Source organism: Chenopodium quinoa, unplaced genomic scaffold (assembly GCF_001683475.1).
Source record: "Chenopodium quinoa cultivar QQ74 unplaced genomic scaffold, ASM168347v1, whole genome shotgun sequence".
NCBI lineage: Eukaryota > Viridiplantae > Streptophyta > Magnoliopsida > Caryophyllales > Amaranthaceae > Chenopodium > Chenopodium quinoa.
The window spans coordinates 5957290-6029378 of record NW_018743955.1 but is presented as its reverse complement, the minus strand read 5'-3'; the positions used below and the strand labels follow the sequence as shown (position 1 = coordinate 6029378).

General features: G+C 35.2%; 4 protein-coding genes, 1 non-coding gene and 1 pseudogene across 9 annotated transcripts; 5 read left to right on the top strand and 1 right to left on the bottom strand.

The window, feature by feature from the left end:
* Positions 1-27927: 27927 nt before the first annotated feature.
* On the top strand, positions 27928-48690 carry LOC110689253 (eIF-2-alpha kinase GCN2-like). Of its 5 annotated transcripts, none has more exons than XM_021865991.1 (31): positions 27944-28459; positions 28693-28825; positions 30440-30508; positions 30607-30666; positions 30799-30904; positions 31564-31668; positions 31785-32192; positions 34327-34464; positions 34558-34644; positions 34742-34828; positions 34924-35035; positions 35636-35753; positions 36439-36493; positions 37825-37994; positions 38484-38668; positions 39236-39393; positions 39508-39757; positions 41076-41346; positions 41432-41525; positions 41859-41939; positions 42055-42111; positions 43214-43345; positions 43435-43518; positions 44570-44678; positions 44757-44893; positions 45090-45194; positions 47059-47144; positions 47264-47366; positions 47450-47572; positions 47801-47984; positions 48254-48690. In XM_021865991.1, exons 2-30 carry the CDS (start codon positions 28710-28712, stop codon positions 47909-47911), a joined length of 3717 nt encoding a protein of 1238 aa, XP_021721683.1. In that variant the 5' UTR covers positions 27944-28459; positions 28693-28709; the 3' UTR covers positions 47912-47984; positions 48254-48690. The 5 variants fall into 5 exon arrangements, with proteins under 5 accessions (XP_021721686.1, XP_021721683.1, XP_021721682.1 ...); XM_021865990.1 differs by having other exon boundaries at positions 28620-28825; XM_021865992.1 differs by lacking the exons at positions 27944-28459; positions 28693-28825 and adding an exon at positions 29417-29724.
* A 1850-nt stretch (positions 48691-50540) lies between these two features.
* On the top strand, positions 50541-55099 carry LOC110689252 (FRIGIDA-like protein 5). The gene is made up of 4 exons (XM_021865989.1): positions 50541-51530; positions 52109-52696; positions 53252-53833; positions 54095-55099. The coding sequence occupies exons 1-4, from the start codon at positions 50654-50656 to the stop codon at positions 54766-54768; spliced, it is 2721 nt and encodes a 906-aa protein (XP_021721681.1). The 5' UTR covers positions 50541-50653; the 3' UTR covers positions 54769-55099.
* A 509-nt stretch (positions 55100-55608) lies between these two features.
* On the top strand, positions 55609-55680 carry TRNAT-UGU. The gene has a single exon. It is a non-coding gene; the product is annotated as a tRNA-Thr (tRNA).
* Positions 55681-56145: 465 nt separating this feature from the next.
* On the top strand, positions 56146-57819 carry LOC110689251 (annotated as a pseudogene).
* Positions 57820-58013: 194 nt separating this feature from the next.
* On the bottom strand, positions 58014-61855 carry LOC110689250 (serine/threonine-protein kinase-like protein ACR4). Its single transcript, XM_021865987.1, has one exon. It carries the CDS (start codon positions 61254-61256, stop codon positions 58494-58496), a length of 2763 nt encoding a protein of 920 aa, XP_021721679.1. The 5' UTR covers positions 61257-61855; the 3' UTR covers positions 58014-58493.
* Positions 61856-66259: 4404 nt separating this feature from the next.
* On the top strand, positions 66260-67342 carry LOC110689487. Its single transcript, XM_021866273.1, has one exon. It carries the CDS (start codon positions 66260-66262, stop codon positions 67340-67342), a length of 1083 nt encoding a protein of 360 aa, XP_021721965.1.
* Positions 67343-72089: the final 4747 nt, after the last annotated feature.

The following is a 72089-nucleotide window of genomic DNA, read 5'->3' as shown; positions in this document are numbered from 1 at the left end:
GTTCTCCATTTTTCAACTCGAAGCTTGCAGCTCGCTTTTTCAGGACGACTACTTCCTGTGGCGAATCAGGAAGTGTACCGTCTGAAAGGTAGGCTCGGATGCCATCCATCCAGGTAGAGCTTCATTCCAGAATTCCAATGGGATCCTCATAGATGCTTCTCTTTTCAAGAACTTCCCAAAAGACTGACCGAGGCGTATCATGGCAGGCGGAAGACGTCAGCTTTGACAATGCATCCGCCTGGTTGTTTTCCGACCTAGGCACTTGACTCAGACGGAATTCCTCAAGTGCCTTGGTCTCTTATTTGACTGCCTAAAGATATTTAATCATAGCCGGATGAGTAGCCTCGTAGCTTCCCTCATACTGGCTAACGACCAATTGAGAATCAGAGTAGGCGTCAATTTTCATGGCCCCTGCTGCCCTACACATGCGAATGCCGGCTACCAGGGATTCATATTCCGCCTCATTGTTAGAGGCTTGAAATTTGAAGCGTAGTGCATACTCAAATCTGTCCCCTTCAGGAGACTCGTAAATTACGCCTGCACCACAGCCGTTCTTAGTACAGCTCCCGTCTACATACACTTCCCAAACCCGATCAAGATTATCCGGAGCTACCGGACGGGTCATTTCAACAATGAAGTCGGCAAATGCCTGACCTTTCACTGCCTTTCTTGGTTCGTAAATGATTTCAAGACTTTGCATTTCAATAGCCCATTTCAACCTTCTCCCGGATGAGTCCAAGGTAGACATTGGGCACTTGAGTGGATGGTCGGTGTAAATCACCACCGGGTGTGCCAGAAAGTAGGGCTTCAATTTTTTGAAAGCCATATACAGAGCAAGGCCAAATAATTCAACCATGGGATACCGGAGTTCAGTATTTTTAAGAACATGGCTAATGAAGTAAACCGGGAGCTGCACGCCGTCTCGCTCAGCAAGGAGAACGGCACTGAGGGCGTGATCTGAGACGGCTAAGTACATGTACAACGTCTCCCTAGGTAAAGGACTGACCAACCTAGGTAGAGAATGTAAATGCTCTTTCAACCTCTGGAATGCCGCCTCAGCATCCTCCCCCCATTCAAATCTGGTTTTCTTCCTAATTGCTTGGAAGAAGTAGAGGCACTTGTCGCCTGACCGGCTGAGGAACCTCCCCAGGGCTGCCAGACAGCCGGTGAGTCTCTGCACTTCCTTGACAGAACGGGGTGACTTCATGTCTATCACCGCTTGTATCTTTTCAGGTTAGCCTCTATCCCCCTTTGATCAATCAGGAATCCGAGAAACTTCCCAGACTCAACACCAAAGACGCATTTCTTAGGATTTAACATAACCCTATGCCGCCTGAGGGTGGTGAATGTTTCTCGGAGATCAGCAAGGTGATCCGTTTGTAGCTTGGATTTGACTATCATGTCATTAATGTACGCCTCCACATTCCTCCCAATCTGATTAATGAAGACCGTATTAATCATCCGTTGGAAAGTGGCAGGCGCATTTTTCAAGCCAAACGGCATCACAGTATAACAAAATAACCCCTGATCAATGACGAAGGTCGTCTTCTCTTGATCTTTCTTCCACAGGGGTATCTGATGGAAGCCGGAGTAGGCATCCATAAAGCTCATCAAGGCGTGACCGGCTATAGAGTCGACCAGATTGTCGATCTTTGGAAGCGGGTAACTGTCCTTTGGACACGCCTTGTTGAGGTCTGTGTAATCAACACACATGCGCCAGGTCCCATTCGGTTTCTTAACAAGGACCACATTGGCCACCCAGTCGGGAAAATTACAGGGCCGGATGAACCTGGCGTCTAGCAGCTTTTTGACTTCGGCAGCTGCCACCTGACTTCTTTCCTCGCCGTGGTTTCTTTTCTTTTGCCGGATGGGCTTCTTTTTGGGGTCCACGGCGAGTTTGTGGACAGCGAGATCCGGGCTTACGCCTGGCATTTCTTCCACTTAAAAGGCAAAAATGTCTTTGAATTCCTTCAGAAGAAGGTGCAAGCTTGCACCCAAAGTAGCATGAGCAACCGTCCCAACCTTCACAGTACGTTCTGGACGGCTTTCATCCAGAACGAGATCAATACTTTCACCAGCCGGTTGAGGGCGGAGCTCATCTGACCGTTCACCGGTCAGTGATTGCTATTTTTTCTCTTTCTTCACCTCCACCAGCAGAGGTGCTTTTCTTTTCTTCCCGGCTGCTGGTGGGACAGGCGCAGGGTTGGCATCCTTGACATTGTCAAGGTCTATTGGTTCCTGGCCGTCTGGGGCCACAGTGTCTCTGACGGCTGAGAGATAACACTCTCGGGCCGTCTTCTGATCCCCATTCAGGGAACCCACAGTGCCGTCATCCCTCTCATACTTGATGAGCATGAGAGATGGGATGATTACTGCCTTGGCTACGTTGAGGGTCGGACGACCAAGGATAATGTTGTAGGCGGTCAACTCTTCAACGACCAAGAATCTGACGACAATATGTCGTCCTTGGCCCTTCTCTCCCAGCCGGATGGGTAAGTCAATTCTTCCAGCTAGGTAGACCATCCCACCCCCGAAACCAACCAAGGGGTGGGTGACCGGATGCATGCTGCTGACGTTATATTTCAACTTTTGCAAGCACCGGAGGCTGATGATGTCTGATGAGCTGCCGGTGTCAATAAGGATTCTTCCAACCAGTTGGTTGGCAAACTTACATTCAATGACAACCGGGTCATCATGCGGACGGCGGACGCTGCCCCTATCCTTCTCAGTAATCAAGACGTCTGGGAAAGAGGTGCTTGCAGACGCCTGCTCGTCATCATCCTTGTCCATCTTTCGAAGATGGCTCTTGGTGCCCCGGATGGTAGGGCCACCACAGGAGAACCCGCCTGCTATTGTGTAGACCGGATCCTTATCGGTATCCGAGCTACTAGCAGGCTGGGGGGTAGTCTTGGAGGACTGACCCTTGTTTTTCTTTTTTACCCCGGCTGGGGACTTAGAAATGTAGGACTTCAACAACCCTTTGTCAGCCAGATGGTCCAACGCCCGCTGAAGACTGAAGCAGTCGTTGGTGTCATGGCCGACCTCCTCATGTAACTGACAGAATTTATTTTTGTTCCGTGACTGGACAGAACTCTTCATAGGGTTCGGCTTCTCAATGGACAGCCGGTCCTTTACCTCCATGAGGATGGAGTTGCAGTCTTTGTTAAACTCGTACTTGGGGACGTACGGTTTAAACTCTTTCTTTTTCTTCTGGGACGGCTGGTCAGAGTCAGTAACCGCCCTGACTTCTTTTCTTTTCTTGCTCTCTTCTTTGTTTTTGGCCGGCTGAGCAGACCGGTTTTCTTTCTGTTTGTCGGACTTCTTGGAGTCCGACTGGTTACCAGGCGAGCAGAGGTTGGTAGCTTGGATGTAGCTTTCCGCCTCCCTCAGGGCCGCCTGTAAGGTGAAAGCCCCTTTTCTGATTAGGTCGAACTTAAAGGTCGACCCGTCTCTCAGACCTTTGAAAAAGTCTGTAAAAGCTACCTCGTCAGACAGTCCTTGAATCTGAATTCTTATCAGATTGAACCGCCTGACATATGAGCGCAGCCCTTCTCTCTCTCCCTGCTTAACAGTGCTCAAATTGAGGCTTGTTTTCTTAGCAGGGATGTTCATTGAGAAGTTGGAAGCAAACAGGAAGGCGAGCTTCCTGAAGCTATCGATGGACCCGGCTGGCAAATTGCCAAACCATTGTTGGGCAATGCCCTTCAATGTAGCCGGGAAGCACCGACACCAAGTGGCATCATCCAACCCCTGCAGATACATGAGGTTGGTGTATGCCATGAGGTGGTCTTCCGAATTGGTGGCACCATCATAGGTACCAACCAATACATTCTTAACTTTGGCCGGCTGGGCTGCCTCGGTTATCTCCCGGGTGAACGCAGAAGGCTGTTCACCCAGGCGCAGCAGACGAAGTTGCCAGTCCAATGGCTGGACATTTGGATATGCCGCCTGACCTCCAAAGAAGGTCGGCTGCATGAAGTGAGGGGGATACTGTCCGTAAGCCTGAGTAGGCACATACGGTACAGCTCTAATCATGTGAGGGCCAGAATGGACGGTATTACCGCTTGTCTGGCTCTCATGCAAGGAGGATGCACTCCCTGCAGAAATGTTGTTGAAGCAGTCTGGAAAGTTCGACGTTGAAGCCGACTCAGACAACGACTGGTTTCTCTTCCGGTTTATGATCTCCCGGGCATCAAGAGTTGATTTTTTACTTCTCACCGGCTGCTGAGTCCGGCGAGTGTTATTGGTGTTCTTCCTAGGAAGGAGAATTTTTGACCAATCAATGGTCCCGGCTGCCTTCTCCTTTGGATGAGGAGTGGGCTGCCGGTTTCTGACTGACTTCCCCTTCTCTGGAGGAGTCTTCTTCGCTGACTGACCTTTACTTGGGCCAGCCCGGCTTTTAGTGATCAGCTCTTTGATTTCACCCTTGAAACTTGTCATGAATCTCATGAGTTCGTCTCGGGTGACAGGGGCTGATTCAGCGGCCGTTTGGGTTTCCCCTTCCGGCTGCCCAGTGGGTCGGCTTGGACCCGCCTGGGTGGCACCCCGCTCCAGAATATCTCTGGGCCGGATGCTCTTGATTCTGACGAGCCATCCTCGGCTGTAAAGGTTTCGAGCTGAGGATCCTCATCCTCCTGGTCTGTAAAAACTTCTGGGTCATCCCCCAAACGGTTAGGGGGTGGTACAGACTCTTGAACCATCTTCGAGGTACTCTCCCCACAGACGGCGCTAAATGTTTTGGGTGTTTTTGTCCCTCGGGAGAGTTACAACACGAAGACTGATCCGGGGTGAGCTGTACCTGCAAAATAAACGGAGACACTAGTTGGGTGGTGCTCCGCCTCCGACACACAAGTTAGAAACTTGAAGGGAGAAAAAGGTGCGAAAATTTAGGTAGGGATCTGCTCGGATTCCAAGCTCAGGATGTCTCTATCAAAGGACAAATGTGTAATAAATGATTAAACGTGCCCTCAAAATGAGGGACATCTCCCTATTTATAGGGTCTTTGGAAATTGTGCCCCTGATTAGGTCACTGAACCCTAATCATTGGTGGGCTGAGCGTTTTGCAGCGTTCTCGGGATTTGGGCCTGAAGGCCGCCATTTTTCCCTTTATTTCTGGAGTGACACGTGTCAAGCAGGGATTGGTCCACTCTGGACCATTATGAGGCTAACACGTGTCATCCTCTGATTGGGCCACGTGGCAGGGTAAAATTACCCTAAACAAAGCCTACCATTTATTAAGTCTTATTTGCTCACTAAGTTGACTTCAAGTCTTTTTTTTAACAAATTTTTTTTTATAAAAAAATGTAAACGTTCTCTCGTTTCATATTCGGAGAACCCCTAGCGTTAAGATAAATATAACCACTCTCCAATTACGCTCTAGTGGTTGGCGTAGTTGAAAAATGGTTATAAGAGGTCACGTGCCTCACACATGGTCAGGTTAACCCTGGAAAACAGGGTCAAATCCTCTTTTTTTGACCAAAGGTGTGTCATTGCAAAAAAATAAATAAATACTTCCTTCGTTTTTCTTTTATTGCACCATAAGGACTTTTATACTATTCACTTAATTTCTTTGACCATCATTTGTGATTTATTCATTAGGAAAAACATAGTCTTGTGGGATTTAGTTAGATTCGTCTCGAAATTTACTTTTCAAATATCAAATTTTTATAATTTTTACAAAAGTAAATTGAAGATATTAATAGCTAATGTAATGCATTGGGAAGCTTGAAATCTCTCATGGTGCAATAAAAAAAGAACGAAGGAAGTATAATAATATAAAAAAATTAAAAATAAATAAATTATAAGGTGATTTCTTGGGGAAAAAAAATGTCTTATAAAAGGTGGTTTTTTTTTGAAAATGTATTATTTCATATATCTAACAGTAGGCTTGTAGTTTGTTTGTTGTTTCCTCTTTTGATTGTTTGAGTCGAAGGAGTTTCAAAAGGACAATAAAATTTGAATTTTCCAATTTGAAAAAGTGTAAGGGACCCTATTATCAAACACGGTTTGAAGACTTGAAGTCAACTTTTTTGTTGTTAAGGGAAAGACTTGAAGATCATACTTTAATTTGTGGTATTGGTTGAATTTTCTAAGAAACCAGGCTTCCATAGCCTTTTGTATAGAAACTACGTAGTAGCCGCGTAATGTCCGAAATGTTAAGTCAGTACATTTATGTTAAAAATGATTAATATTGGAGGGGATTAAAAAAAAAGTAAGTGTTGTATGTGGCTAGTCGTACAGCGTGACCACTTTGATTTATAAGAATAATGTTTATCTAAATATAATCCCACGAAGGTCGAGTTTGATTACATGACCAGTTCGGTTGCTACAACGGATATCACGCCATTGACAACAATTTTTTTTATCATCATCATCTCCCCAAGAAGACAGCAGGCCGCAATGATTGACTTGAATGCCCTCTTTGAATTTCAGCAAAGCTTTTCTCTCTTTCTCAATACACATGATGTTGTTGTAGTGGCTGCTAAGGGTATCATGTATCAAGCCCATGAGCAACACAACTACGTAGGAAAATAGTAAAAACCAAGAAAGGAGGAGTTGATGAGAATTCATTGTCAGCCAACTTTGGTTAGATCAATGAATGTATGAGAGTAAAAGGAAATTGTAGTGGACTTAAAAGTTCTTGTTCCAAGGAAAGTTTTTAGTCATAATGTATCAACTTGGATTAGTAGAAATTAAAAAAAAGTCTTAAACAGATCTAACTCATAAGTTCTTTATTTCCAAATAAAAGTCTCACTAAAATGCACTCATCCATGTTAATAGACGAGATTAAAAGTGTTAAAACCGATTTGATCCGAAATCGATCAATAAAAATCGATCCGACCCAATCGATCCACAACTTCGTAACTTGTTACCTAACTTTTATTTTGACTCATTTTGGGGGTAATGAACCCTAAAATCATAACGGGATATTTTTTGGCATGCATATCAAAAAAATAAAATTAAAATTTAATACACTGGTTCTGGCAAGAATTGTGGCCGAAAATCTTACTAAGGCACACTTTGCACCCAACTCATTAGTTTGTGGTGTTTTGGCTACTACGCAAAGTATAAGGTGATGTCCCTTAAAAAAAATATAGTGTGATGCAGTAAGGGGTGCACCCAAGCCATAATTTAGAGTGTTGAGGTCAATTTGTCCTTTTATTTATTATATATCTTCCTTAATATTATTTTGTCTTCAAATACATAACGTAAACTTTGTAAATTTTGTAAATAATCACTCCTCAAAATACCATATTTAAAAGTAATCACCCTTTTTCAATATTTCATAATACCACCATGCACTAAACATAAAAATTAAAAAAATTAGATTTTACATCCACTTAACAAAAGTTTCATCAATATTTGTGTCAAAATTCGTTCTATCTATTAAGATTTTCGTGGTCATTTTAGCCCTTTAAATTAAATTTAAAATTAGAATGAGAAAATTATTATTGAAAATGTCTCGTTTTAAATTTCATGTTAATATATAATTACCTCGGCATGCTTAAACACAAAATAAGGGCTTGTTCATATTTATTGAACTGAGCTGAACTGAACTGAACTGAACTGATTGGAGCTGAACTGAACTGAACTGAACTGATTGGAACTGAACTGATCTGAACTGAACTGAACTAAGCTGAAATAAATATTTTATGAGAGAGGGAAATTAAGAGCTGAACTGAACTGAACTGAACTTATTGGAGCTGAAGTGAACTGATTGGAGCTGAACTGAACTGAAAATAAGTAAATATGAACAGGCCCTAAGGCATTTTCTATAACGTGTTTCAATTTAACCTCAAATTAAATGCCTCAAAACACTTTTTTTTTAGGTATTGAAATCTAACTTTTTTTTTATTTTAAGAGGTGGCTTGGTGTATTAAAATATTGAAAAAGGGTAGATTTTTAATTACTCCGTGTTTTTAATTGTTATACTTTCAATGCCACATAATTGTAGACAGTATAACCGACCTAAATAAAATAATAGGTGAATGGAGTAGTTAAAATATAAAAAAATTGTAAAAGAAAGATAGTTTATATGGATAATAGTTTATTGAAAAGTAATGAATATGAGCAAAAGAAACCATAATAAAAAAATAGTAGTATTAGGTTTGGTCGTTTGGGTGGGGATCATGAGAGATATAATTTTATAACGTAGTTTTTTGCCAACAAAGAAAGTGTAACACTTAAACAAACACAGCTATATTTGATAAGTTTAACGCTTAAAAAATACAGAGAGAGCACACATTTTCCTTATTTCAAATTTTGTGATCAAAATTTGACCAAAGTTCTCATAGAAAAAAACTTTTTTTTTTTTTTGTTTAGAGAGTCATCACAAGGGCGAATATGATAATCGATCCCAAGATTTTCTGAAATCGGAAGGGAAGCATTAACCACTTGAGCTATCTCTCACTCTCACAGATAAAACATAGTGATGTGAGCTTATTCTTTTACTCCCTGAGCTCCATTCATTATTTGAATGCATTACTTGTTTTTTTTTGTTTTTTTTTTCTAGTAACTTTATATTATATTTAATTATTTATTTCTCTTTCCTAATTAAAAGCCCTGCTCAGAATATTTTTTTTCATTTTTTTCTCTTTCATGGTCTCTATGTTATGTAAAATAAATAAATAAATAAACAAAAAAAGAATAAAAAAAAAACCTTGTACTAGCCTTGGCTCCTGTAAAAAAATAATTAAAAAAATTAGTTTCTTTACTTATTATCTATGTAACTGTCCTAATTGTACTTTTATTCAAATAAATTAATCATCCATTTTTCCACTTGCAAAGTGTAATATAAAGGCAAACTAATTACTCCCTCCGTTCTTGAAAGTTTGACTCACTTTGTATTTGCACGGACTCCAATGAACATATTTGACAATTAATTTTAAAAAATTGACATTTGAAAGATCTATCATTAGGGTATCTAATAAGATCAAACTTGTTAATTTATTTTTGATTGTATAAATCATAAAAATATGATTAATTTATTTTATTTTGACTACATGAATAATAAATTAGTTGAACCTTCATGAACAGAGGTAATATATTAAAACATTGTGTAAATACAAGTGATGCATTGAAAAAATATAAGCATTAAATTTAAACTTGAAAATCGTAAAAAGTTAAGAAATCATAAGAATATAAACACTAATTACACTAATTTACACGTGTTTTTGTCGTGAATTCATAATTTTATACAATGTTTAAGAGTGTATTTAATCTTATATATACTCCCTCTGTCCTCAAATGATAGTATCTTATGGGCAATTTTAATGTTTTTTTTTTATGCGAACCTCTTATATTCTTTAATTTTAAAACTAGATGAAGCCCGTGCGATGCACGGTTTGTTTGAATTTTTTAAAATAATTTTTTTATACATACATTTATGTGCTAAAATTTGTTATATATTTAGATAAAATTCTTGATATCAAAATATAATATTTTATATTTAATTCCCAAAATGTTCACCCCATTTGCTTTTTCCAACAACCATTAATATAAATTTTTTTACACAAATTCTCTCTAATTTGCAAAAATATTTGTGCAAATTCAACTTTTTCATGTAAATTTTATTTTCCCAAAAAGACTTGCGCAATAATATTATTGTGGACCCGATATTTATACATACGCAATTGATGTTATATTAAACATACATAGTGACCCTTATTTTTTAACATAGTAACCTTATTTTTAAGGTAGTAACATTTATTAAAACTTGTACAACATTTAATATTATTGTGAACTTAAATACAAGGTTATATTACCAAAATAATTTTTATTTTAACATAATGACCTAATTTTTATTATAGTGATTTTTTTTAATTAATAAAACAATCATAGTTTCTCTAATATTAGTGGTCCACAATAAATTAGTGTGAACCAGGTTCATTTAAGAATTTGTATTATTTTCCCATGTACTTTTATTACTATCTCCCTCTACTTTTTTGCATACACAATGTCAATTTACTTTTTCAATGTACTTTTACTATTCTTATTTGTGTTTATTAATTCCGGAAAAATATATATAAGGGACTATCAAAAGGGGGCGAGGGAGTAGCCCTTAGGAAAACATATAACATTACCTTTTTGTTAATGCATAATTAAAGATAATGTTAGTAAAAGGTACATTTAATAACCATGTAATGTATTTGCTATTGAAAAGTTCTACCATGCCCACGAATTAAAGTCTTACGGAGTACTCCGTAGTTGTTAACGACTACAAGTCTTTCCATCAAAAATATTTTTTTTCAGTAAAAAGAAGTTGACTTCAAGTCTTCTTACCGCGTTTCAAATGTTTCGTTTTTTATGACTAACACTCCACTAATGTATAATAGGCTTATAGCTAATATTTTATATATTCCACATCTTCTGCGTACAAATAAAAGTGTCATTTCACCCTATAATTTTGTCTCTACAATTAAGGGTATGTTCACTTTAACTTAATTTCAGTTCAGTTCACTTCAACTCTAATTAGTTCAATTCAGCTACTAATTTCCTTCTCTCATAAAGTATTTATTTCAGCTCTTTTCAGTTTAGTTAAGCTTCAATCAGTTCAATTCAACTCCAATCAACTCATTTCAGTAAACGTGAACATGCCCTAAGTTAATTAGACTTTATTTATTTATTTTCTTATTCATAATGTTTTGTTAGGAAATAGACGGAATCGATTGATTTAGGTCATCTGTTTGATATGCTAGAAATATAGACAACAATATACTTTGTATAAAACATAAATATAATTTGAGAATAAAGTAGAAAATAAATTTGGAGAATACACAGATATACGTGGTTCGGTTAAATTACACCTACGTTCACAGGGTAAAGGATAGTATTTTCTTATTAGTTTTCATGGAAGATAACACGAGATGAAATAAAGGAGATACAACACTCTACTCCATCTCACAAAATAACTCAGTGGAGTTACATATTGGCTTAGGCTAATCAATTTTTAGCACTTCTAATTTTCCACCCAATGACTTCTTATAAGAAAACCCTAAAGAAACCCTAATTTATTCTCCAAGGAATACCATTAGTAGTCATCATAAACAAACCCAAAATTAGGAAGCAAAAACGTCTTCATTCGACTAGGCACGAACATGCTATGTAGGGCACGTCTGTGTCCCTTCCCCAGCTGCGATAATCTTTTGTAAAACGGTCATAACTTTTTCGTTTCTTATCGGAATTGGGCATATGATATATCGTTGGAAAGATCTTAAAACAAGTTATAACCACCAACTTGAATCATCACTTTTGGTCGGTTTGGGAGATATGTGCGTTTGAAGTTGTTAGTTTAGATGAACTACTACGAGAGGGGGGGTGAATGGTAGTAGGTTCCAATCGTGAAACTTATGCGGAAATTAAAAACAAAACATATAAGGAACTTAAAGAACACAACAAGTTTTACGAGGAAACCATCCAGTGCCTAGCTGGAAGTAAAACTTCGGCCCTATTGGGACTTATAAACAAATTTCACTATAATAGGCAACTCTCCTAGTACAACCTATTACACAGACCTTTGCTTCGCAAGTTCTACCACAGACACTTGCCTATTTGATAGGACACCTCCTACCAGACCTAAGACACTTCCTAGGACCCTTTTCTCCCTTTACCCAGGACACTTCTTAGGTGACCCAAGACACCTCTCAGGTTCCTTTCACTCACTGTGCACTCACAGCTACCACTTGAATTTTAGAGATTTCAAACTCATACACTCAAACGTGAATTTGTAGAGAATTCACAATCTCAACCCAAAACCCAAAATACTCAAACCCTTTTTCCCATTACAAGATCTCATCGAATAACTCTAAATACATATATATGAATAAAGAGATAAAACTAATATGTTGGACACTCGAGATCTGTCTGGAACTCACTGGACGTACTGTAATCAGAACCTGATAGGAACTTTGACCAGGAGGACTGACTTAGCTTCGTGGTGAAGGATAAAACCATTAAGCACGACCACTACACTTTGTCAGCCTCAACTTTGAATGAATACATATGAGCATATTTATAGTACACTCGAATTATTCATTTCATCTCGAAAAAGATAGATTTTCTGAAAAGATAAGTTTACAAGATATTTTCTAAAAACCAGTTTTTCGAAAATATATCTTTTTGTTAGAAAATAAATATGTCAATAATAATAAGATAAACTTAACATAAAATTAGATTTTATTCCAATCTTATCTTTTTGTTTAAAAATACTTTTTAAACAAAATTATCTTTTTCCAAAAGGGATTTATTAGAAGATAAATATCTTTATTCAGTAAAACCAAATCCCTAAAAGATATGCACATATTAGGTAAATATATATATATATATATATATATATATCATTAAAACCGACTTTTAAGGACGTGCATACTTAAGTTCCTATTCGGTTCCTGAACTCTGACAGTCTCTGAGTTCCTGACAAGTCAGTTACTCTAATTTCATTGACTGTCTGGGGTTCACCTTGGTTCTGTATTGACTTGTTCCAGACCGACTTTTATGTCCAACATACTTACATGAATCTTAGAGCAATATACTTCTATTTCTCTGTCTTTATGTTGCTTCTCTGAAACTCTTGTTCTGGAATCTTGTAGTCTTGATATATTCGGAATCTTAGGGTTTGCCCCAGCATTACACCGGAACCAGGTCGTTACAACCCGTTGCGAAGTTCCTGTTAAGAAATTTCTTGAAGTTCCATTTCTGGAACTCTTCTTCTAACTTGTATCCTCATGGATCTTCTAAAGTTCCTTTGTTTCACTTCCTTCTTCAACTCCCTGCAAACATCACAACACTTGAAAATCCTTATTAAATGGAAGTTTGCTCAATCATAACTATCATAAGGGTCAACAAGTTGCCCCTTTTTGAAGATGACAAATTGAGCAAACTTCTAAGGATAACAAAGTAAAGTAGAAGGTTAGTTTTTTTTTTCATTTATAAAAACAATAAAGAAAACTAAACTAAATTAAAAGACTCCTACACATACATGACCTATATATGCATAGGATACTTACCTTATGAAGCTAACATATGCAAACACATATTTACATAGTTACCTTCATGGTTCCTTAGCCATCATCATGCTTATTAACCATAACACTTATCATTGTTCTTGTTCCTCTATTGCTTATTATATATTACTCAAGTTCCTTACATATATACATGTTATTACTCAGGTACCCTGTTCCAATCATAACTTGTTCTTTCTATGCACAACTAAACAAACACGTTAGATAGATAATCATCATTAGTTTACAATCATCAAAACCTAATTACTCAACAGAAGTTGACCCTTTGCTATCATACTAAATTTCAAGTCACAATTAACAGTTTTAAGATGAGATTGCTAAGAAGAATGGGTGTGCATAGATTTTGAATTGAGTATTTATATATAATTACAAAATGTAGAAATTTGATTTTCGATTTGTTATGGAGTATAATTTTCCAAGTTTCTGGAAATACAAAAAGTCATGCACAATTGCACATTATATATACAAAAAAATATGAGATTGAATTGAATATATTTCAGTAGTCAAAAATTTTGTACTTTGTACATGTTTTATTTAAAAAAATATACAAATTCTCTACAAGAAAATGTCATTTTACCTATAAAACCATCTGTATGTTATTAAGGACGGCTCGCCATCGATAAAGTGTCATCAGAAGTTCGCTTGAGCATAACTCTATGTACTGTAAAAAGTTATATGGAACATACATAGGTGAAGGGATTACATTACGAATTTTGCATTTGTGACCTCTGAAATCGGAACACGTTACACGTTTATAGCTACACTCACATATATCTTGTTCAATATCTCATCTACTAACTAGAAGTGGAAGTAAGACTAGAATAGATCCGGTTTACAATAATTTATTGTAGACCCAACCTTCTTGTATACCACACGAATGTGATTATATCATACGAGATGTGATTATATTACTACAAAAGTGATTATATCATTTTGAAACTATTATGTAAATTTATAACTCAAAAAGTGAATTTATAATTATAAAAAGTATCAAATAGTAAATTACATCATTTAAAACATGATTTTTAAATTTTATCATCCTAAAGATAATTATATAATCTCATTAAATGGTTTAATATGAGATTATATAATTCAAAATATGACTCACAAAAAGATAATTATATCATCTAAAAAAGTGATTATATCATCCAGAATGTGATTATATTATTTGAAAGTGTCAAATTTTGAGTCTACAATAATTTATTGTAGACCGGGTCCATACAAGACCAATTGCTCCAAGAATGTTATTTTAAATCCAAGATACCCGGCGCTAACATATAATCCTAAGTAAAACTTATTAATTAGTATCACTGCCTGTTTATTTTAAATTCCTTCTACAGCAAACAAGTTGTGTGATAAAGTCTAAGTATGTGAGGTTTAACCTGTAACCAAGAGATTTTGGAAGATTGCATGTAATCAAATTGTTTGAGAGATCGAGATTTCCAACAGACTAAAGGTTTCTCGTTGCATCACATCAGGATCGAACTTGACAGTAAGTTATCTCACAGCTTCAGAAATACAGGAGACTCTAAAATCCTACTTGCATCAGGAAGACATGCAAGAGATTGAAGCTATGTTTGCCTATTCCCTATTGCATTTGATCGAGCTATGAAACAGAACTTATATTGCCAATTGTAGTAGAAAATAGGACATTCAAGTTGATTGTTAGAGAGATCGACATATACAAGCTAAGGTGAGTGCTGATCCCACTCTAGTTGAACAAGTGTGAGAAACTTCACAATATTTTGCTGATTGTTTTTCTCAGAATTTAGTCTTATTAACTGCAAAATATGGTAAGAATCACATGAATTATACTCCGTATTACATTATAGGTACATCACATTCTTCAGCTAGCTAAGCTGAGTTTCACCTTTTTTTTTTTTTTAACAGAAAAACAGGATTGTCAGCAAAGATTACAGGACTAACATCAGGAGGGTTTTCCTCCATCCTGACCCTCAGTTCATTGTAAACGAGAGAGTACTTAACAATGGCATGTAGGACAGGACGAGAAAAAACTGAACTCAAACTTACTATCCATGCTAAGAGTATCTAAAACAGAGGATTTTTCATTTTATTAAGATAAACTCATCATTCACACCCTATGTTCCCAAACTTTAGTTTCAATTACCCCAAACTTTCTATAAATTTCAGTCTCATTTCAACATTATTTATTTTTTTATGTACTTTTAATCAATCAAACCCAATCACCTTTCCGTCAAAAAAAAAAAAAAAAAAAAAAAAAAAAAAAAAAAAAAACCAATCATCTTTTGATTAAGGAAGGTATGGAGGCAAAACCTAGCTTGGGTCTTGGAAGGTTTTAATGATCACATATAGCTAGGGGTGAGCAAAAATTCTGGGTACCCGGAATTGGAACTGGAATCGATCAGTTAGAAACCAACGGATTCAAAATTGGAATTGGGCCCGGTGGTTCCAATTCCGGGTAATAATTTAAGGACCTGGTTGCAACCGATTTCAATTCTAAATTTTTTGGAACCGAAACCGATTACCCAACATATATTGAACTAAATACATTTTTCGAAAAAATATATATGTTGAATGTAACTAATTAGTAAAATAAAAAAAAATTAATATTTAAAATAAATAAAATAGCTTAATGCATATAAAAAATATAAGTATTAAACGCTAAAATATTATGATTTGTAGTATATATTAACACCTACGTATATAAGTGGGTACCCAAAACCAATATCCGGTGGAACCAATTCCAATTCCTAAATTTTAAGACCCGGTTATACCGGTTCCAAATTTTAGGACCCAGTTCCAACCAATTTCGGTTCCGGATCCTAAAATTTTAACTGGGTACCCGGTTTGCTCACCCCCTACATATACAAACATTTGTTTCCTTCGAAAAAAATTACTACCTCTATTACAGATTATGTGCAACGATTTGACATAAAACAGAGAGGAAAAATGTCTAATCGTTACACATAACCTATAACGGAGGTAGTACAAGATTTGCTATTGAAGTCTCCACATCGGTTTCGTTTAGAAAGTTCTACTCAACCACAAATTAAAGTCTTATATTCCACTAAGTTGACTGCAAGCCTTTCCCTTTACAGCAAAAAAGTTGACTTCCAAGTCTTCTTACCGTGTTTGAATGTTTGATGATGGGTCCTTTAGACTTTTTCAAATTAGAGAATTCAGCTTTTACTTTTAAAGGTTTAAGTATTCAAAAACTACCTCTATAAGACAGCTTTTACTTGTTTACAATCACATAAGCAGCTCAAGTGGTTAGAGGTTCTCTCCTGAATTTAGGAGATCTGATATCGATAGTAATAAGATTATAAGAAATGGAGGTAGTAAATCCATTTCACCCATGTGTGACATGTGCTTAAATAGTTCAGACATTTCACCCGTGTCTACGCAAAACAGGAAGCCAACTATGAAGGGGTTTTAAAACAATTTATCGCGAATTTGAGCACTAAAAACCTGTTTTAATAGACTGAACTGAGCTGAAGAAGGAACTTAAGAATTGAAATGAACTAAACAGGCCCTAAATTGCCTGCCGCGTATAAATAAATCCCCAATATCTGCAAAACACCCTCTCTTAAACCCTAAAAACACCCCACGATCACGATGAATTAACAATCTGTATCAAATTGATGAATTGGGCAACAAAATGGGGCAATTTGATATAATCAAGTCAGACAAATCACAGTATAAGATGCATAAATTTGGAAAAAGCAAGGCACAAACAATCAAACATTGAAAATGACAAGCTCATTACAGCAAATTAAGAGGTATATAAAAGTAATTTATAGTAAGTAGCTAACAATGTTGAGTTGAAAACATACCTTCATAAGAAATCGAAAGGCAAATCACCAAGATGACCCAAGATGGCAAGAATTCTAGACGAACAGCTTGTTATCGCCAAGTTTTATTATACTGTTGGAGACGATCAAGTATTAAAAGTTTAAGACTATTAACAATTAACCCAGTAATCCCAAATTAGAACATACACCCGAAACTCCGTCCCACCTGAATTTTCCCTCCGTTTCGTATTAGTTGAAATAGGAATCTTGGCTCACAATTAGGGGTGTCAACGGGGCGGGGCGGGGCGGATTTTGGCATTCCCATCCCCATCCCCGCCTCACATTTTCATCCCCATCCCCATCCCCATCCCCATGTCGGGTCTGAAAATAATCCCCGTCCCCGCCCCGGCGGGTCCAACTCTAAAACCACCCCCGCCCCATCCCCGTCCCCGCCCCATACCCGCCAAACCCCCACCCCATACCCGCCAAACCCCCGCCTCATCCCCGCCAATTCCCCGCCCCATCAGTGTTCTAGCAAATTAATCACCTCCATATAGATCAAAGCAAACCACTAATTAAAACCCAAAAAGGGCTACAAATCCTAATTCATGCAGTCTTTAAACAGCATTAAACCATTAATCATTCTTATCTTTGTACATTATTCAGTCAAAATCATATTTTCCAGGACCAATTAATGACTCTTTTAGCTAAATTGAAAACTAATGAAAAGTATCACCACAAGAAACTTCTCTTGGGGTTCTGAATTTGTTTCTGTTCCTAATTGATTTGGGTATATGAAGAAAAAACTAAAACTACGATTAATAAAATCCACAAAAAAGACGGAACTTGAACTTGAAGCTTTCAAAAGACTTGTCAACGACGAATTTCCACAGGAGGGAACTTGAACTTGTTGGAGATGAATGGTACAGCATGAGACTTCTCCACTAAATCGTTGTATAAATCATACTCGGCCAAGTAATCGTGTAAGGTGAGCTCCGCCTTTTGATTGGTATGGTAATGATGCTTTGCAGCAGTCGATTGAATGAGTTGAAAACCCAATTAAGAAATTCTTAATTGAAAACCCAATTAAGAAATTCTTAATTGAACATATTGAATTAAGAAAATTCTTATATAATAATGCGAAAACCTTTACCTAAATTGAATGAGTTGCAGCCTTGCAAGATCGAGGTTGAAGAAGAAGGATCGAAGATATTTGATTGCAGACGAGGACCACGAGGTAGAAGAAGAAGGATCGAAGAGAGGGGTTTGAGACAGTGAGGCAGTGAGAGGAGAGAGTGAGGCTAGGGTTTTTGTTTTGAGAATGAGTGAATGACTGAATGAGGGTGGGTATTGGCTATTGGGTAAGTGGGTTACTGGGTTAGATTTCATTAGGTGTAGTAATTTTTTTTTTTTAATCGTATTATGCTGGGTCTTATGCGGGTATGGGGTGGGTATAAAGCGGGTATGGGTCGGGTATGGAGTGGGTCAGGCGGGGCGGGGCGGGTACGGGGTGGGTCAGGCGGGGCAGGGCGGGGCGGGTATGGGGCGGGTCTGGGCGGGGCGGGTATTACATAACAACCATCCCCGCCCCATCACCCATGGCGGGTATGGATTTTAGACCCATCCCCGCCCCGCGACCCGCCAAAGCTAGACCCATCCCCGCCCCATCGGGGCGGGGATGGGGCGGGTCTCCTACTAGACCCGCCCCAGTGACATCCCTACTCACAATTTAAGAGATAGAAATAATAATTAAAAAAAAAAAGTGGAGTTGGTGGGGTTAGTAAGAAAGAGAATTAATAAAATATTTGTGAAAGTGGGGATAGTTGGAAAGATTAATTACTCCCTCCGTCCCAAAAAGAATGACCCATTTGAATTGATTACGCGGGTATTAAGGAAGTTAAATAAAAAGAAGTAAAAGTATATTGGAAAGATAAATTTACATGGGGTTTGTAAAAAAATAGAGAGAGAAAGTAATAAAATAACATGAAAAATGAAATTTTTATATGGAGAAGCTATTTTGCACAAATATTATTGCAAATTGGTGGTGTTTTAATGCAAATGGGTCATTCTTTTTGGGACAAAGTTTTGGCCAAATGGGTCTTTCTTTTTGGGACGGAGGGAGTATAAAATAACTAGCCTTGTGGCCTGTGCAATGCACAGATTATTTATAGGTATATAATATAATTTTGGAAAAATTGCTCAGAATAACACCACCTTTGTTCGGTATTCTAATAATAGCACGACCATTTGATTATTCTAAAATAACACCACCTTTCACATGCATTTGCCAAAAATGAAACAAAAAGCCGGCAACCTGTTTTACAGATAACCCTGAGACACGGGTTCTAGTTTGATTGGTCAATTTATTTATTTTTAATTTTGATTTAAAAAAAAACAAAAAAAAAATAAACCCCCTCTTCCCACTTTCCCAGCCCCTCAACCCACCCCCTTTCACCGGCATCCACCACCCCCACCAAGACCATCCACCTAAAACCACCCTCTCCCCAACCCCCTTCCTAGTTTCCGACCCCCTCCCTCCCGACCCCCTTTCCAGCACCCCTTACCCTTTACCGACCCATTTCCATCACCCCCCTCAATCCCTTTCCCTGCCCCTTTTCGGCACCCTCCTCCTCTTCTTGACCCCTTTGCACCACCCTCTCCCCTTCCCTACCCCATTCCAGCCCTTTCCGCTCTTCCCTTTTTCGATTTTGGCCCCCTCCTTCCTTCCCTTTTCAATTTCGGCTTTCTCTCCCTAATTTCCATAGGCTAAGGCCAGGTTTCGAGGAGTTGGTTTAGGGTCGGGTTTGGTTTTCATGTCGTTTAGCTGTGAGTTTAAGGAGGGGACACCGATTTGCGGTGGAGGAAGGGGTAGGGGGCCATATCCGTGAGGGGGAAGGGGAAGAGGGTTATTCACAAGCGGTAGTGGGTTGTTCAAGGGGCGGTGAAATGGGTGGAGGGGTGTCGTTCAGGGAAGGGCAAAGGTTTGAGAGGTCAATCGACGGCGAGGCTGAGGATGGGGAGGGGCAACGGCGAAGGTGGAGAGGGGGTGGGGGCTGGTTAGGGAGAGGCTGGGCGGGGGGGCTAGGTGGTGGGTTTATTTTTAATTTTAACTTTGCTTTTTCCTCCCTTCGTTTTTAAGTACTTGCTCCATTTCTCTTGGACACGCATGCCGATGCTAATCTTTGATCACTAATATCTTTAATTACCAATTAATATAAATTCTAACAATTGAAAATTAATAATCTATTCATTGATATGATTCCAACAAGTACCCACAATACTATATTTTTTTTCTTATGTATAAATCACAAACATTAGTCAAAGTGGGATAAATGAATAGTGCAAAAAATAGAAATGGAGCAAGTATTTAAAAACGGAGGGAGTAATTACTTAGTTTTTTAAAAAAAAATTGACCAATGACATTATGACACGTGTCACAGGTAACATGTAAAACAGGTTACCAACCGGTTTTGTTTCATTTTTGGCAAATACATGTGAAAGGTGGTGTTATCTGGAATAATCAAAAGGTTGTGCTATTATTGGAAAACTGCCCAAATGTGGTTATATTTTTTTAATATGAGAAAGGTTAAATGAGATCATGACATGTGACATTGGTGAAAAATATAATTTACGTGTGGCATGATGAAGATGATGGTTTGTGTTTTTAAATACTAAGTATAGATAGATAAATATAGATTGTGGGTCTTTTTCAAATATAGTAGTTGTAGACACCCAATTGTGTCTCCCCAAAACCAAACCCGGTGATGAGTACTTTTCACGTCGAATCGTAATCGAATGAAGTGAAAGTGTGGAAAGTTTAGTGTTGCGGATAGTTTTAATTTCTTTTCTTTTCTCTCTATTTTAGAAAACCTATTTTAAGAAAATATCCAATCCAGTTTGGTTGGTTCATAGCAAGGGTCCAATAATGGTGTAGTTGGATGGGGCTTGAAAAGAGCTTTCCAACAATATATTATAAGCCCAATTCCGAAGAATAATGAGGAAGTTATGGCTAAATTACTAAACTGGGTCCGGTTTGAGCCTTATATGCGGCCCAATGATCTAAAGGAGGGCCTAATTAATATGGATTTATCATTCCTAATGCAATTAGGAATGGTTTTAGTCTTCTAAATTCTTCTGAAAGGTTCTTTTCATTCCTAATTCAATTAGCATTGATAAATTGACTATTGTTGACTTTCTGGAACTTTAATTAGAATAAAAGAGTGTTTTTGAGGAAAATACGATTTTATCCTCCTGTACGGTTAAATTTTATCTGAATTTAGAAAACGCGTAAAAAAGCTGATTAGCGCCTAACGCCAGCATTAGTGCCTGGCGCTAGCGTTAGCGTCTGGCGCTAACTTCGTTTTTTCACGTCAGAACTCTGGTTCGATTTTCTATCTTTTTGGCTAATTTTCTCTATAAATAGCCTCCTAAAAACTCCGTTTTCAATTATCAATTCTCATCTCTAATCTCTAATATACAATCATCGACTCCCTAACTCTCTAATTCTCTTCTCTAAGGCTTATTCTTTCTCTCTTTTCTAAACCAACCTTCACACAAAATTCCGCATTCACAAGACCTAGATACACCTATCATAATTCGAAGTTGCCTTCGCCCTAAATGTGAAAGGTTTGATATTTTTGAGGATTTGGTCCCAAATCTCTATTTCAATTATTTAATTTAATTGCTTTGTTTTATTATTTTCCTTGAAGTTACTAATGCGTGTATTTTGTTATTAGAAAGAGATACGAGGCATCCAAGTAAGTGCTTTAATTATTTACATTGTTATTATGATATAGAAATTATGTCTAGGTTGTTATTATGATTCCTAGTATCATGTTAGGATGCTGGATGTTTTGAATAACAACAAGGAAAATTTCACATTTGCTACCAAGGAAAGGACCATAATTCACATTTGCTACCCCTTTAATTTTTTATTTTATTTTACTACCACCCAAATCCCAAAATTTTAGATATCACTACCATTTGACGGATGTTGTTACTATTTCCGTTAGTGAAGCCCAACCACCGTCCAACCACCTCACCGCCACCGCTCCATCTTTAACCACCCTCATTGCCACCATCCAACCTCCATTTCCCATCAACGCCGGCGCCCAAAGAATCGCGAAACTCCACCAGCAGCCCACCTCTTTCCCAAACGTCACCAACACCCCCTCACCTTCACACAACCACCAAGAACGAACCCCTTTCCCAGCCCGGTTCCAGCGAACACCTTCACACAACCACGAATCAAAAACGGCCCCATTCCTAGCCCCATTCCCAGCTCGAACCCTATTCGACCACCCATTAGCGCGGAGGTTCTCCAGCCAGCCACAAATTAAATCGCAAACCCTAGCCACCCGATCAACTTCCAACCCTCACGAGAAAACCAATCAGCCCCCTTTAATTCGTTTTTCGTGGTTTTGGGGTGGTGGTTTAGGGTTAGGGGAGGCCGAAAACGCGGTAAAGAAGGGGGAGGGGGGTCGATTTGGTGGAGGGAACGGGGTTGGGGGCGGATTCCGTGGGTGGTTTTGGTTTCGGTTCGGGGTGGTTGGTCGGGACAGCGAGAACGGGAAAAGGGGAGGGGGGTTCGCGTTGGCTGCGTAGGGGTGGGGGAAAGGGAGGGGGTGGGCACGCGCCGGCGTCGACTGAAGTTCTGGGCGCCGGCCGCCGGCAGGGGGGGAGGGCAGGGGGTGGCGGGGGAGGGGGAGGGTGGTTTATTTTATTTATTTTAATTATTTTTTAATTTATTTTTTATTTTTTTTAATAAACTTAACGGAAATCGTAACGGATTTCGTTAAGTGGTAGTGATTTTTAAAAAACTCTAATTTAGGTGGTAGTAAAATAAAATTAAAAAATTAAAGGGGTAGCAAATGTGAATTAGGGTCCTTTCCCTGGTAGTAAATGTGAAATTTTCCTAACAACAATAAATTCCTAGTATCATGCCTAGGATCTTGCTATGCTTTAGCTTTAATGTGATTATTATGATTATGATTATTATAATTATTGTTTTGATTATTTTATTATGTTGCTTGATTATATTTATTTTTATTGCTTGATCACACCTTTTATGCATGTTTAAAGGAAATTTGGTACTTGTAATCACGCTTAATAAGATAATTAATAATCTTGTTTAGGGTTAATATGATTATAATTCAAGTGATCGCCAATAAAAATTTTATTTGTGCATTAAATTCAGCCAACATAGATAAACAGGTTTAGGGTAAACCTATTGATTGCATGTTAGTTAGAAAGCGCACATGAATACGATCAGAATAAAGTAAAGGCCTATTATTAGGGCAGGTTCAATCTGTTTTAGGTTGGATTTGTACCTTCATCCCCGAACTACTAGTCATGGTTCCAAACCTATTGGAGTTGACGATCTCCTGGATCGTTAAGGGGTGTAACCTTCACTTCGTGAACGGTTTACAAGTTCCTAAAACTTCTTGGCGACTCTTTTACTCTATCTTCTTTCCCTTTGGACGCCACCGTACTTTAGTGTATGATCACAATGGGGTTCAAGCTAGGGGTAATGCTTGAAATATTCTTGAAATATTCCCTACAGTAGTGTTGCAACTAATATAAAACGGCCGAAAATAAAAAGTGTTGCAACTAATGTGAAACGGAGGGAGTAACTTTTTACTGTCTTCAAGATGTCTTTTGAAATGGTTTATCATTAAGGGTATGGTATGATTTACTAAATTGAATTGAATTGAGCTGAACTGAATTGTTTATGAGAGAAGAAATTAGGAATTGAATTGAACTGAAATCAAGGTGAAGAGAACAGACCCTAATTTTATACTTTGTAGGATTAAAAATTATAAAAATATAAATATTTTGTATTAATAAAATATAATACCTCCGTTAACTATTATTTGCAACAAAGGAATATTTTATATCTCACAAATAATACCCCTTTGTTGCAAATAATAGTTAACAGAGGTAGTACAATGGATGAATTTAATAAGACCTCAAACGGCGATAATCTTATCTATTAAGAGTTTGTTCCGGTAAATAATAATAAAGTTCGATCCATATATTTGCAAGCAAAAAAAATTAGGGAATAATGAATGGTGCTACATTTGTCATCGGGTCTTAGATTCTTACCAAGTGGTGTCCCGTACGTCCACCTTATTTTTACTTATTTCATATCATATTAGGAAAAATAAGTTTAGATTATATTAAGAAAAACAAGTTCTATCATAGGAAACTCCATACGTTAGGTTATTTTTTCATGTACGGTTTTTATCGTTAAACATCATTCATTTCGTGATGAAAAAATTATAAAAATTACAAATTAATAAAATACATAATATTATATTGATTCAAATCAGATCAATTCGGAAAAAATACTAAATAAGTTCAAGTAAGATTAAATAAACATAATTAAGGTCATCTTAATCGACCATATCACCAACTCTCGAGATATTAGATCTAGATTTACCTAAACATATTGCTCCCTCCGTGTTTTTTTAAGTGTTACACTTTGATCGGCACATATTTTTAGTCAACTTAATTGAATTAAATAAAATAAGAGGTAAATGGGGTAGTTAGAGTATTAAAAATTGTAAGAGAAAGATAGTGGGATTAATAGTTTATTGAAAAGTAATGAATGTGAGAGGAAATATATACTACCTCTGTTACATATTATTTGCAATGATTAGACATTTTCCTTTTCTACTTTATGTCAAATCGTTGCAAATAATATGTAACGGGGGTAGTAATAAAAAAGTAGTAGTGAGTTTGGGTGGGGACCATGAGAGGAGAAAGAGATATAATATTTTAATGTAACTTTTTGCCAAAAAAGGAAGTGTCGGCCGAAAATGGAAAGTGTAACACTTAAAAAAACACGGAGGGAGTAATTAAGACAATCAATAGCTTATTAGCTTTAATTGGTGTAATTGAAAGATAATAAATCTCAACTACTGAACATATGTCGGATCGATAGTGATTGATAGAAGTATATACACTAGTTTTAACATAAGGTTTTACAGTTCTAAAAGAAATCCTTTATGTGAGAGCTTAATGAGTCGCGCGGCTATATATAAAATTTATAAAAAAAATTAAAAAATAAAAAAAAGTGAAACGCTAAATGTCGCTCTCAAATCTCTAGGTAACGCTCACAAAATAACCTATAAAGACATTCATATCCTCACTTTAAAACTCACTAAATTTACCTCAACCTACCAGTTACCACTTTCAATCTCCACAATTATTTAGGTTGCATTGTTTAGTGGTCCGACCACCAACAACCACCGCTCAACCCACCAAGGACCGTACCAAAACGTTCATAATCAACCAAACAATTTCAATTTTGCAAAATCAAGTTCGTTGGATCTAATGGGCAACGACGAGGGATTGGAGATGCCACATTATGCTCATCGCGTGGCTCACCATAGCGTACGAACTCGGTGCGTTTTTTTATTTATTTTTTTTTTTACGAATTTCCAAGCAAATGCGTGCCTAAAATTTCAACCTCCCTAGGCTGAACTACCTAGAATTTTCAAAACAACCTAGATTGCTTGAAAAAACTAGGTGATTCGGTTCAAACAACCCATGTTGTTTTGAAAATTCTAGGCGGTTGGGATGGTTGAAATTTTTAGGCGGTTAGTTTTTTTTTTTTTTTTTTTTTTTTTTGGAACTAACGTGCTATTATTATTAATATAAAAATAACAAAAACCTACAAAATCCATCAATTTACAAGAAATTGGTGGGTGAGGAGTCGAGATACAATCTGGACCCCCACCCCTCTAGATATTAACGAACTCGGTCATGTTGAAGATGTGAGTAGCTGCACGAGCACCAATATCCTGAGTCTTAGCGAACGCTTGAACCTGCTTCAGCAATGCTATACCATCCTTCTCTAATTTCGCCAATGAAGAAAAGGAGAAAGGTAGATAACCATGGCCAATAGCCATGCAACGCGCCCCATACTTGTCCCGCTTCCGTTGAGCTGTAACCGACACAACCCGACTAGGAATGAAGTCAGACAACTCAGATTGTGTTAAAGGAGAAGACCCCATCAAATCAACACATACATCAAGACCTCTGTCCCAGAAATAAAGTAACACATCTATTGGTCGAAAAGCCCCGATGTTTCCTCCAGTCAACCCAACGTTAACCTCCTTTCTCGTAGAAAATCCAGATTAAAAAGAAATATCAATAAGAGTATATGAACAATGTTGTACCGATGTTTAATATCCACAATCCTAGCATATAAGACACTGCATGATCCCCATAAATATCCCTATCAAAAATCCTTGAGCAAGCAGAACACGGTGACGAAATGGAGAACAATGGAACACTCAATCGGTAGCAAAGAACACAACGGTAATAATAATAATAATAATAATAATAATAATAAGAATAATAATAATAATAATAATAATAATAATAATAATAATAATAATTATTATTATTATTATTATTATCAACATTAAAACCTGCAAATTCAATCAATTTACAAAAAATTATTATTATTATTATTATTATTATTATTATATCTCAAAAACAAAAGTCATACAACCTACAATAAATTAGTGGGAAGCCGAGATACAATCTGGGCCCCCACTCCTTTAGCTATAGCAAATCCTACCCTAGTGAAGATATGAGCTGCAACACGAGCCCCAATGTCTTGCGTCGTCGAGAACCTCTGAATCCGCTTCAATAACGCAACAACCTCCTTCTCTAATTCCCCAAGCGAAGAAAAGGAGAAGGGAATGAAACCATATCCAATCGCCTGACATCGAGCTTCATACTTATCCCGCTTCCGATGAGCAGCATCAGCCACAACCCGCCCAGGAATAAAGTCAGATAGCCCTGACTGTGTCAAAGGAGAAGACCCTGTCAAATTTTTATTATTATTATTATTACTATTAGTATTACTATTACTATTACTATTATATCTCAAAGGTTCTCGAAGACTCAAGACATTGGGGCACGTGCTGCTGATCATATCTTTACTAGGATAGGATCTGCTAGTGGGGGCCCAGATTGTATCTCGGCTTCCCACTACTTTTTTTTTTTAGGTTGTATGTTTTTGTCTGTTTCTGAGATATAATAACAATAATAATAATAATAATAATAATAATAATAATAACTACAAAGTTATTTATTATTAAGTTGATTTTATATACATATACGATGTAGTGTTCGAAGAGGGTGAAGGTATAAACTACCGCAGATATTTTATGACAAACACTGTATTTTCAAGTTTTCGAGGATGGCGGTGGCTTAGAAAGAGAAAAAGGTGGGTTAGAAATTATGTTTGTGATGATGAATTTCTATTAATATATATGAGGGTAGATTTGTAAATAAATTTTATTTTGCGAGCGTTACCTTGAGATTTGAGGGTGGTGTTTAACAACAAAAGAGATAAAGCATATAGGTAACTCTTAATTATAAATTTCTTACTCACTCGTATTATAGAATTAGAGAAATATTTGTATTCTATTTAGTTTGGATATAATGTTTTAATCTTAATAATTTGTTAATAACCCAGGTGCTTGTTTAGTTGCATTGGAATTTTATTTCACATATAATTCTTCGATTTTTGCTAAATTTCTTTGGTTAACATAAAAGTGCATAGCGGAAGAAAAATTAAAGACGTAGAGATTGATTAAAATAATTAGGAAAAAAATATAGGCAAGACAAGTAATATAGAAATGGACGCACAAGATTTAACATGGAAAAAATTATAATAATAATAAAAAAATCCACAAACGACTAGCATCTAGGATAGCACGAGTGGACATTTGTATGTAAATTCTCTCTAAGCATAAATAATGTAGGAATAGACGACACTCGTAGAGTGTATGAGGGATCGAAGCATTAGAGGATGATGTAGGTGGATACATGATGTCCAACACCTCATATTTATTGGTGTTGTATGGAGGTGGAAGAAGTGTGCGGAAAATTTTACCACATGCTCTTTAAATTGTCACATAAATTCAGAATCTTCATGATCGTTCACTAATTTTAGATTCTTCTATATTTTTCCATTAATTTCTCAATATAGTAGAGTTTTCTAGAAAACTTTAGATGTAATGAGTTGGCTATGAAATTGGGCCACACTAACCCAACACTTCCATTTTGCATTTTTTGCATTTATGTTAACCAAAATTATATAGAACTAAGTGGTCAAGTCACATAAAAGCAAGTGGGTTCAAGTGTTCAACTTCTTGGAATAAAATTATATTTTTGCACACTTAAATAACTCAGTAAAGAAACCCGCTTAACAACATATTAACTTTACGTCAAGAATATCTATTGTAACATACTCGTAATAATGATAACCAATCAAAGTTATTAAGCTGGTACTAGAGGTATTCAATACCCGACCCAACCTAACATAACTAGATTAAACCAAACAAAAAACGACTCAATCCATATTTCTACTTACATGGGCACAAAACTCAAGGCTAAAGTCTACCCAATCTAACCAAACCAAATCAAAGGGTATGCAAAAAAAAAAAAAAAAAAAAAAAAAAAAACAATTAACCAAAACTACTCAAAATTGGGAACTTTACACAAAAATAGGGAGTAACGGAGTTTCAGCGCCCACCATAACAGTCAGCCCTGTCACTTTTCTCTGCGATACTCCATCTTTTCCTTCTCTTTTGGATTCTTCTTCTAATTAACGTCGATAATCCTCGCTATCCAAACACTCAGGTTCGATTCTAATTGCATAATTTCAATTAATTTCTAGTTACAATAATCCAATCTAATTGTAGCAGAAATTTTTATTTAATATTTTTATTTTCAATTTTATTACCCATTTCAAAATAGTCTAACATTTCTTGAGAATTTATTGCGTTTTTCTTGTTTGCAGATTTTTAAATGCTGGGTTAGAATTTTAGAATCAAGGGATTGATGTAATTTTTGATTTGGGTTTGAATTTGCAGCACATTATATTGAAATAATGGGACAAAGTTCGAAGAAGAAAAAGCGTCGGAATAAAGGAAGAGCTACTACTAAGGATCATGCGTTGCTTTCTGCTGATTACAGTGAGCTTATTTCTGAGGAGCTTACTGCTTTGTAAGAACCCACATTTCTTTTTATATTTATATTCAATTTTCTTATGTTTTCAGCTTGATTATTCAATATTGATGTATATATATAAATACCCACAAATCTGTAACTTTGTTGCTGTCAAATAAGAACCCCACAGAAATTGATTGATGGATTGATATGTGCAATTGTCCATCGTGTTAATGACTATAGCGGGACCATGTTGCCTATCGCGGTTCTAAATGAATTTATAATTTATAAGGATTATCAACACATCTCATATTGTTTAAAATTTATGAACATGGAGTCATAGAGTTACAAATTGTGAACATATAATTCGAGGATCATGGTTTGTCCCTCCATCTTCCCCAGGTTTGACCTGGGTTCAATCCTCACCTCACGCCTCCCGTGATAGGAAGGGCACCTCCCGTATCTTACCCTTTTTTCTTTTTTTAAAAAAAGAACATTTAATTCTTGGTGATATGAACATACGTGTGATGGCTTGAATTAGTTTGTCAATTGTCACTTCAAGAGTTCAAGTGAGCCGCCACAAGGGTCTTGTCTTTGATGGGACATACACATTATATTAGGCCACAATTTTCTGTTCAGGCTAATTTTACAAGCTTATTCTGTTTCTGTTTTGGAAGTACCTCAATAACTCTTTAGAGTCGATTTTGTATGTTGAAGCTTGATAGTTGCTTGCTGGTGGGTTATGAAGGAATTTTCAATTTCAAGGAGAGTTGTATTGTAGCAAAAGATGGTTTGTTGGTGGTAGTATTAGTGCCTCTGGGGTTGGGGGGTTTTTGAGGTTTTGATTGTATTATTAGGATGGAGAGAAACGAGCAGCAACCTTTGGATGGATTGGCTTCATTCCTTTTGGAGAAGAATAGTTGAAGTAGTGAAATTAATGTTCCAAAATTACTGGTGTAAGTAAAAGCTGATTGTAGAATTTATTACCATTGTCCTCAAGGTCCAATTGTTGATTCCGTAGAAGAATTCATAAACATACTATTTATTTCTCAGCCTTTGTGTACCTCTCAGGTTGTTAGTAGCTTGTTTTGTATGCTTCTGTACAACCGTTTTTGGTCTATCGTAGAACTATCTACTGATTTTTATTTGTTCAAGTATATTTCTTGGTTACTCTATGGCATTGACATGTATCTGAGTTAAGCTTATTTGTGTGACAACTTTTCTTGGCTGTTATAACCTTTTGCACTTCTGAATTTGTGATTTCGAGCTCATATGTGCAAATGAGGGCCAAAGCAGCAACTATTGTTTTCAGAGTGTCTGATTATCGTGTCCTGTAAATCATGTTAACGCAACAATCTCCTAGAAAAGTCGCATACTTAACCTATAAATATTTAACATCTTACACATCAAGTTTACCATCTTATGTGTTCAAAAGTCCATGGTCTCATTCTGAACGGATTCTGACTGCTGTCTATACCAAAATAGGCAATATGGGAACTATTTTTGACTTTGTATTTACTGGATTAATTGTGTTGCCCTGGAACCATCAAACTAAATTAATAGGCAACCTTGCTATTATACCTGAGATGTTGATTTGGACTTATTTAAATACTTGATGATATTATTGTACCAAATATAGGGTCATTGAAATCTTAGTTTTTTTGCCCTCAGGTCTGCAATATTTCAAGAAGACTGTCAAATAGTTTCAGATTCTCATCCGCAAGTTAGTATTAATATCAGGTCTTGTTTCTACTCTTGCTTACGGGTACAAATGTATAATTTAACTTTTCATCAATTGATTCTTCTAATAATTTGACTTATTTATGTATAAATGACAGGCCTTACTCAAAGGACTCAGGATATGAGAATATGGATATTTCCGTCCATTTACTTGTGCGGTTAGTGTTTCTTAATGCTCTTTTGCATACTTGTGTGCATTTGATACTTCTTTCTCATATTGGCTCTTGGGACTCTCATCAATTCAATTTCCTGACTCCCTTGCTCCTCCCTTTATTTTTGCTTTGTTTTAGTTGCTTACCAGGATATCCTTACAAGTGCCCCAAAGTGCAATTAACTTCAGAAAAAGGCCTGTCTGAAAGTGATGCTGATAGGCTTCTGATGCTCCTTCATGAGCAGGTATTGGTCTTCAGTTTTCACTTTTAATCAATATCATCAAGACATACTTCAAGCATGGAAATTTTCTGTCAGTTTCGTAGTTGCTGGCAATCCATTGACATGTATTACATGTAGCATATTTCTAGTGCATGAGGGGAGTTTCACGTGGCACTTATTTCGGATTAGGAATGCTTTTAAATACAATAGAATAGATTGGGTATGAGCATTTGACTTTGTTGCACAAGATTTTTGAGGTATTGTGGGTGAAATAGTTATGTCCGTACCACATTTCAGTACAATTGTAGGATTCGGTTGTTGGCTTTAGAAGTCTAAATGGAATGTCAAGCTTTCTGGAATTATGGTTGTATGCTTATCTTATGAGTATTATGGTTGGAGCGAAGAGAGGATCTTAAGAAGCATGATTTTTCATTGGGTTTGTTGTCGGATAAGGTAAACTTGTTGGCCTCCCGTTTGTATAATGATCCAGTAGGAATTTTTTATTGTCTAAATTAGTTATTCAGCATCATTGGCACATTTTTCTTTCCCTAATATATTAGGATTACTTAATCAATTTTATGTAAGATTGATACATTATTCTACGAAAATTTTGTTTAGTCAAAATATGTATCTGTGTTATATATTATGCAGATCTTGAACTTTCTATTTAACAACTGCTCTAGGCAAATTCTAATGCTCGAGAAGGACGTGTGATGATCTTCAATTTGGTGGAAGCTGCTCAGGAATTTCTCTCTGCAGTGATTCCTACAGCCCCTTTGCAAAGCCGGGTAAATTTAATTTCTTGTTGATTTCATGTTAACTAATTTTTTCTTCACATTGTGGTGCCTCTTTTACTTATTCGTAGAAATTCATTATTTCATTCTGTATTTTCTTGATTGAGAAGGTTGTATCTATAGATGGAGACAGCATTGGCCAATTACCTTCTACAGATGTGGCAAAATCCTCTGAATCAGTCACTTCTTTCAAGGATTCATTTGTTTATGGATTTATGGATCTTTTCAGTGGTTATGAAGAGTCATGGAAAGGTGGTGAGATAAGCTCTTCAGTGGTTTCCCGTGCTCTATCCAGATCTAAACAGGTTTTTGAAGGTGTAGAAAAGAACTTTAAACCAAAAGAAAAGAGCAAGGGGGAGGATAACCGACATGCTGAAGTAGTTTCAACTTCTACAAAATTGGAGTATGTTAAAGAAGTGAGTGAAGATGATGCTAAGGTTCTATCGACAACTTCGTCAAATAGATACCTGTCAGATGACTTGGCTGGATCCAGTTCTGATGAAGAGATAGCCAATAAGGTATTGTTGCATTTTGTCTGGTATTCTAGTTGAAACTTTTATAGGCTGTAAGTTAGTTTCCAAATTCAATCAATGCTACCTGCTTTATGATCATTGTCTAACTGCTTTTTTTGGGGCTATTTGCTGGGCTATTTTTTGAACTTTTTGATACTCAAGTAGTTGCTAATTCACATCTTGGTAGGAACATGAAATGTTCTTTTATCTGTGGGGTGAAATTAAACTTAAACCGTAGTAAGCTGTACACTGTGAGTAACTTGGTGGTAGAGCTTGGGGCCAGTTCTTAGTTGAAGCTAATACCGAAAAGGTTGTCTACTTGTGGTTATGGAGGAAAAAAAGAAAATGGAAAGAACTTGTAAAGTGATGTGAATCTTTGCTGGTAATTCTAAGAGGGGCAAGAAATGGGTAAACTTGAATAGACATGAAACGAAAGAGTTAAGAATAGCCTGATGATTGTTGGAGCTTTAGTATTTATCATAATGAGAGGCACCCATGAAAGGAAATTATTCTAGATATTGTACTTAGAACTCTAACCAATTCTACATCAAACCCAAGATTTTTTTTACAACTTTTATATAGAATGTATGGGATATTAAGCTGAAGTAAGAATCACAGAGGATTAACAATCATTCGCTTGAGATTTGTGACATATACCCAACGAAGAAGCCCAACCGATAGTTTAAGCAAATTAACATCCCTCATCTTCATCTTCTGAACAGAGGAGTTGATGGCTCATGGCATCTTTAAATTCTGGTCCTTTAGGCTGTATATTTTCCTTTCCTTTCCTTTCCTGTCAATGTACTTTCTTGTCTTGAGGCTTGAGGATCATAAATCAGGAAGGACTGCGGTGGCTGTGATCCTGTTAGTTTTTTTTTTTTTTTTTCCTTTCCTTTCCTGTCAATGTACTTTCTTGTCTCGAGGATCAAACATAATTCAGGAAGGACAGTGGTGACTGTGATCATGTGAGACTTACAAATTTCCTTGTTCATGAGATTTTGGTGATATTTGTAGAAGCCCCAAATTGGATAGAGGCTCTAATACTCTGTATGAAGAAAATTAATTATCTTGATTGTTGAAAGATATGTCATAGCTGACATGAATTTGACATGGGTCAGTGGGTTTGTCCTATAATCCTACGTGGACATAAACAATGCAAAAAATGTGCAAAAAGGAAAAGACTTGATGCCAACATACCACTAACAATCAGATGGCGATAGTTGTTGATGAAGATCAACTTACAACAGGGTTATGATTCCCCCTCCAATGCTCAATTTAGTGTTAGCTAATTTTGAGAGAAAATCCAAGTGTTGGTAATGGAGAGACCGAGAGAGCATAGTGAATATTGAGAAAATGATTAAACCTGATCTTTGTCTAGAAGACGTCGGCATATGTGTTTGTATCATAATTAATGCGTATTTATTGGCAATTGTCGGAATGAGGGTTCCCAAAATCTTAGCCCACTGAGTGTTTGCCACTTAGCAGATTATTGAGTTATTGGCTGATTGCCTCAGAGCTGACATCCTGTCCCTGCCTACCTATTCTGGTATGATGGGAGTTGTGCCGTAATTAATGTGTATTTGTAGGAAATTGCAGCATTGAGGGTTCCCAGAATCTTAGGTAAATGATTGGTGGGCAATGAGTATTCCCCACTTAGCAGATTAGAGAGTGATTGGCTGATTGCCTGTGTGCTGACATCTGGCTTAGGTCTTGGATCCAGCCAAGGGCTTCTTAGTGTTCACTTGGGGCATTCAATCATGTTTCCCATCTTGCTTGGACATGTAGGTGAAAAATGGTCGTGAGAGTCCTATCATTCAATGTGGGCGTGATTGTTATTTTCAAAAATGAGACTAATGAGAGTACCACTGTGGTTGTACCCTTTTATGGTGAGACCGTGGGAGTCAGTGCGTTATAGGATACATCTATTTTTGTAGGATGTGACTGTTACACCTCTCATTAGGACACCCTCTGAATGAATGTTGTCATGGGTACTGATGAGTGTGATGACACAAGAATTTTTGAGACAGAATAAAACAAGTGACTGAAAACTTGAAAAACCTTGGTAAACAAGACTTGTTAAATCAAGTTCTTTCTATCCGTGTTCTGTTTCTTCTATGTGTTTTAGCTGATGCATTTTCAGGATACTGGGGACAACTCCGAAGGATCCTTATCGTCTTTCAATGACACTGATGATCAAGAAACTGGGTCTTCAAAGTCTTCCTCTGTGCCTCTAAGGAATGATCAGACATCTCAAAGTATCAAAAGTGATCTGATCATGGTACTGTTCATAAATCCTGTTATAATTGGCTTATGTCTCTTCATTTTGGACTATGATTGTATGTTATTTATAATTGTTCCTCATCTTGAACAGGCTCATCTTCTGCGCCTAGCTTGTGGCTCTAATGGCCCGCTTGCAAAGGCCTTGCCAAAATTAACATCTGAATTGTATAGTTTGGGGGTATTTTTTATTTTTATTTTTGTACAGAATATGGCTGTTTTAATAATTTATGTATGTATTCACAGTACTTAGGCAATTTTCATGCCATTTATTTCAGATCATATCAGAGTGGACAAGGGACGTAACCACCAATTCACCTACTCTGTACAGCAAGACTTTTGATCATGTTTTTCATCAGCACATGGTTCTTTGTTTTCCTCTCTCCATTATTTTTTCTTTGGTCATTTTCCAATGTACTTGTAGCGGTTGTTTCTATCTTTATGCTTAATTTTGTTGCAGGCCTCTTCAGAAATATCTGAGTTTTGGGAGCCAGTGTCAGATATTGGGGGGCAGGATTCATCTCTCCCAAATTCTCGATATCTTAATGACTTTGAAGAGCTACAGTCACTCGGTGAGCAAAACTGTTGATTAGAGTAGCCTCTTTTCAGTAGATTGCTTACAAAGTTAAGACTATAACTTAAGTACTAACAATTGAAACAAATTCAAAACCATTTTTTTCATTGACACTATCAGAGTAGCATTAAGTATTGCTCTCTTTTTTAGAGTATGAGAATCTTATAACCCTGTCAAGTGCATTAGAGTGAACTTCTCTATTAAATTTCCTTGGCTTGACATGGTTTTAAGAGTTATTGCTTGTTATTTTGTCTAATTTCCTTTGAATGTAAAAATATTGATTGATAATGAACATGGCTTTAGACTAAAACACTTGGTACCAACTTTTCAAATTAATTAAAGACTCCCTATTACTTTAATACCTTTCCCATCCTAACAAACATTTTCTAGTCTATAAATTCTATAATGAAACACATATAATGCCATATTCTTTAATTGATCTTCTTTAGGATACTCCTTGTTTAAGACTTGTTAACTATGTTTGATGAAAATTTCTATTGGCTACAAAATGTGAGACTAGATTTTCAAAAGGGCATAGAAAATCTTTATATGTATCAAGTTTGGTCAATGTCTTACATAATTTTTCTTTTTGAGATAGGTCATGGCGGTTTTGGTCATGTTGTGTTATGCAAAAATAAGCTTGACGGGAGACAATATGCTCTTAAAATGATACGTCTCAAGGACAAAAGTCCACCTGTTAATGATCGTATATTAAGGTAATGTATCTTCTACCAAGATTCTTCCTCCGTTATCTTCACTTGTAACTTAGCTTTCACTCTCGGCAATGCATAATTTAATTATCAATATGCTTAAATTATAAAAAGTTAATATTTTGAAAATATACATTGGGACAAATCTAAAAGATCCAATGTGACTAGTTTTTTTTCTTAAGTTAATATTTAGTGATAGTTAAAGTAAGCATTTGAATTAGTGTAAAAGTTAAATCTTTGCAAAGTAAAAAAAAAAAGGGGGGGGGGGTGGGGAAGTATATATTTCCTTAAAGTAAGCTTGCCAAGTAAAACTGTAAAAGGCTTTTTTAATTAAGTTTTGGATTGGTTGGTATCTATTTTATGTAATGCCATATTACCTTACCCGTTTTGACCTTTTGCATTATTTATATAGTTATTTTGACCAAATATTTTACCAATAATAAATTTGTTATCATATAGTTGTTGGATTAGTCTTTATGTTTTCAAAATATCAAATATTTATAATTTTTGCTATTTTCAAATTAAAGGTATAGACTATAGAGGATCAAAGTTGTGTATTGGCAAACATGTCCAAAAGGTACGGGAAGGTATATTGGGATAAAGGGAGTATTTTATGACATGTATGATCTCCTTCTAATTTTAGGTTATTAGGTATATGGTTATATGCTAATGTACGTGATGTTTTATCTAGGGAGGTGGCAACACTTGCTCGTTTACAACACCAACATGTTGTTCGTTACTATCAGGTTGGCATTTTCATATTGTACAGGTGTTTTTTCAACTGGAGGTGAAAGCCTTTTTTGTCATCCCAAGTGGGGTGGGGTGGGGTGGGGGGGGGGGGGTGGAGGGAATGGGAAACTATAGGCAGAGCCTTTTTTATTTTACAAATCTATTTCCAAATTTTTGTAAGGCTTCACAGTTTTGCTTATAAAGTTTTGAAGTCTCCACTGACAAGAAGTGCTTTTGTGTCTGGTCATTATTGTTGTTGCATGCATTATATGTTTTTCGTTTGTTAATTTTATGTTGGTGAGAAATAAAAAAACTCAACACTAAGGCACAAGGAGTTCTGAATAAAACCCATGTATAAATCTTACTGTTATCTAATGTGATATGTTCATACAGTATATCTGATATCTGAAGCCTTAACTGTAGAATATTATTTGTAGCAGGAAACAAGGGATCAAGTCATAATCAATGGATGCAAACAAATGTTTTTATTTTTATTTATTTATTTTTGTTTTACTTTTCATGGGAAAAAAATGAATATTATGAAAAGAATTTATATTGTCTTGCTACATAGGTTCTGTAAGAATAGGGGTAACATAATACCTGGTGCTAAACACAAATTTTTTTTTTGGTCCGTTTTGTATTTAAGAGATCTTTCCGCCACAACACCCACAAGTGGTTCATCACGTTTGGCTGCAGATCAGCTTATAATGGAGAAACATTTGCAGTAGATACACATTAATTGTAGTGGAATCTTTCGAAGTAAATTCTATATGTTGCTGTACTCATTCCAAAGTGTGTTGTAGTGGAGACTTTCTGATAAGTAAATTTTTTTCAGAACTATTGTTACTTCAGCAGCCATGCCTGATCATTTTAAATTATATTTCCTTGATATGAAATAGTATGGATCCTATTATTCAGTTCCTTTGTGCTCTTAGTTGGTAATATCCTCTATATTATCAGTGATTTAGGTTGGCTGGATTTTAGTCACTCTATTTGGTGCTCCTATTTTTGCAAATTGTACTGTGTTTTTTTGGTGAAACATTTTATTTTTAATGCTTGCCAATGCACACCTTCAACAGTCAATATCTTTGAGACTTTGACAATCAATACGTAAAAATTTGATATTTGAGTTGAATTTAACAAGATCCCACATGGCCACATCAGTAGATTTTCCTTTCGAAAAAATCACCAAGAATAAACAATGTGTAGTGTGTGAATAGTGCATATTTCAAAGTGTGTCTTCTTAGTTATTATTGGTGGTTCTTTTTTAATTGTTTAGTAGTATGAAAGGTTTACTTTTTAGATTTTGATCTCATCACACACTCTATTTTACCCTACAAATTTCCAGGCGTGGATTGAAACAAGAGTTGCAGGAAATCTAGAAGACAGCATGTGGGGTTCAAAGACTGGAAGAAGCTCCAGCTTCAGTTGCATGGGTGGCAGTTTGTCTGATACCATTGGACAGGAAGATATGATAGAGTCACCTTATCTTTACATCCAAATGGAATATTGCCCTAGGTTATCTCTTAAATCCAGACAAATCCGTTGCATGAATTAGATTTGCCATTTTTTTTTCTTCCAATCTAAGCCAGCTCTCTAACAGCATAAGAAGCACTGTTTTTCAAAACCTATGTGTTTGTGTTTTAATCTAAACCAGCATACCTTGCTAAGTAATTTTGATTTTTCGGTTCCTTTCTGTTTTGTGGCCAATGACTATCAGCTTCTTTACTTAATTAGGTTTAATTTGTGCTTATATACAACATTAACCATCCTGTTTTCCATCTAGTGTATGGAGAATGCAATGTCTTGTAGGGTTCTATTTGTGGGATTCCCTTAGAATTGAATTTAATATTTTTATGGTACTTTTATATCTTGCAGCTATTATGTTATGGTGGTTAACAAGTCTATCTTTGCTATATCCTGTTCACATTTGAATATTATTATTAGCTCTCATTTGTGTCATGTTATTTTTTTTAAATATTTTTTTTAATAAAAATATGTCTACAGGACTCTCCGTCAATTGTTTGATTCATATCGTCATTTTGACAAGGAATTAGCTTGGCATTTGTTTCGCCAAATTGTCGAAGGTTTGGGACACATACATGCACAAGGAATCATTCATCGTGACTTGACGCCAAATAACATATTCTTTGATGCTCGCAATGATATTAAGATTGGTGATTTTGGCCTTGGTATGTTTTTTTCAACTAAGATATATTTTGGTTCAGAAATCGTTATTGGAAGATTTTTTAATTGGTGATCTTCTTTCACTTTTGGAAGCTATCCCAAGCTTCATTATGAAAGTCATGGGGATATTGGGATTATACATCTTTTACATGTCCTAATATAGCTCTGAGGCTCATTAGAATTTATTGTTTCATTTTGGGTTGTTGATGATGAAATTGTAAACATATAGGACCTACCAAATTGTTTAGGGTTCATTTATACAAAACCATATACGAAAAGAAGTATGTATTGAAAAAACAAAAAGATGTAGATGGGTACTTGAGGTAAACTAAATATGTATAGGCCGTCAAGAAAATTAAAATTCTGCAGTAGTTCATTATGATGTTTAATGTCGCATATCCAAAGCCTCTAAGATGCAATAGCTACTACTATTTTGCATGCTTTCACAATGCCAGAGTGATAATGTAGATCAAAACCCATGCAGTAATTTTCTTTTCCTACTTTATTGCTAATTACGGATAGGTAGATGGTATAAACTCTTCGTTCATGGACCATAAATTTATTTATTGCAGCCAAGTTCTTAAAGCTTGAACAACTGGATCAGGAAACAACATTTCCTTCAGATGCACGACATGCACCAGGTGTTTCAATTGATGGTACCGGTCAAATAGGTACATATTTCTACACTGCACCAGAAATTGAGCAAGGATGGCCAAAGATTGATGAGAAGGTGGTGAACTCTGTGTGATCTTTATTTAGGTTGCTGTTGTGGTTCATTTATAACTGTTATTCTTGCAGTACCTTTTGCATGTGGATGTGAATTATTTGTATGGCATGGTTGCAGGCGGATATGTACAGTTTAGGAGTTGTATTTTTTGAGTTATGGCATCCTTTTGGAACAGCAATGGAGAGGCACATTGTTCTTTCAGATCTAAAGCAGAAGGGAGAGCTTCCTGCAGCCTGGGTTGCTGTGTTCCCTGAGCAAGCCTCCTTGCTACGACGACTAATGTCTCCTATCCCTGCTGACCGTCCATCTGCTGTCGAACTACTTCAAGATGCCTTTCCACCGCGCATGGAGTATGAACTATTAGATAGTAAGTATGCTGATAAATAAGTGGCTTGAGTTTATTCTATCTCTTGCTGTCATGTGAATGGCACTGAATGCCATTGCTATATATATGCATGATCATAGCTACTTTTCTCTATTGCATGTTTGCAGCAGATTGTGGACTGTAGCTCTGTCTTTGCATGAATAGCAACTGCAGTCTGCAGGAAACACCCTTCAAGTTTTGTTTCTTATGCATCTGAATTCACAGAAAACATGAATGCCATTACAATTAGTTGACATGTTAATCTTACACAGGATGAGATTGGGTTTTCAAATTATCTATTAAGCGCATAAGATATCCATGTATACACACCGTATGCACTGTCTAGCACTAAGCATTATTTGGAGCATCTTCTGATGTAGCAGTAAGATGTGTAGGCAGATTGACTAATTAAGCTCACTGAAGTAGTGTTTGTCGTATCTTTGTATCCTAAACAGTATACTAGGTTAAAATAATTCCCCTAGTAATTTAAATTTTACAATTATGATACTAATGTTGTGCTGTTTTACAAAAGTGAGAGGACTGATAAGGTTGAGATGAGGAAGGAAAAATTGAAAACAACAACAAAGCCTTAGAACCAAAATGATTTGGGGTTGGTTAACATGAATTGTCTTAAGGAATCGTACAATATAAAGAAAATGACATAACAAAGTAATCATTAAAAGAGTTTGATAAAAGGTGAGTAAAGTGAGTAAACGAAAGTGCATTTAAAAAAAATTAAGGGAGTTTTAAAAGAGAACCAAGAATAAAATTCAAGAAAGTTGTAAAAGAGTAATTAAAATGTTGAAGTATAAACATAAAGGTTTGAGAAGAATTTAACAAAGGAAAACAATACAGTTCATAAAACATTGGTAGGCTAAAAATAAATTTAAATACGAAAATAAATTTAGAAAGTATATATAATCACGACACGTCGTTGACGTGAATTTTCTCCCTCCACACTGCTCTATCCAAGACCATATTTTCCTCAATCCCCAAAGCACTCATGTCACTCTCAAGTCTCAATCATCCTCTTCCAAACACTGAAAAAACAAAAGAAAATAAGTTGCTTTAAGTTTGAAAAAGGGTTGATTGTGTAGCTACAAGAGTAGTTCTGTGTATAAGTACAATACAGTAAGAATAGTATTTACTTAAACATAGTTGTGTTGTAGTCATCGAGCGATGAGTTGTAAATATATGGGCATCGGAAAACATATCTTCTTCTTCTGCCCAACCTTCAATAGATGCAAGTAAATATATGGGCTTTTGATTTCTCAATTCTGGGTTTTCTTAATTTTGAAGTGAAATTTCAATATGTATGCAGACTTTCTACGTACAATGCAAACTTCTGAGGATACAAGTGTTTATGACAAAGTTGTGGGTGCTCTCTTTAACGAAGAATTGTTAGCTTCCAGAAGCAGTCGCCTTCATCACTCAATTGGAGACGTGACTTCTGTTGCCCAATATTCAGAAGTAGAAACTGAACTTCATGATTATGTAATAGATGCAAGTAAGGAAGTGTTTAAACGACATTGTGCAAAACATTTGAAACTCAAAACGTTACGTTTGATGGATGATTTTCCGGTTTCAGGAAGGTCTGTTTCTAAAGTCATTTTAGTCTCTTGTCTTATTTGAGTGCCTTTCCAGTTACTTACAAAACTAAATTTTTGTTTTGGAAAGGGGAAGCATAAAGCTTTTATCTCAAGGTGGAGACATGGTTGAGCTTTCTCATGAGTTACGCTTGCCCTTTGTTAAATGGGCAACTGTAAACCAGGTAATTGATATGGAAATTTTTTAAAGTATTTCTTAAAATCATATGTGACATTACCTCAAAGACTGGATTTATGGGGTAATTTTTCTGAAGGCTATGGAAACTTTCTGTCAAGCCAAAACTACCATGCTTTACTTTTCATGATTTCTATAATATATGTCTGGGAGGTTTATTGTATTTACTATTTAGCAGTACTTCTCAATTCTCATAATATTAGCTCAAGCTTTAGATTATCCTGTATTACTGTAGCATAGATCTGTTATTACTATTATTTTAATTGTTTCCCTTTTCTACTTTATGTGCTGTTATAAGCATAAGATTACTTGTTGCGTGTAGAAATCATCATTCAAACGATACGAGATATCGTCTGTATATAGGAGAGCAATTGGTCATGCACCTCCAAATGTCTACCTTCAGGTAATCTTTTCATATGTTGCTTGATGTGATTAATAATTCCATTTTATGTGACATCGTTTGTTGTGACTAATATATTAAGTTAGGGTTCTAAAATATTTATATTGCTATTCTACAGGGTGATTTTGATATTATAGGAGGTGCTTCACCCCTGACAGAAGCTGAAATTATAAAGGTACATTTTTGTTCTAATAATCAGATTTGGTATGAAATGTACAGACACATGGAAATACCACTAATGTGATTTTTCCGTAGGCAACTTTTAAATTGTTGCAGCATTGTTTTCAATAATGTTTTGTTGATAATTTTTTTTTTTTTAAAGCCATGAGAAATTAACTACGTTGTCATGTCATGATTACCACTAGATTTTTGACATGAGATCATGAGATGTCTACATGAGGCATGTATTAGCTTAGGTAATTTAAAGCATGCAGTAAAATTCCCACTTGTGTCTCCTCATTTTCTGGTTCCTTGAGAGTGAATGCAACTTATATTGAAAAGAGTCTAAAGATAGTAAATGTGTATTACAAGGAAAACTCTTATAAAATGTATTAAAAATAAATTCCTGAGAAAAAGGACAAGAAAATAGTTGTTTTATATGTGAAACGTAATTTGTTAGTACATTGATTGTTAGAACCTTATTGTGTAACCTATTTCCCGGACGAAGAATGCCAAAGTAATACAATAAGGATTTGTTGCTGCTGACTTGGCTGGATGGAGATCCATCCTAATTGGACTTATATTTTACATTTTACCTAGCGAGTGATGCGATTGTGTCACCTAGCTTGTCATCAAATATTATTGGTACCACAATAGTAGTGGGATATTTATCCCGTCTTATAAAGCCCCACGAAGGAGAAAATGTTTGAAAATATTAAACTTGTAGTTTTGTGGTGGCTGGCTTTGCCAGACAAGATATTAAAAGGCATTAACATTTTCTGTTTTCTGTAGCAGATTCTTGTCTAAATCAATAACAACTGAACAAGCATATATCTTCCTTTGTGTTTATTGTAAAACATTCTCTATTTTCTGTAGCAGATTCTTGTCTAAAACATTAACAACTGAACAAGCATATATCTTCTGCTTTTTGGTGTTTATTTTAATTTGTGTGTGTTAATGTGTTATGCTTAAGCAGGAACTCCATTGGGTAATGATGTTGTCGTCATCACAGTTGTTTCTGTTGTTCACATGCATCGTGTTTGTAAAAATTATATTTATTTGAATTATTTCTTCTCTTGCTGAACCTTTGTTTGAAATTCTTTGGTTTTGTTGGATAGGCAACGATTGATATCTTAATGCAGTTTTTCAACCCAGACTCATTGTATATTCATCTGAGTCATGGAAATCTATTGAATGCTATGTGGTCTTGGGCAGGAATCAAGGCTGAGCACCGGCAGAAAGTAGCTGAGGTATATCCTCATGGATTCATAAAATAATATTTATACCTTTACTGATTTTTTAAATTTTGACAAAAAGCTTCATGAATGTTCTGTTTCAGATTTTATCTATGCTAGGCTGTCTGCCTCCCCAATCCTCTGAACGGAAATCCAAATGGGTATTAATCAGGCGTCAGCTTCTTCAGGTATGATCATATATAGTTGTAGCTGCAAAATTTCTGGTTGCAAAATTGTCTGTTGGGAATACTATTTTGTTTGCAAATTATCATATATCTAATTTGGAAGGTTGAAATCCTGAAGTGAGTTACAGCTACACTGGAGTAACAGTAACAGTAACACTGATATTGTAGGCATTTCTAATTTATTAAAAAAGCAACCTGTTAGGATGGTAGGGATTCTTTGGTTGTATTGTGCATCAAATCTAGAGTGTATGTAAATATTTCTTACATAATTTTGGAGAAGTAAGGACTAATATGTTTGTGGCAATCAACGTTGATGTGAGCTGTAGTTGTATTGTGCATCAAGTTTAGAGTATTGTAAATTTGTTTTACATGGTTTCTGAAAGGAAAGAGACAACTAACATGTTGTGTGCCAATCAACTTTGATGCGGGGTTTGTGGTAGTTAAAGCAATATGATATTTTATTTTTATTTTTTTTTCAAAATAAGGTACCCGGCAATATTATTTGTGGGAGAGGGTCAATTAGTGTCTTTTGAATACATGATTGAGTTCTCCATAGGTATTTTTTCTGTCTTTTAGTCTCCTTAGCTTGTGTGAGTTAATCTCACTTTTCAAATTGTAATGAGCAAGTTTCTTAAAAATGAAATTTACTTTATTTAGAACACAAAATAATGTACTTTATTTACTTTTTTTATATATTTTTTTTTTATTTACTCACTTTCCTTTTTTTAATGTTTCTTTTTAATTTACTCATTTATAACTTACTATTTTCAGAAATGAGACCTACCACTCTTTCTCTCACAGATATACTTTTATACGAAGTATGTCACTTTCACATGTTACTTTTTCTCTCTCCTAAAATGTAACCAATTTCTTGGTTTCCATGAAAAGCAAAGTGTGTGAATTTAAAGGGCAGGGGTTAGGGAATAAATACGTCTATGTGTGCACTTTCTATAGTAACTAATTTGTTCAGTTATTTTTACAACTTATCTTTTCAATAGATGAATTCAAATATTTTCTGGATACATTCAAAAATGTGAAGTTGTTATGTAATCAGGAAGTTCGTCTGCCAGAAGCAGTTGTTAATAGATTGCAAGCAGTGGGCCAACGATTTTGCGGAGATTCACAACAGACTCTACCAAGATTAAGAGGGGCACTTCCAGCAGGTAGATGTGAAGTATATAGTTTAACTAAATTAACAGACAATTTATTGATTTTTTCCTGTCACTATGTTGCATGTGTAGATACATCTACGCGCAAGGCACTTGATGAGATATCTGATCTTTTAAGCTATCTCAGAGTATGGAAAATTGAAAAGCATATTTACATTGATTCGCTTATGCCACCAAGTGAATACTACCACAGAGATTTGTATTTTCAGGTATATGACTTAAAATTGTTTGGGCATGCAACTAGGATAATTTATCATCTCTTTAAATTGTGAGAACTTTTATAAAAGAAATTTTGTACTCCTTGTGTGATCGTAGGTAAAGCTAATCTACAGCAAATTTCTAATATATTTCTTTTAAGCTTTCTTATTCAAGCTTTGTTTGAATAACATACTCTATTGATGGTAGATATACTTGAGAAAGGAATCATCTGGGTCACCGATTGAGGGTAAATTGCTAGCTTTAGGTGGTCGGTATGACTATTTGCTGCATCAGATTTGGGAGCGTGAACATGTAAGTTTGTTTTACACACTATCATATTTACTCTTCATATTTAAACATGTAAGTTTGTTATAATAACATTTTTAACTTTCTTTGTTCTATTTTGTTGGCTACACTTTTGTTTATACGATCATAGTTCATGAGTGATACGTCATGAAAAGTAATGAGTGATTTGGAAAAGAGGGGAAAAAAACATTTTTATCCTCTAGCAATAAAGAAGCAATATATTTTATTGTAACCAATTTTTATTATTTTAAAATGCAGAAAATAGCTAATTTTGTTTAAAATATATGTAGGAGTATGTTGCATTGCTGAATTGTTAAGAGGGTTTCTAATTAAAAATTGGACATGAAAAATGAGAAAAGGGTTGAAAAAAGGTTGTGTCTGAAAGACGTTAAAATGGGTATAAATAAAAAGCTTTGCAAAAAAAAAAAAAAAAAAAAAAAGAAAAAAGAAACTTAGTCTACTTGGTGCAAAATCTGTTCATCTGTTGTATAGTCTTTTTGTCACTGAACAACTATTACAGTAGTGTTGATATACTTCGTATATGCCAAGTCTTTTGACCTTTTTCTATAAGGGGTCAACTTGGAAAATGATTGGGTTATGAAGTTGGGCCGTTGGGGTCAGCCCTCCCTTGTCCACTTGATGGGAAAGGAAATTTTATCTGCAAAGTAAAATTGTTATTAATTGTTACCTTCTTGCTGCAGCCTTTCTATGAGGTATATATGTTCAACTATCTGTGACCAACGTTGAATTAACTAAAACGATCATCCTATGACAAACCAAAGTGGAAACTGAGACAATTACAACTAGAGAGGGTTATTCTAATCAAACTGCAGATACCCATAATTACATGTACCAGAGTTTTATAATTGAAGCTCTGCTATTGGGGCTTATTCTTATATCTTAACTAGACATTAAGATATATTATCAAGATGCAATTTAAACTTTCATTTTCTGAAACAGGTTTATTAATAAAGCAGTGTACAAAAATAGTTGTACATGGAACTTATATTATGATAAGAAGTTTGTGACATAGCAAATGCTTCACCGGAGAAAATACATTCACCTAATAACATAGAAGGGGTATATTCATTGAATAGGAAACCTTGCACTTAATCACCTATGATCCCTACTTAGGGCCTGTTCTCTTCCGTTGAAATTCAGTTCAGTTCAGCTCAGCTCTTAATTTACGTCTAATGATATAAAGCCAAATTTCATTCTTTAACAACAACAACAACAACAACAACAACAACAACAAAGCCAAATTTCATTCTTTAACAACAACTGAAATAATAATAACAATAAATATTATTACTATTACTATTACTATTACTATTACTATTACTATTACTATTACTATTACTATTACTATTACTATTACTATTACTATTACTATTACTATTACTACTACTACTATTACTACTACTATTACTATTATTACTATTATTATTAGCTTTTGAATTCTTGAAGCTGTTCAAGTAATAGGAAATTCTATAGAAAGCATTATGTCGTTGATGGGGGATAGGGGGAAATGTGGGATTTATAAAGGGTCTTTTCTTTTTAAAAAAAAAAAATCATGTCAAATCCTCTTACAGTGAGTTGTTGGGAGAATGTAACAATGATCTATTGACGTGGGAAGTAGCTGTGGTTTTCATGTGTATGTGATCTGAAAACATTGTCTAGAATCTAGATTGTCAGGCATCTCTTTGGTGGTCTGGATTGTTAATCCCATCTCTTTTTAACTATTAGTTGCACAAATTGCTTTTAATGCAGACTAACTGTTCAAACCTTTTTGTTTCTTTGGTCTTCTTGGATATTATTGTACTATTTTATTCGTAATTGTTTTATCATGCACTGACCTGAGTGTTTTCAGAGGTCATCTCCACCTGGTGCTGTTGGGATCAGTCTTGCACTTGAAACAATTATTCAACATTCTTGTGTGCATATCAAACCTATCAGGTTTACTCTCTCTATTTTATCTATGTATTTAGTGTGTGCACGCCATTTTCTCATGCCATCAAATTGGTTATTGCTTGCTTGGCTGATATAGGTGCTATGATGAATTTACATTTTTGCAGAAGCGAGGCTTGTGCTGGTGTTCTGGTATGCTCAAAGGGAGGAGGTGGTTTATTAGAAGAGCGCATGGAGATTGTGGTAGAACTATGGGAAGCCAATATTAAGGTAAGAAAGCTGAATTATTGAAGAACTCTACCATATTACTAAGTTGTGCTCCGAATTTTATGATTTTTCTATTTGGTTTTTAGGCTGAATATGTGCCGTCATCTGATCCGAGCCTTACAGAACAGTATGAATATGCAAATGAGCATGATATCAAGTGGCTTGTCGTTATAACTGATTCTGGAGTTTCTCAAAAGGATACTGTAAAGGTTAGGCTGATATCAAGTATTAAACTTGTAATTCCTCGAGGATGTATTTGAATTTTTTCCCTTCTTCCGTAGTGTGAATGCTATTCTAGTCTGCACTTAACCACTTGGGAAATCTAATTTTTGACTATCATAGGCAACTTGGGGTTTCCCACATCTACAACGATAATCAGATCTTAGCAAAATCAAATATAGTCTGATAGCGATTAAGATTTACGTGTATGTTGTCAGGTCCGTCATCTCGAACTCAAGGGGGAAAAAGAAGTTGAAAGAGAAAATCTTGTCAGGTTTCTTTTGGAGGCAATGTCATCTCAATTTAGGAGTCTTTCTCGTTGGAGTTAAGCATGCTGATAACTGTCCATTCCTGCTTAATTATCAACATGAGAGTTCAGAATCTGTTCAGAATGAGCTAAAGGTAACAGAAATTATTCCCTTGCCATGATATGATATTGATTTTCGAGATGTAAATAATTAAATACAGAGGTGACTAAATTAGAATGTAAAAAATGGTTTTTTTTTTTTTCCCAATAGAAACTAAAACGATTCAACCAAGTAGTAGCAATTCGTGTATGATTGGTAGTTGTTTTTTCCCGTAATCTTATTCAAGGACGTATGGATTTATTTCCAAGGGCTAAATAGTAGATTACATTGTTGGTGAAACTCAAATGATCATCTATTTTGCAGGTTATGCTCGCCTCTCCATGCTGTTAAAAGACAGTACTCCAGTGAACAATTTTGTCTTAGTTACAGTGGCAAAGTTTAGCTAGAATCACACTATGTTGCGTTGCTGCTACAAATTTTGACAATGAGCTCAATTCGTTTATCTATACCGGTTACATTACATTTTTTTTCAATTCTTTTTTACTTGTAAATATGCGTTCGTCAGGCAATGTAAATATTTACCGTACACCTTACAGATTCTTAAGGATCTTAGTCAATATGATGTTTAAAAATAGGTTTTGATCATCTGAAGTAAGTTTGATTGATTGTGTAGCTCAAACACAACCAAATCAATCATGGCTATTAGGCCAAGAACCAAATGGTTGCATTCTTTTTGTTGCAGTTTTGTTTAGTCCAGATAAATTTATCCAATCCAAAAGAACAAGGATTTTGACCCACAACATTATGCTTGTTTTACAATTTACATTGACCATGACCTTGAATTTATTGTTAATAGTACTTGTTACATTGCTTTGCTTGCGGAGGTGTCTATTCGGGTGTTCGGATCAGGTTCGATGAGGTTGGGTCAATTTTTAAAGTTGAATATGGTAAATTATTGTGTCCATGCAAGTAAAAATCTAAATCGAATATTTTTCAAATCGGTTTTGAATTGGGTCGGCTCAAGTGTGGTTTTGACACCTCTACAGTTGCCTATTTTTTTGGTGTTTAGAGAGCCACAAGGGCGGGGGTGAGAATCGATCCCAAAATCTCTTGGAACCGGAAAAGAAACTCTAACCACTTGAGCTACCCCTCACTCTCCTCTACACTCGCCTATAACAAATTAACAACACATGTATTCATGAAATTCACAATTGTCATACCACTCATACTTATCGATGTAAAATCATCAACTATATCCGTTGGTTTGGGGCAAAAAAGCAAGATATAGTTCTTAAATATGATAGTGGTCCATTAATCCCGCGGTTCAAGCTAAGCTAAGGCCTTAGGTATTACCAAACATTTTAAATGACATTTTCCAAACTTAGGGCATGTTCCAATGTATTGAAATCAACTGAACTGGAGCTGAAATAAAATGAAATGAATATTTTATAAGAGAAGGAAATTAGGAATTGAGCTGAACTGAATTGAAAATAAACGTATGAGAATAGACCCTTAATTCTCTAAATAACGCCTCCGACGATTGCCAATACCTTGAATGGACATTATTTGATTGCTAATAAAGTTCATTGCCAAATAACGCCTCCGACGATTGCCAAATGGACATTATACCTACATCAATTTTTATTAGTGAGCCATCAAATTAGATTTAAGTTGATAGATGACTTTCTAAATGGACATTATTAAAATTGATTGGATCATAAAATGAAAAGGTTGTTTTATTATTAGATTGACGTCCCTATTATACTAATTATCCTAATATATTAAAAGGCATTTTTAAAAAAAGTATATGTGTCACGTATACCCTTTCACTTAAACCATATTATAAATATGAAAATAAATGTATATAATTAAAAGGACTAATAAAAAAAACACCAAAAAATTTAAATACATATAATCATAAGGTTTAATTAAAGTAGTAACCCGTGCAACACTTGGACCACATACTAATTAATTATTAAATAATTTATTTGTAGCGGATTTGTTAAACCATATCAATGATTTAATGGCCTTAAAGTTTCAAACGTAACTTTAAAAGTGAATCACTAAATCACGCTAGATATTTGACATATAATGCTCAGACATTACAAACATTCCCTTTTATAAAATATACCCCATTTTGATTTCTCTTCCAATATTCACTCTTTACTTTACTTACCCCACCACCCACCAATTTATTACCCATCACCTTACACATCTTACAAAAATATGGGCGTTTTCCGATAATACGATCTTTAGTAGTAAGGTGGTGGGTGGTAAACCAGTGGGTGGTGAGGTAAATAAAGTAAAAGGTGAAATGGGTGTATAATACTCCCTTCGTTTTTTTAAGTGTCCCATTGACAATTTTGATATTATTCATTTTACTTTGATCAACGTTTGTAATTTATACATAAGATAAAATTTAGTCTTTTTGCCTTTTTGGTACTTGTTAGAATTGTCTCAGTGAATAGATTATAGATATTCAATTGTTGTAATTTATATTAATTAAAGATATTATTGATCAAAGTTTAACATTGACATACATGTTATGTCATTATTGGACACTTGAAAAACCAAAGTATTTTATAAAGGGGCATGTTTGTAAAGTCTTAAAAAAATAAGTGTTACCCCATAAATATTGGACATGGTTTAGTGAGTGGGACCATTCTACTAGTAGTAAAATGGAGGGAGTATTAGAATGAGGAAAATGGAGGGAAAAATTAGGGCTCAAAGTTCTTGGGTTTAGTTCCTTTTTTATCAATCATCATGGCTTCCTCTGAACAAGTGTTTTCCGAAATTAAACTTGCAGAATCCCAAATTCATCAAATTAACAGTAGTTTTCTTGCTCTTCAATCACAATTTTCACAACAATGGAGAACCCTACAAAATTCCTTGGGAAAAATCCAATCTTTACTCAAAAATCGTTACAAAGAACTCGAATCAAAAGAAGAACACCTCAATTCAATCCAGAAATCCATTGAAAATCGACAAAAAGAAGTCGAATTGAAAGAAAAGCAGTTCAATTTCACTGGAAACTTCGTCTGCGATCGATGCAAAACCCTAGGAGTGAAGGTAAGTGAAACGGGTAATGTAGTTGTTAAAATTGAACCTTCAATTGAATTTAGGGGTGAATTTAGTACTGAAGATGCTAGTATTAAGCTTTTTGTTACAATGGATGGAAAAACCCTACAAATGTTTTTGAATGATAGGGTTGATGAACATGAAATTATGGGTGATGAGGTTAAGAGTGCAATTAAATTATCTAGTGATCCTTCAAAACTTGTGTTAGATGCAATGGAAGGGTTTTTCCCACCCCATTTGAAGAAGGGTAAGTTGGAGTATGATGGGATTGTTGTTAGGAGTAGTTGTGTACTTTTGTTGGAGCAGTTGATGGAATTGAAGCCTGAAATTAAAAAGGCGGTGAGAGAGGAGGCAAGGGCGTTGGCACGCGTGTGGAGGAAGAAAATGAGGGCGGAGAGCGGGAGTTATAAGGTGGTTTTGGGGTTTTTGCTTTTGGTTGAGGTTTATTGGTTGTGGTGGGATTTCGACAAGGATGATCTCGGGAGTCTGTGTGAGGTTGTTCGGCCGCACAGGGTTGTGGATGAATTAGATTCGAGACTTTGTATCCTTCAAAAGTGTCATGGTGAGCTCTTGATCATTGAAAGCTATCGTTTTTGTAACTCTTGTTGATTTATTGCATAATAGTTTGTGCAAATTGGTGAAATGCATGGTTTTCTTGGTGTGTTTTGCTCTAATCATATTTTAGTATGGTTGGAAGTTTGCTGACATTATAGATAATTTGAATGTAGTTAGTCTAGTGACATTGAAGTTAGGGATCAGGATATTGAAAAGTATATGCGATTCTTTAGATATTGGGACAGATTAACTTTTTGTCTGTCACACCTGTTTTCTAGCTTAAAGTTAATATATTCAAGATAATTAAGTATTTGCAAAATATCGTCTCAATTCATGTAAATCGAGCTTATCATCTACTTGGATGATGTACTCCCATGTTTTAGCTTATACTAAGAAAGTAAGAAATATATGTTGGATAGTCGATTTAGCAAATAAATACTGACATTGCCTTTAAGTAAACTAGCCTCTGTATTGTTTCCTTCTCATCGTTTGGCTGGTGATATAGATGCTAGATTTTCTAAATTGATTGTACAAAATCAATTTAGAGCATTAGTGTCTTTCTAATTCTTATGTTTCACTTGCTAGTGAGCAACAGGGCATCACAAGCTCAGAAAAAAGAGACGTGTACTCCACCTGTAAAGAATGCATTTGTTTCACCTTCCATGGACTCTTCTGTTGATCTTTCCGCTTTGTGCAAGGAGATGGATGGAAAAATTCTACAAATGTTCTTGAACGGTAGGATTAATGAGCAAAATTGTATGAGTGCAGAGGTTCAGAGTGCGCTTCAGTTATCAAGTGATCCTGCAAAATTGGTACTAGATGCCATGGAAGGGTTTTTCCGGGCACATTTGAAGAAGGATGGTATGGAGTATGAAGATATTGTTGTTAGGAGTAGTTGTGTACTCTTGTTGGAACAGTTAATGGAACTGATGCCTGAAATCAAGACGGCGGTGAGAGAGGAGGCAAGGGTGTTGGCCTGTGTATGGAGGGAGAAATTGAGAGCAGAGAGTGGGAATTGCATGGTGGTAATGGGATTCTTGCTTTTGGTAGCTGCATATTGGCTGTGGTGGGACTTCGACAAGGAGGATCTCAGGAATCTTTGTGAGGTTGTTGGCCAGCACAGAGTAGTGAATAAACTGCATTCTAAACTTGGTTTTCAGCAAAAGTATGAAGGTGAATTCCCAACCATTGAATTTTTTTCCTCTTTGAACTCCTACTTGTATGTGTTTATTACATTATGTTTTTTGTACTACTAGTATAATTTAGGTGCATTGCATGAATTTCTTGGTGTATTTTGCTCATTATCTTATATTGACATGGTTAGAATTTGGAATTTGTTGGATTTATAGACTATATACATTGAATTTGATTATTAGGGTTTTTTGTTAAGTATTTGAGAATTGCAGCTTCCTTTCCAATCTTTATTCTCTCAACTTAAGTATGGAAGAATATAATTTTTCTTTTCATATTATCTATACCCAAAATTTTCAGCTTAAATTAGATAAGGTTATCATCTCTTTGGGTGTTGTGCTCCTATTTATCAACTTAGACTAATATACTTATTGGTTATTCAATATTGAAAACTGAAAGTGCCATTTACTTAACTCATCTCTTCATTGTTTGTTCTATCTCATCAATTGGCTAGAGATATAATTGCTAGATTTTCTTACATATTATTACTTTTTTAGAGCATCATTGTTTATCTAATACTTATGTTTCACTTGACAGTGAGCAATGTAGCATCACAAGCTCAGAAAAATGAGCTATATACTCCCCCTATGAAGAATGCGTTTGTTTCACCATCCACGGACCCTTCCATTGAGCTTTGCACTTTGTGCAAGGGGATGGATGCAAATGGGTTGAAGTCATATTTAGTCAAGCATGTAAAGGATCTAAAGTTATTCCCTGAGAAAGTTATGGATTGTCTTCGATGGGCTTCAGATCCTGCAAAGCTTGTTTTTAATGTAGTGCAAGATTTCTATCTAGAAATGAATGAATTTCAGGGCAACACCAACATTTCATGTTGCAATGTTTTGTTAGAGCAGCTGATGCAACTCTCACCACATATTAATTTTGTGCTTAAAGAAGATATTATTAACTTTGCAGCTCGTTGGAAGGCTAGATTAGCGAAGGAGAGTACCAAGCCCTTCTTTGTTTTTGGCTTTTTAAAGTTCTTAGCTGCCTACAAATTGTCGAGTTCCTTTCAAACAGATGAAATCCTTGCAACATTCTATGATAAAGATGATATTTATGAATTTGAACAAATTCCTAGTTTATGTCGTGCTTTGAGTTTGGAAGCAAAGATTCCAGGTAATTTGACCCTCACTCTTTATTGATCTTAAACAATACTAACTCCTTTATACTTTGATGTTTACAATTGCCATAGCTATAGTTCTCTTCTTTTTTATTGCCAACCAGTGCTGGGACTTGCATGTTATAATGAGAATTGATTTTTTTCCTGTACCTGTACCTAGCTAGCATTCCATATAACTGTCAAAATTCTATCTGCATGATAATATTTTTCAGCAACCTGTTTAATCAATTTTGTGGGTTGTAATTGTTGTTGTACAGATTTTATCAGATCTCTTATTAAGGAGAATAAGTGGCTTGAGGCTGTTCGCTTTATATGTGCATTTAATCTGGCTGATAAATTCCCTCCGGACCCTCTACTGAAAGCATACTTGGATTACACATATGAAGCTGCATTGAAGACCTGCCAGAACTCCAATAATTCAGTTAAGGCACAGAACAAGTGTGCAAACAAACAAATACGTGCACTACAAAGTGTAATCAGATGCATTTTCGATTTCAAGTTGGATTCTGAGTACTCACCCATTGACCTTCAACAGCGCATTCGGCAACTTGAGCTACAGAAGGAAGAAAGAAAATCCTTAAACCTGGAAAAAGATAAGGTTGAGAAAAAAAAGTTTACTGCAACAACTCCTCATGTAGATTCCAACAGCATGAAGAAACGGGCAGCTTGCCCCACAACTGCCCAAACTCAGTTGCTACAAAGATGTAGCCTAGAAAAGTGTCTTCGTACAGACATTGTTCAGAATTCCATCTTTTCGAATGTATCTATTCCTATGGCTTCCAGCATGAACACATTGCATCCACCTTCGCCAAAATTCTCACAATTTGGCTTGCATGACACTAATACTTCAAAAATGCCCTACAGCAGTATTAGGCCTACTGTAAATCGTACTGGTTTGGACACTAATTTCTCAGGTCATGTCTCTGATTAGCCACATTTTGGTACTCCATCTTCTGCCGAGTACAGTACAAAAGTATTATTCACTCTCCATCCTAAAACCATTCCCTGATTCTGTTTATTGTAGGATAGTTGAAGTTTTTTGCTTAAATTATCTCAAGTCCCCCAATTTGTAAATATTATCCTTTTGGGTATTTTAGGATATTTTGCTGAAGTTGGTATCTTTTTGAAGTAATTAGATGGTTTTTGCTCAAGCTGTACATTTGTAAAGGGTAACACCCACCTTGGTGTTCATTTTGGTACAGGGCTGTTTATAATCCCAGATAGAAATATATTTCTCATCAAGTTCTTGCCAAATCGCTTTTGATTCTGAAAGAGATAATGTCTGACATGCCTTAAACCAACAGTTACTATCTGCATGGTTTCATTATTTTCGCTAGTCTGATTCCAACTCCTTACTTTCAGCAACAGTAAGCATAGTTATTTGTATCAAGAATTTTCTCCATCTCTTATTAAAAATAGTTCCTTCAATGGTATATTTGTAATATAGTTCCATTTTACTAATTCTTATTAAGTCGCGCTAATTTGAATAGCGTAACATGTTGATTTACTTACAAAACAAAGACTACAACCAAGGTTTGATGTATACTCTTCAGATATTCACATTGACACATTGGTTGCATAAACTAGGCGCATTTTTGAATATATTCTTATGATTATTATCATAGTTTCTAGACCAATAAATCAATAATGCATATCAAAGAAGACCTAATACTGCTGTATAGAAACATAGAAAGAGAAAAAACCAAAGAAATGCATTGAACAGATTTTGGTTTATGTATAATTCATCCAAAACCTCTACTTTAACATCTAAGCCCTTATAGCTCAGTGGTAGAGCGTCAGTCTTGTAAACTGAAGGTCCGTAGTTCGATCCTGCGTGAGGGCATTTTTCCATTTTTGTTTTTTTGGCCTTTTTTTTTTCCTTCTTAATTTTAAAATTTTGATGATGATTAGTACTCCCTATCTAGAAATCATTGAATTTTAAATCGAAAATAATTGTTGAGTAAAGATTATTTCCGATTGGCCAAAGTTCGAGAATAAGATCACCCCCGAGTAAAAACATGAATAAGAGCACGTGCAAGTAATATAAATAGCACGTATTTGATTAAATCGTGTTGCCGTGTACTCCGTATAATATATTCATTTTATAATTGTTGAGTAAGTATTATTTTCGATTGGCCAAAGTTCGGAAATAAGATCACGTACGAAAAATAAAAAGAACGTATTAAACCATGTTGTCGTATATCATATTCTCGAAAATAAGATCTACTTATAAAGTTCGACTAAAAAGTTCGATCCGTGGCATTATTATATTATTGCTGACTTCACAACCTAAGTGGTTAAAAGACTTTTAAAAACCTAGCCAGTAACCATCACACCCTCTTTTTGCTATCAGTCTATCCTGGCTCGACAATACAGCATATGTAACTGGAAAAAAAAATTAGGGTTTAAATAACTTTCAATTTCCTGTAATTTTTCTCAACTTGCAACCCTAATTTAATTTGGGCCTTTTGATTTTCGCTGAATTCAACTACCATCTGCAACATTTTCATCATCCAATTCACTTCTGAAGGTAATTAATTGCTCTTGAATTGCATTTTAATTTTTGATTTATATGCTGATTTCGGAAGTTATTAAACATTGCCGATTTTTTGTTGAATCGTTTTGTTGTTGATTTAATTTAGAATGAAGCTATGAACCTCTGTTAATTTGTGATTATGATCCGAAAAATTCTGTATTTTGTTCATTAGCAGGTGAAATTAATTTTTGATCATGACTCCGAAAATCGCCGATATTCGTCTTGTTGCTTCTCACCCAGAAGTTTATGAACCGTGTGATGATTCATTTGCTCTTGTAGATGCTCTTTTAGCTGATCGAATGAATTTGCTACAACTTGAACCAAAAATGTGTTTAGAAATAGGATGTGGTAGTGGTTATGTGATCACATCTTTAGCCTTAATTTTGGAGCAAGATACTAATAGTAGTGTACATTGTTTTGCAACTGATATTAACCCGGATGCGGTTGAGGTAACCTCGGCAACATTAAAGGCTCATGGGGTTCACGCCGAGGTTATGAACATGGATATTGCCTCAGCGTTGGAGGATCGCCTTTCGGGGTTGGTGGATGTGGTGGTTGTGAACCCCCCTTATGTTCCAACCCCTGAGGATGAAGTCGGGGCTGGTGGGATTGTTGCTGCGTGGGCGGGGGGAGAGGATGGGAGGAGTGTGATTGATAGGATATTGCCTGTTGCTGATAAGCTTTTGTCTGAGAAGGGTTGGTTGTATATGCTTACTCTTGCTGCTAATAAGCCTTCAGAGTTGTGTGGGTTGATGAGGAAGAAAGGGTATGCATCGAAGATTATAGTTCAAAGGTCGACAGAGGAAGAGAGTCTTCATGTTATTAAGTTCTGGCGTGATCCTGATAGTGAAGTTCAGATTAAGAAGACAATGGCTAACAGGGGAAGTCCAACATCAATTTTTTCCAGATTGTCACGCTTGTCGTTCTCAGGGCATGGGAATGCTAATTCTAAGTAATCAATGGCTGGGTAGCAGAACCTACAACTACCATATGGATGATATCATGACTGTTTGCCTCAATTGATAATGTCATTGGCACAGATTTCTTATATCTGAGAAAAGATCAAGGAAGACTGAAACTTTCGACTGAGTTCAATGACAAACTGTTTGGGTTGGTTCAGTGATAAGCAATAATCACTGCAAAGACCATGTTTGTTGCGGAGGGAAAAAGTTGTATGGGTGAGTTGAGTTGCAGAAAATTACAACATCAACCAGCAATCCGGCATAACTATGGACTTGCAGCATCATAAGCAGCTGCTAATTAACATGCTTGTAATGTACACTCTGAACTACTTTGCGAGTTTGTACAAGTCAGAAGAGAGTTTTGCTTGTATGAGAGATTGGGAATGCTGGGGAATCCAGAATTCTTTATTGGTTGCTTTCTTTGCAAAGTTGTTGCATCATAAAGGCTGTTTATGAAACATAGGCCAGTAGAATTTTCATGCTATTTTTACTTGCATTTTCTTTGATCTCCCCTCTAATTCAAATACTCGTATATCTTAAGGGCTAGTTTAATTTACTAATTTTCTCTAAACATCTTACTCTTTTTCACTAGCAAGTTTAATACTAAGTATGAACTTTTATCTGGCAGATAATAGAGAAGTAATTGCATTAAAGATTATAAATATATAAAGTTGCTATTTGATCATTAAGAATTTTTATTATTATTTCTGTACACAAACCTGAATCAGATTAACTTGCAACAGATGCATAAAATGCAGCTCATATCGGTGTATTGAGCTGCTTAACTAATCAAAAACATCATAGTGCCCTACATTAAATCCATAAATTAATGTCAGTAGATCTATCCTATAAAGGGAAAAAAAATTAAGGTGAGATAGGAGTAATTTAAACTAAGTTTCCTATCAGTTTGGGAAGTGAATAATGCAGGTGATAGCTGGTGGGCTCAAATGCTCAATACTACAGTTGAATCTGCTAGTAGGGCATGCATTTATGAAATCTAAAGGTAACATTTTTTTTTTTCTCTAAAAAAATTACATTAGGCTTCCTCACTCTTCTTTACATTTTTTTAAAAAATTGGATTAAATCATGATAGTTATGCGAAAACAATTAACCAAACTCTCCCCTAAATCTGGTGTTTTGCATATATAATCATCAATCCTAGAAATTATGTTTCAGGAACAAACTTTCTTGTGGAGAAGCAGGACCAATTTCTTCTTCCAAACTATTTAATCCCTCAGCACCATTTCTTCCGCTGCCTATTGTTTTGGCCTCGGGATTCTTTGCATTTTCAACATCAGCTTCAGAAACAGAAGATTTTCTTCTCTGAGAGGAAGTGACACTGGGAAATGTAATCCATGAAGGAGCTCTAAACTCAAACCTTTGATCCTCAGCTGACCCTATATCGGTTTCTGAAGGGTTTGAAGATCTTTGAGATGTTTTCTTATGCATTCTGCTGCTTCCTAAAACTACCTCTGTTGGTAGAATAGGCTGCTCGCTACAAGGGGTGCCCATAAGAAGAGCAAGGGCTCGTTCTAAAGCTGTCGTGACTTTGTCCATTGACGGTCTATCTTTCCCTCTCATTCTCACACATTTACAAGCTACATTCGCTATTCTTCTGAGTGCTTCAATTTCTGAGGGAGGTTTCAAAATGGGATCTAAAAGAGCTGATATATCTCCTGCTTTAATCAAAGGAACTGCCCATTCAACTATATTTCCTTCTTCAAACTGCATATCTATGGCCTTTCTACCACTGAGTATTTCCAAGAGCAGAACACCAAAGCTATACACATCAGATTTAGTTGTTAGGTAGTGAAGTCTGTAGTACTCGGGGTCAAGGTACCCCAGAGTTCCAGCTGGTAGCTCAGCTAAGGGGGAACTGCTGTCTACAGGGCCGAGGAGAGAGAGTCCAAAATCAGCCACTCGTGCATTGTGCTCTTCATCGATGAGAATGTTTGAAGATTTTATGTCCCGGTGTATCACAGGAGGACAAGCATAACCATGCAAGTATTCGATTCCTCGTGATGCTTGAACAGCTATGGTGACTCTGCGAACCCAATCTAATTGCTCCTTCAGTGACTTGTCTTTCCCATGGAGGTGTTGGTGTAATGACCCATGAGCCATGTACTCATAAACCAAGAGCCTTTCTCCTCCTTCTTCGCAGTATCCTAGCAGATTGAGAAGATGAGCATGGTTTAATCTAGACAACAAATCAAGTTCCGTGTGAAACTCTTTTGAGTTCTTCTTTTGGTCAGAAGTCATTATAGCCCTCTTAACAGCTACTACTGTTCCATCCTTCAAGACTCCTTTGAACACGCATGAGAAACTTCCTCTACCCACTATCGACTCCTCTTTGAATCCACTGGTGGCCTTTTCAAGCTCTTCATAGGAGAAAACTTTAGCTCTTCTGATCTTCAGCTCCTCCACGTCAGGCCTTATCTTCGGGTTATCTCTAGAAGATCCATTGTTTCCTCCATTTTTCTTCGAATTCCAAACCCTGCTTGCTGAGCATTGACAGTTTCGAAGCTTGTATCGAACATATAGAATTGCCAATAAAGACACTACTATAGCCAAGAAGAGAGCAAAAACCACCTCTGCAACTATGATTGGAATCTGAATTGCCCAAAACTTCACATTTTTCTTCCCACCAAAACTACCTGAACTAGCACTGGCGGAACAATTTGAAATGCAATCAGACGACACACAACTTGAACAGTTATATGCACATGACTTCATGTCAAATTGTTGAGAACATCCACCTTTGAGATACATATCCTTGGGACAATTATTCAAACAAGGCAGACATATATGAGTATTCGGGTTTCTGCAGGTTGCTTGGCCTTGTTTAAATTCATAATAACCATCATTGCATGGCTCAGACTGGCATCTTCCAGGAGTGGCCGCGAATGGAACAGTGGCAGGAAACCCGAATCCCCAACACATAGGCGATAAAGACTTTTCAATTAGTATTCCGCAAGCAAAATAGTCTCCAGCAGCAATGGTGTAAACCTTGGCCTTCTTGGGAGGTTTAGTAGCTTGATGCATCATAAAACCCCAACAAACCACCCCACGATCTAACCCCCTAATTCCACAGGCTTGGAATTTTCCCCCAATAATGGAAAGCATTGAATCTTTTGGAGGAATATTCACATTGCCATTTCCTGTATAACCAGCCGCGATCTCTTCTTCAATGCTACCACTACTTCCCCAACAAGAAGCCCTAGAATCCACTCCTTCCAGAATGCCACAAACATGATATCCACCAGCTGCAATCATCTGAAACCTCAAATTCTTAGGAAGCAGGCTAATCACTCGACTGCTAGTCTCATCACCCCAACAGAATACAGTTCTATTTTCAGCAAACAAACCACAATTGAATTCAGAACCAGAAGAAATGGACTTAATTTGCCCACCAAAAACATAATTCTTAGTCATGTTATAACCCCAACAATCAACCAAAGAAGTGTTCCTAAGAACTCCTGTCAAGGGTGTCCTTAAACCACACAAATGGTTATCACCTGCACTAATTTCGACATATCGAGCACCCGGTTTCATGGGTTGAGGAACACCAATTCTAACAAACCCACTGTTCCCCCAACAATAAGGCTGATATGAGTCCATCAGAAGTCCACAAACAAACCCATCACCCCCAGTTAAACCAAGGAAACTGAGATGTGTTGGAGTTCCATAAATTATAGCATTATTTGCACCATAACAGGTTGCAGAATTGGACCCATCTGATTTCAACCCACAAAAAACAGGACCATTCTCACCATATGAAACAGCTATAGAAGACATTGAACCTAAACCAGAAACCAAACACCAGAAATCTGAATAAACTATAGCAAACACCAAAAACTTTGCTACAAATTTCAATACCCATGAACTCAAACTTATTATCAAACACCTGGTGGGTTCCATCATACAACAAAACTAGGTCACAAAAATTATGCATTCGGAAGCCAAAAACCCCATTATCAATCTTGTCTCCTAAGCAACATAAACAACAAACCCATTTCCTAAATTTAGCAGCAGAGAAGTATTTTTACCTCAGGTGCAGAAAAACCCCAGTAAAAATTCTTCCTTTCTTCCACATTTCTGAAGCTCAAATGGTAAAACATTGGCAAAACCCAGATTCAAAACCTCATTTTTACCCTATTTAACACTCAAATGGGTAAAATATGACAGTGCAACTCAGAAAGATTGGATTTTGCAAAGTGGATTGAAGAAAGTTTTCACCTTTTTGGATCAAAAAGTGTAAAAAACAGAACTTTAATGGAGTCTTGATAAGTTGAGCAATTCATGATGATCAATGCACCATAAATTTACCAAGAAAAGGGTAAATTTTGCACCTAACTTGTGTACTACTAACAGGGGTTGCTGGGAAAGAATTCACAAGAATGAAAGAGAGGAATGAATTTGCTGCCACAGAAGAAGTGAGAGAGAAGAAGAAGGAAGAGAGAGAAAATAGAGAGAGAAAGTTGAGTAATAAATGAGAAGAGAGCAATGCAGGTTCTCAAAACGGGCAGGGGGTGTAGGTGAAGACATTAAATGAGGAAGTTAATGCAAAAGGAAATTTATTTTTATTTAATTTTTTAAATTAATTTAATCTTTTTTTTTGGGGAATTTTTTGATTGATTTTTGCCTAGATTCCTGCACACATGGGCTCTTTGAATTTTTTTTTTTTTTTAATTTATTTAGTTTAAAATTTTGGAGAAAGAAAAACCTTCTCAATCTTTTATAAATTCTGTGTTTTTCTGCTGTGATAGTGCAATGAGTAAGCACCAAAGTATCCACTCTACTAATAGTACTGTATAAAATTAGAATTTGTAATTTAGGATATTTTTTTTTTTTTTTTTTGTTGGTGAGGATTATGCAATGTTTTATTAAGGAGAGTGTTATGTATACTCTCTTTATTCCTTAATGTTTACCACAAGTTTGATGGTAATCTCTTTAATTATGTGTTTGTAAAATTTTGAAAAGAAAAAAAAAATACTAGTGGATCAGATATTATAAAAACACAATGAATCTAAAAAGATTTACTGACTATTTTTTTTTCCTTATTGTAGATTAATTGTTAATATGTGATTATATATCTTAAACTTAACTTTGAATTTTGAAATTAAACGTAACATACACCAAAGGATGGAGGGAGTATTGATGTGTATCAGAAAATGTAGGTATGATATAACTCTCAAAAACTTAATTGCTAAGTTAGCTAGCAAATTTCCATAAAAAAAGTTAGCTAGCAATTTCTTCTACAGTATTAGGAGAGATGGAATGCTAACTATTCTCATATTTCGTACTCTATTAAATACTATAGGTATTTGCAATGAACAAGTCTTAATTAAGACCAAGCTATAGTTGTTTCACATTATGATGGAATGACAAATGTCAAAACGTCCTCTTAGAATTAAGAAAATATCTATTCAAATGAAAAATATCATTACAAATTGTTACTCCTAATAAATAATTAAGTTATTATAAGATCGTTTAATACGGATTACTAAAGTTTTCTACAAATTGTATGTATAGCCTTTACCCAATTTACAAAGTAGAAAGAAGTTTATTGTATTTCTAAATCCTTAATTGCAAGCCTTTGATTTGTTCTCTTTATTATTATGTGTGTCCCCGTAATGGTGTGATATGACATTAATTATCTAGCATCCCATCCAATAAAACGATGAAAAGCATGTACTCCGTAACATATAGTGGATTGAAAAATAATTGGATTTATTAGAATAATATATTGTTACGGAGTAATAAATAGATAGAGAAACTAACCCTAATAAAAATTGAACTCTTATTCGTTGTGCAAAATATTACGGCAAGAGAATTATAATTGAAACATATATAAAATGTAAATCAAAATGAGTAAAGTATAATGCGGTGAAAGGAAAATTTATTATTATCCATGGAGTATATATATTTGAAGAAATGACATGTCTAATAAAATTATAAAATTAGATATCTGAATATATACATTTATGAATGGAGGGAGTAATATAATAATCAAATTGATACTATGCATATATGTTGCTAGTCTCAAATTCTTAGTTAAAATAACATAAGTACTTAATTATATTATAGAGTAAAAGGTGAGTTTTATAGAATAATTTGAAATAATATAAATTTATTAATGACTTTTGTCACAAAATAATAATACTCTAAGCAAGAAGATCAATATAAAGCGGAAGGATTATACTTTTTAATTAATGTGCACACATTAACCTAATCAAATTGGTATAGATCAGAGTAGGTGGTATTGTGTTGCATTTAAAAGAAAAAAAAAATAGAGTAAACAAATACGAGTATACAACCTTTAGTGTTGCACGTAAATGTTTTAATGCATTTTCTAAATTAATACTACATTAATTGGTGTTGTTTGATTAGACTTAATATTTTCAATTTATATTAACTTTACGAAACCAAAAGAGATGTATAATGCGTTAATCATTTATTTTACACATAAATGCAATACTAATAAATACTTTGAAAATAACGTTAGGGCATCCACGACAATGGGATTACATTTTTTGGTAGCTAGATTCTGTGTACCCTTGTTTTTTGGCCACATCAAATATTATGAATTAGATTTGGATACAACAACAATAAGGACTCCCCGAGATCTATTACGAGTAGTATTTACGACATTCATTTAATATCTATATGAGGATTCGGGTTCCTTTACCCACCTTTGCATCAAAAAAAAAAAATATCTATATGAGGAGCAATGAATTATCATAAAATTTGAATAATGTATAAAAAGGAGGGAAAACATTTTTCCATACAATAATTCTAGTGTATATGAGACTATGAGTGTACCACAAAAATCTTAATTTTCATTGTTACAAGTTGGTAAGGATTTGTTCTCTTCAACTTAATTTTTAGTTCAGTTCAGTTCAGTTCCAATTAGTCCAGTTCATTTCACTTCACCTCACTTCACTTCAGTTCAGCTCAATTCCTAATTTCCTTTTCTCACAAACAATTCAGTTCAACTTTTAATTTCCTTCTCTCATAAATAATTCAGTTCAATTCAGTAAATCATAACATGCCCTAACAATTCTTTAGTTAATTATAAGGGTATGGAGTAAAACTCATTACTCTCTTTGTTCCTAAATAAACGTTTTATTTTCTTTTTTTAAAAGATTTATTTCTTACCGCATATATAGTAGAAAATGAATTAGAATACGGTATTGTGGATAAATAGTGATAATAGTCTATTGTTTATCGGTGATGTAAGAAAAATAAATTAATGGAGGTAGATTAGTCTTGTTGATTAAAAGTGAAACAAAAAGTTAGTTGATTTTATATACATATACTCGTAAGAAATAAGGCTTTTCGTTATGACATGGACAATAAATTTTGAGAAAAATGAGGTTTTATTTAGAGATCGACATATTGAATATTAATAAAGTGTATTTTTGTTTCAAACCATTCAATTCATATATAAGGAATGTAGAATAGTAATTTTATGGACTTAACGAATTACATAATTAATCACTAGGTGTTTAAGTTTAACCAATTACCCCGTCAATTACAAATACGAAAGATAATAGGTAGTCAAAATAGTTGTCAAAGTTTGACTTTAAATTTTCTCGGTTTTTTTTTTCTATCTCATCCTTTTTTTTTCCTAATATTATATATACAGCGTTTTTTCTTTTAGCTTTTAATCAATAATTTATTAATAGGTAATACAATAATAATGTTCAATCACTACTCACTATAGTTGATATACGCTGAGCACTACGCCTAACATAAATTAATATAGGATACACTTCAATATAACGACATAAGAGTATAAGACTATCCCAATATATTAGAGAATTAATTACACTTTTTAGTTAATAATGTGAATCAAACTAAGGGTCAACTAAAAGTCTAAAACAATTTTGCATGGAATTTAAATTAAAGATAGCTATATGTGTACATTTGGCCCCAACTTAAATCGAGAGAATCGTGAAAACTATGGGAATAATGATGATGGGTGTGCGTTGAAAATTGATAAATTATCAACATGCAACGCACAAATATGATGATGCTGGTACTACCAATAATAAAGTAAGAGAAATTGTATGTAATAATTAGATGACTTTGTGTTTAAAAAAAAAATAAAAAAATAAATAAAAAAAAATAGTAAGAAAGTAAATGTGAAAAATGTAATATATTTTAGGATGAAATCATAAAAGAGCTTTACTAGCTCCAATGGTACAACTATTACATATAAAACTATATAACATCATCCTTAACTTGTAAGAAACAGTCGGCTTGAAACAAAAATTTGCCTTCGAACATGTTTCAAGAGCAGGGGCGGACCCAATTAAGTGACATGGGGGGACAGCTGTCCCCCCAATTTAAAAAAAAAATTTAAAAAAAAAGCAAAACAAATCGCACAACGCTGCTCCATTTCAATCTTCACTCCAATTCGCCATTACCACTAGTCCACTGCGTCGCTGCTCCACCATTCCACCAACCGGCGACCGTCGAGGCTTCGTGCGTGCGTGGTGCGTCGCTGCTCCTGTGCGGGTGTGCTCCATCTTCAGTCTTCGCTGCAGGCGCGTGCGTTAGTGCGTCAGGCGTCACTGGCTCGCTGCTCCACCGACCACCGCCTGTCCGCCTTGGCCTCTGGGTTCCTCACCACTCGCTGAGTCGCTGCTAAACTTATGGTATGTCTTGCTAAGTTGCTAACCCTAATTCGAATTTCGAAATTCCCAATTTGTTAATTTGAAATCCCCAATTCACCAATTGTTAACCCTAATTTCCAGATTTTTGTTGAATAATTTTAATTTTAATTGCAATATTTGTTGAATTTTAATTTTAATTGCAATTTTAATGTTAGGTTTTATAGTATGCATTTATGCAATGATGTGAATTGTGGAAATTCCGAAATTGAATAATTGATATATATTTTTTAATGTAATTAGGGAATGTCAAATGATTCACCTAATTCAAACAAATCCAAGGCTACTAGAAAACAACCCGATCTTCGACAATTCTTGTCTAAAAGAAAGAAACTCCATGAAAATGAGTCCAATAACTCCCCTTCATTAAGCCCCCCTCAAAGTCAAGAAGATGATATGGAAATGGGTGGTTCAAGTACTTGTAATGTACCATTGGAGGAAAATTTGGTATACGATGTTGAACTTCTTCCTCATGATCCGGGAAAAAGAATAAACATAATGGATTACCCCGCAAATGAACGAAATGCAGTTAGGAGGGGTTATATTCTTAAAAAACCTTGCCAACCAAAAACTCGTGACTTTCCTCAAAGACAAGTGTCTAGTTTACGTCGCTTTAGTGTTCATTGGTTCAAGAAATGGGATTGGCTTGAGTATAGTATTGAAAAAGATGCTGCATTTTGTTTTGTATGTTACTTGTTCAAGAATGAAGTTGATAGTTATTCGGGGGGTGATGCATTTGTTGATGGAGGGTTTAGGGCATGGAATAAACCGGAAAGATTTGAGAAGCATGTTGGTGGAATTAACAGTGCTCATAATCTTGCTTATGAGAAATATGTAAATTTAAGAGATGGAAAAAAAAAATCAATCTTGAATGTGTTTGACAACGCAAGTGAGGTGATTAAAAGTGAATATTTTATCCGCTTGAATGCATCTTTAACTTGTTTAAGGTTTCTTTTGGGGCAAGGTTTGGCATTTCGTGGACATGAAGAAAGCGGGGATTCATATAATAGGGGTAATGATAGATTTCAAGGTTTAAATGACCTTAACTCTCTTTCTATGATGCTTGTTAAAACTAATAAGCATAAGACTTTTCCTCTTATTCATTTGCTTATCAAGTTGATGTTGATTCTTCCGGTTGCCACGGCAAGTGTTGAAAGAGTATTTTCCGCAATGATATGCGTCAAAAATAAGTTGCGAAATAGCATGGGTGATCAACTTATGAATGATTGTTTGGTCACTTTTATTGAGAAGGATGTCTTCCTAAGAGTTTCCGATGAAAAAATTGTTGATCGCTTCCAAAATATGAAGACTCGAAGGATGAAAGTGTAATGTTTATGTAATTTTTTTCATCATTTGAATTGTATGACTAAGTATGTTTTTTATTTTGAAATTTTAATATTAAGTATTAACCAATTTGTGTGTTTGAGTTTTTTTTTGTTTTTATTTTTTGTTAAGCTTTTTGTAAGTTAAGCATTTTGTCCCCCGGAATTGAAAATCCTGGATCCGCCACTGTTCAGGAGATACCCAATGTTACCATTGTTATCTTTACATCTCATATACCTTTGATCTTGGAGAATGGAAGGAAGAGCATAGAACATACAGTTGTTGGTTGTTAACAATAACACAAGCTCAAAAAGACACCACTAGTCCTTAGCATTAGGCAACAGGGGTAGGAACAACAGACGACCTAGGCTTGGCAACACACTCAAAGTCACTTTTGAAGGTGACTCGGTAACCTTAACTGTGGGTACCTTTGACCTCTTCTCTAAGAAAAAAACCATCACCGTACCAAACTGAAAATCCCCAAATGAAACTTAATGGCTAAGATAAAAGTTTTTCAAAGCAAAAAATTGAAAACCCATTGCTAATAAAGTGAAATAAAGGTTACCAAGGGATAACCTTTGAATACTATCTTGACCGTAGATATCAAAAGAATTAACAACATACAAACAACAAGCCAAGACCAATTCTAAGGAACCTAAACAAACTACAATAAATGGTAGTCCCCACAAATACTCGAACCCGAGCACCAAGACACTGTAAGAGGAGGTATTAATACATCCCCTTAGCTCCCCTAAAACCATGTTACACCGCATAATAAAACCTAACTAGCCCCAAATAAAACAACGACAAGAGCATCGAAGAACAACCAACTTATCAAACTCCACCAAATTGAAAATAAACAAACTAAACACAAAGGAGCTTAAAACGGAGGAAGGCTGAAAAAGAGAAATATTAAAAGTCCAAACAAGAAACCCTAACTAAGTCTTTACCTTTACCGTGTACTTCGATTCACGAGAAACCACACACGGCGGCGACAAAGTTAGCTTTGAAATTAAAGCCCCAAATACGTGACAACCAAACCTAAATCAAACAAGAAACCCTAACCCTAACCTTTACCTTTATCGGTGAATTTATTAATGACGGTTGTTGCGATAGAAAACACCGGCGAGAAAGCGGCTAAACTAAAGTGCCATGTTTGAAAAACTCGTCACCCCTGGGAACACCAAGAACCTTACTCTAGGCCTTGGATCTATAAGGATGCTCGTCAGCGTTGCTCTGGATGCCGCCTGCAGGGGAAAACAGACGAGGGGGTTTGATTTTAGATAGAAGGAGGAGATTTTAATTGTTTAGAAAGAGAGACTAATATTAAGGTAGCTTCTTTCAGTAGTTTATCAAACCTACTCCATAGTTTGTAATTTTTTTTATAAGTCTATTATGCTGATGTAAAAAAAATAAATAAAAAAAAAATCATAAAAGAGATTAGCGAATTAAGTAAATAAAATAAGGGTAATATATATATATAGGGGAGGGATCCGGTGAGAATAGGTTCATATGTGAGAATTCATACTTATATGAGAATTGATTTTAAATTTAGAACATGTGAGTAAAAGTTTAGAACATACGAATAAAATTTTAGAACATGTGTCTGAAATTAAAATTTAGAACATCTAATAATAATTTAGAACATCTATGTGAGTAATATGTTTAGAACATTTGATTTAAGAATTATGACAAGTGATTAAAAATTTATAAAATATGCTTAATGAAATTTTAAACATATGAGTAAAATTTAGAACATCTGATTTAAGATTATGAATATGTGAATAAAAATTTAGAACAAACTGATATAGAATACAGAAAGTGTGAGTAAAAAATTTAGAACATATGAGTAAAAAAAATAGAACATACGCTTTAAAATCTGGAACATATAATTAAAAATCTTAGAACACACATTTTAAAATTTAGAACATATAAGTTAAAATATTGGAACAAGTTATTTAAAATTTATGATATTAAACTTAACTAATTTATGGTTTAGAACATGTGAGTAATAAATTAGAACATTTGATTAATTTAGAACACCTAAGGAAAAGTTTAGAACATTAGATTTAAAATTTAGAACATACGAGTAAAAATTTAGAACATAAAGAGTGTTCTCACATAAGAAAAATTCTCACGAGAGCCTCCCCCTATATATATATATATATATATATATATATATATATGCAACCCTTAATATACTTCATTTTTAAGAATTAAGTTGGGAATTTATCGACCATTCACGAGAAAGTTGGTGTAAGAAATGTTTATTTATTGTCAATTTTTTCTACTTTTAGCTTCTTATATGCAGCCCTAAGTATTGCATATATCTTTTTCCTTAAAATAAAAGTGAGTAGAAGAAAATAGACCGTAAAAATTAAATTGGGTAGAACGGAATTAAAATCCGATCTACTATCTGCATCCAATGCTAGCAAATGACATGATTTAGGTGATGAGTGCAATTCAACTAATTAATTCCCCAAAATCAACAAAGATTTGTAATTTGTAAAGTGCATGTAATTGCATGTTAATCAATCAAGCCAGGTCAAAATCACCGCAATAGTGCTTAATAATGATTATGATCAAGGTAGGTTAATGATTTATATCATTGGAGTTGAGCTAATGACTTTAAAAGGCCAATTACATTTATTTCCATGTTAAATGTTCATCAACTTGATTATCTTTTCCAATCAAAAAAATTTAAAGAGGTGGCTTTTTAGATAACAACATAATAATAAATATTTTGTGTGGATTATGGAACTACAATTTCGAATAATTTTTTGACATGTTCCGTATAAACTAATGATTTCTATTTTTTACACGATTCACCAAGGGTTCGTTTTGGCATTACTGTGGTTTTTTGTCTTTTTAAATCATACGATATACTTCATCTGTTCTTTTTTACTTGACCCGCTTTGACTTTTACACTATTCACCAACCCACCTTTGACCGTCTTTTGTGAATTTCAGGTAAAGAAAAACATAATCATGTAGGATCTTGTTAAAATCGTCTAAATAAGTACTATCACAATATATAACTTTTATAATTTTTACTTGTAGAGTATTAAAATTATTGATGGTTAAACTTGTGCATTGGCAAGCGTGATAAAAGAAACAGATCAAATAAAAAAGAACAACAGAAAAGTGGAAACACCTTTTTCTTGTTTTCTATTTTTAGTTTTTTATTTAAAAAAAAATAATAACTTAAAATAAAAAATAATGATTCTCTCCACCATAAACTGAAAGCTAAATACAAAAAATAATTTTATACTTCTCTCCACCATATACTAGCGCAACAATAAGTGACAAATCTAACACATTAGGGCTTTGGGTATTGTAAATATATATAGGAATATTGTGTATGTGTTTATTTATTGAACCACATATGTTTTACAATGCTGAAGTGAATAACTCCCTTTTTTTTTTTTTTTTTTTTGCAACTTTATAATATTCTATATCTCTTAAATAATACCCCAAAATTATAATTTAAAAAAATCAGAGGTAGTATTTGGACTCCGGCCCTCACCCTCGCTTTTGAACATTCATTATGTCCTATTTAATTTATTGTGTGAGCTACATTATTGCATAAATCTATGTATATGAACAAATTAAATCATAGCAATAAGCATTTCTTTTTTTTAGTTTAGCATTTCTAATGTAAGGGATGGAGGGAAATAGATGGAGACTTTAAAAAAATGTGATTAATAATTTGATATGACTAATAATAAAAGCTCATAACACATGCATCTGGGCAAAAAATGGGCTTGATTATATCTTGTAAGATACAAATGCTTGTTTGCAGTAGATCATCATTGCAATTAGAACAAGAAAGTTATTTATTGTCACGGTATTGACAAATTAGTGTCGAAATCTCAATCTTCTCTCTCTCTCTCTCTCTCTCTCATATTTTAATTGAATGCTAAAACAGGGAAGAATAAACTCAAATTGAGCATTTCCCAATGCTTTGGTAAAAATAGCTGCCATATGCTTCTTCGTCTTTGTGTACAAATAATAGATTATTTGTGTTCATCTTTATGTGTCCCCCACAAAATGACAATTTGATTCAATATATTTCGTTCTCTCACAAAACATTGAATTTTGAGCAATATAACGCTAACTCACCCTTTAATTCCAAGTAGATGCTTTGACAACTTTTTAATTTGAAACTCACATCTTATAGACCATTAAACGATGTACTTTGTTCAACCGGTGATCTAAATATCACGAGTTATTTCTTGATTTCTAAGACACGGGAGGAAAAACCAAGCAAATACGGTATACAAACAAACCAATCAACAATCTCCTTGTATCTACTAAGTGAACAACTAGCCTAATCAAAGTCACACCATCCTTCAAAATATAAATCACTATCAGATCATAGAAGGACAACCATCTTGTTGATGAAAAATTTCAATCCTTTAGGCTTTAGCTCTTGTTTCCTTGAGTCCCAAATCTTTTTACTTTAGTCGTTAAGAAAGTGTAAAATTGTGTTGGTACTTTTTAGGAATCAGCCAATGACGTAGGTATGAGAGTGTAATGGATATGCCCCAACTAGACATTGAAGCCCAAACATCGGAGCCCATTCCGCGGCAAATACACGTATATTTAAGCCAAACTTCATTCTAAATTTCAAAGACTACAAATTTCCGTTATACTACTTGCATCAATTTACCAAATGAGTTTATAGAATAAACTATTATATGACCAAATAGTATAACAATAAGAAAATAAAATATTGATTATATCGTGGTTCC

What these genes read in the sequence shown, in the direction of transcription:
- LOC110689253 (XM_021865991.1), top strand. Translation starts at nt 28,710, where the DNA reads ATGGGACAAAGTTCGAAGAAGAAAAAGCGTCGGAATAAAGGAAGAGCT. An exon ending in TCAAAAGTGATCTGATCATG is followed by an intron (nt 34,465 to 34,557) that starts GTACTGTTCATA and finishes CATCTTGAACAG; the next exon opens with GCTCATCTTCTGCGCCTAGC. An exon ending in AATGGGCAACTGTAAACCAG is followed by an intron (nt 41,526 to 41,858) that starts GTAATTGATATG and finishes TGTTGCGTGTAG; the next exon opens with AAATCATCATTCAAACGATA.
- LOC110689252 (XM_021865989.1), top strand. Translation starts at nt 50,654, where the DNA reads ATGGCTTCCTCTGAACAAGTGTTTTCCGAAATTAAACTTGCAGAATCC. An exon ending in TATCCTTCAAAAGTGTCATG is followed by an intron (nt 51,531 to 52,108) that starts GTGAGCTCTTGA and finishes TTCACTTGCTAG; the next exon opens with TGAGCAACAGGGCATCACAA. An exon ending in TTTTCAGCAAAAGTATGAAG is followed by an intron (nt 52,697 to 53,251) that starts GTGAATTCCCAA and finishes TTCACTTGACAG; the next exon opens with TGAGCAATGTAGCATCACAA.
- LOC110689250 (XM_021865987.1), bottom strand. Translation starts at nt 61,256, where the DNA reads ATGATGGAACCCACCAGGTGTTTGATAATAAGTTTGAGTTCATGGGTA.
- LOC110689487 (XM_021866273.1), top strand. Translation starts at nt 66,260, where the DNA reads ATGTCAAATGATTCACCTAATTCAAACAAATCCAAGGCTACTAGAAAA.